Consider the following 55,661-nt stretch of genomic DNA (forward strand, 5'->3'; position numbering starts at 1 on the left):
AAAGTCTATCCTAATTCCCTTTCTCAGGGAGATCCATGCGTCCCCACCTGGGCCCTCCTTTCTACTTAGCCTTTCTTGGTCTGTGAATTGTAGCATGGTTAACAGCTAATGTCCACATATGAGTGTTTACACACCATGCTTGTCTTTCTGGGTACGGGTTACCTCACTCAAAACTTACACCCAAGTGGATCAAAGACTCCAACATAAAATCAGAAACACTGAACCTAACAAGAGAAAGTGAGGAATAGCCTAGAACATAGGAGACAACTTCCTGAACAGAGCACCAACAGCTCCGGCACTAAGATCAACAGCCTATAAAATGGGACCTCATGAAACCGAAAAGCTTCTGTAAGGCAAAGGACATGGTCAATTGGACAAAGCAACCCCACATCTGACAGAGGGCTAATTATTTTTATTGTTTTTAGGCAGGGTTTCATGAAGCCCAGGATGACCTCTGACCCCAGAATGACCCTGAACTTTTTGACTCTCCTGCCTCCACCTCTCCAGTGCTCAGATTGCAGGCCTATAATACAATGCCCAGTTTCTATAGTGCTGGGAACTGGACCCAGGGCTTTGTGCATGTTAGGCTAGTATTCTGTTAACTGAATTACACCTCCAGCATTGAACAACTTTAAAAAAAGATGTCCTTTATTGTTAAAAGTAGGTATATGTGTGGGGGGGGGGAGGGGGGTCATAGCTGCCTGTGGAGACCAGAAGAGGGTGTTGGATCCTCTGGAGTGAGAGTTATAGGCAGTGGTGATGCGGATGCTGGGATCCAAACTCAGATCCTTGGGGAAATTAGTACATGCTCTTAATCATTGAGCCATCTCTCCAGCCCCAGGGCAGCTTCTTCTCTTCCTTCCTCCCTCCCTCCCTCCCTCCCTCCCTCCCTTCCTTCCTTCCTTCCTTCCTTCCTTTCTTCTTTCCCTTCCTTCCTTCCTTCCTTAGACAGGGGTTCTCTGTACAGCCTTGGCTGTCCTGGACTCCATTTGTAGACCAGGCTGGCCTCAAACTCACAGCCATCTGCCTGCCTCTGCCTCCCTGAATGCTGGGTGTATAGCTGGGAGCACAGGGAGTGGGGCTGGGAGTGAGGGATGGGACTCCCTTTCAGCTAGGAGAGGAGGCCCTCCCTCAGCGCCAGTCCAAAGGAATCCACCTCACCTGGCTGAAGTTGGAAAGGGCATCTGCCCCCACCCCCAGCCCTCCTTTTAGGCCAGTTTAGCTGGCTGTAGGCTGGTGACCTGCCAGGGAAGGCTGCCTAGAAGCCAAGCGTGAGAGGACCACAAAGACGCCAAGTCCAGCCACCATCCATCTGGGCCAGAAGGCCGCTTCAAGCTGAGCTGGGCTTCAGCCAGTCCTGGCATCGACTGTGTTTGGGCAGAAAAAAAGACTATGAGGCTGTGGAGACTCCCCAGAGACTTGGAAGTTGTAATATGATTGGGGCAGAGGTGGTAGTATACGTGGTGTGTGTGGCCAATGGGTCTTCCAGAACACCTCGCACCACGCTGGAAGGGTGGAGCTTAGGCAGTACTCCAGGACAGAGCTTCCTCCCTGTCCCCACCCCCCACCCCCATCCACCAACCCCCCACCCCCATCCACACCACCCAAGACCAGTTTTGGCTTTTGGGATTAACTCTCCCACCTTGGACCTATGGTCTGTAAAATGTAGACACAGCCATACAACTGCTCAGGGCATTTATTTTTTTCTGAGTACAAGTAGAGAGAGTGGGAGTCGCTAAACAGGGTGTTAGTAGCATACATGCTGTTTTCAGCAGAAGATCAGAAGTGGGGTTGGGGTTTGGGGAGCAGTGGAGTGGGGCACACATACGTCGAAGGAAGGATATAAAGGGTAGCTGTGAGGGCTGCTGCCAAGAATTGGGGATCCCTGTTTCCCTCAGCCCATGTTTCCTGTGTCTTTTCTTTCTTTCTTTTTTTTTTAATTAAAAGACTTTCTTGAGCCAGGTGTGGTGCACGCCTTTAATCCCAGCACTTAGGAGGCAGAGGCAGGTGGATTGCTGTGAGTTCAAAGCCAGCCTGGTCTACAAAGCGAGTCCAGGGCAGCCAAGGCTACACAGAGAGACCGTGTCTCAAAAAACAAAAAACAAAACAAACAAACAAACAAACAAACAAACAAAAAGACTTTCTTGAGACAGCCTGGGTCGGAGGTTAGAAGCACCCTAACTCACAGATGGAAGCAGTTCGCTCCGGCCAGCAGAGCCAGATTCGGGGTGTATGTGTGTGTAGGGAGCAGCTCAGGCCTCCTCAGCTGTGGCGTCGATGCCAGCGTAGGTAAAGTTCTCAAACAGCGACATGTTCACATAGGCCTGTGGGAAGAAGGAGTTTTAGTGTGGCAGAAACAGGCAGATCTCTGTGAGATGTGGGGCAGCCCCAGGCCAGCCAAAGTTACATAATGAGACACTGTAAAAAAAAAAGAAAAATCACTCACTCATCATTCATAGGCTGCTGTGGAAGAGCCAGTCATCTGTATATATTATTATTTGATCCTTCCCCTTCCCTTCCCATCCTATCCCCCCACCTCCTTTTTTTTTTTTTTTTTTTTAAACCAGGTTTTTCTGGGTTATATAGCCCTATCTCTCCTGGAGCTTCACCTGCAGACCAGGCTGGCCTTGAACTCAGAGATCCACCTGTCTTTGCCTCCCAAGTATTGGGATTAAAGGTGTGTACTACCACCATCACGCTAAGAAAATTGTTTTCATATTTTGCTGTATTTCTTCTTTCTTTGCTTAATTAATTAATTAATTAATTTATTTATATTTGGTTTGTCAAGACAGGGTTTCTCCATGTAGCCCTGGCTGCCTGGACTTCCTTTGTAGACCAGGCTGGACTCGAACTCACAGCAATATGCCTGCCTCTGCCTCTTTCTTTCTTTCTTTCCTTCTTTTTTTTTTTTTTTTTGGTTTTTCGAGACAGTATTTTTCTGTGCAGCTTTGGCTATCCTGGACTTGCTTTGTAGACCAGCCTGGCCTCGAACTCACAGTGATCTGCCTGCCTCTGCCTCCCGAGTGCTGGGATTAAAGGCGTGCGCCACCACGCCCGGCTCTTTCATCTCTATCTGATAATTCATCTGTTCACATGGTTATTTGATGCAGATATTGTATTTATTCATATGATTAATGCATCTCTAATTCTGCTTGTTTATTCAGCCCTTCCTGTATCATTCATTCACCCACTCCTCCATTTTGAGTGACTATTCATGCCTTTTCTCTGGCTTTGGACCAGGTGAGGAGATGGGGTCCCAGGGGAGAACGGGTTGATATCTTGAAGGAAGACAGACAAGCAGTCTGGAGTTGAGGGGAGGGACTTGATGTTTACAGTAACAGTATGGAAGTATGAAGGTAACATACTGGAAGAGTGTATATGGGGCCTACGGTCTACACCCAACATGGGCTACATCCTAAGCCCAACCCAGCTGGTGGCAGTGCCAGCTGAGGGAGTTTGCATAACTGTGGTGAGAGTGGGAGACACAGTAGCTTCCTGTGTGGCACCCATGAGATGGAGCCTCCTGTGGGTTTAGAGGGTGCCCATCCCCACCTTGTCCGGTCTCTTACCTTCCTGGCTTCCAGCATGCGGCCCAACTGTAGTGCGATCTGGGCAAAGGGGGGGCGCTCATAGGGACGGTCCCGCCAGCATTGCTGCATCAACTCGTACCTGCGGATGGGAGGGGGGGTGCTGTAAGGTGTGTTGCGGGGGGGGGGGAGCGACTGGGGGACAGGTCACACATTAAAAGCCAAGGGCACTTCGTCTAGGAGGGGAGTCCCCAGAACTCAAGGGGAAGTGAACTCACACTTCGTCATCACAGTTTCGAGGCTGCTCCATGCGATAGCCCTGTGGCAGCTTCTCATAGAGCTCAGCACAGGTCATGCCACAGTAGGGCGTGCCTCCTGCAGGGGGTACAAGGCTCCCTCAGTCTACACAAGAAGGGACCCACAAGAAGATAGGGTGCTCTGGAGAACCGGGTGTGGGCTTACCAAGGCTTACTATCTCCCAGAGGAGGACCCCAAAGGACCAGCTGAAACGAGAAGGACGCACTTAGTTACCTCGTGGGAGACAAAGTTTAATCTCTGCCTAACCAAGCTGGGCAGCCGCTCCCAGACCCTGCATGTGTCTTCTCTGCCAGCATCTGGCCTTGGCCGGATACTGTACCCTTTCTACTGAAGCTCTTCATAGCTCCTGGCCCCCAGGCTCAACTAATTATAGTAACATTTTGTGTATTTCTCCCGTGTGTGTGTGTGTGTGTGTGTGTGTGTGTGTGTGTGTGTGTGTGTGTGTTTCATAGGTGGACATTTGGCTTCTTTATAAATTAGGGTTCTTTCTTTCTTTCTTTTTGGTTTTCGAGACAAGGTTTCTTGTATAATAGTCCTGGATGTCTTGGACTCACTTTGTAGACCAGGCTGGAACTCACAGAGATCCACCTGCCTCTGCCTCCCGACTGCTGGGATTAAAGGCGTGGGCCACTACTGCCTGGCTTTTAACTGACATTTTTTTTATTGAGACTTATGCACTGAGTAATTAACCTTCATGCCAGTTGCCTGACCCTCAGCAGCCCTGTGATTCAGCCTTTACTACCCTCATTTTGCAGATAACAACACTGAGGTCTGAAAGGTTAGCTTTTGTGCCGCAGTTGCACCGCTGAGAGCAGGGATCCAAATCCTGGCTTTAAAGCTCTCGCTCTGTGCATCTTGGATTCTAAGAGGCTTTGTGCAGCTGCATGTCAGGCTAAGGCCAGGCAGAGAGTTCTAAGTGTGGAGGAAGGCTCTAGGGAGTCTTAGGGCAGGAACAGGAAGTAGGTGGTGGTCAGAGGGGCAGTTAGCGAGATGAAGTCAGCCCACAGGGCTCAGGGCTGGTACAGAGCAGCCCAGGAGACAGGGCTGACCGACATGGACATACCTAGAGATAGGGGAAGTGTGCAAAGTGGTCACTAGGTGTGTGTGTGTGTATGTGTGTGTGTGTGTGTGTATATGTATGTGTGTATGTGTGTGTAGGTGTATGTGTGTGTGTGTGTATGTGTGTGCGTGCATGCCCATGTAGCACAGAGGGGTCTGAAGGATCACATACTGATAGGAGCCTCAGGTGGCCATGACCTTACCCTTCAGACAGGAAGGTGGTCATGCTCCTTGAGGGTTTTCTCTCGTTACCTTGTGACTACCCAGTTTTTCCCGATCTCCTCGAGGAATCCCTTCGTCTCTTACACAAAGAAAACTCTATAAACACTTCCCACCCCAACCTTATCACTGAAGTGACTTTCTTCAGTGAGGGGAGATCAAAATCCTTCCAGACAGCCCTCCAAGCAGCTTCCCTGTAGAACTCCAGAACCTTCTAAAGTATTCTTAGGACACAACTGTCATGCACCTGGATTCTACCTGTTGATACCCAAGTTGTGCCTTGGATAACCCAAGACATTGCTGAGGTGCATCTAGACTATGCCAGAGTGTTCTGCAGCGGGGGGCGGGTTGGGGGGCCGGGGAGACAAGCGATCTGCCTCTTCCCACCCCTCGCTATACTCACACGTCACTCTTGGTGGTGTAGACGCTATAGTTGAGGGACTCAATGGCCATCCAGCGCACAGGGAGACGGCCCTGTGAAGGAAAGGGTCAGAGGGCCAGGCTGGAAGAAAGGGCTTTGTGAGGGGTTTGAGGGGCAGACTTGGGCGTTGGCCCTAAGTGGAGAAGGCTGAACGAGACTTGCCATCGTCTTCTTTCACATACACCTCCTCCCCCCGAGAAAGGCCAAAGTCTGCAATCTTGGAGGCCAGGTTTTCTCCAACCAGCACATTTCGGGCGGCCAGGTCCCTGTGAATGAACTGCAGGCAATGTCAGAAGTCAGGGAGAGAGGGAATGAAGGGCCCTGGGGCATGGGGCCAGTGGGAGCCCCTGCGTCTTTCCACCCACATATGCCTCAGCTGTAGATCTGCTGAGTCAGGACCGGCTCTCACCCAATCTTTCCCCTGACTTGGAACACACTCTAGGTAGCATGTCCTTTTCTGGGATGAGGTGATCAATTTATTTGCCTTTTTCTCCTTACCCTCCCTCTTCTCCCTTCTTCTTTTTCTCCTCTCGCACCCCCTTCCCCTCATCTTTTGAAACAGAGTCTTGCTATGTAGTCTTGGCTGCTCTGGTATTTATTATGTAACCCAGGTTGGCTTTGAACTCTTGATCCTCTCACCCCTGTCTCCTAAGATCTGGGATCACAGGCACCTGCCACTACCCCATCCTACCTTTCCCTCTTTCAATGCCCTCTGTTCTCTCCCCCTCCACTGTTTTGTCCCCCCCCCCTCTCTTGCTGATGAAAGTCCATCAGTGACTGCCATGTTCCAGGTCCTCTCCTTATCCCATCATCCTCCTCAGACACATCTGTTCATCAGCTTCTCCCTGACGCCCCTCTCCCTCCAAAGACTCACAATTTTTCTGCCTGTGAAATGTCTTCCTTCAGGCTGGAGTGCCCCTTTGGCAGTTTTCCCTTCCTCACCTCATTCAGGCTCCCACCGCACCCTTCACGTCCTCCCTGCTGAAGTCACTGTGCTGCGGTGGCAGTGCCACGCCGTCTCCAGCCTAGGACTGTCCCTTGAGTGCTAGTTTAATATTTACAACTTGTCCATGTGACACCTCCAACTCAGGGTGCCCCCACAGGGGCTTCAAATCCAACACCGTCTCTCCATCTGCCTCCTGTCCTCTTCTCCCTCCCTGTGGCATTCACAGTCACCCAGGGCCTGAACCTACGGTTGTGTCCTTCCATTTCACTGAGCGTACCTCCCATACCCAGTCAGAGCCTGCGCACTGACCACCTGACCAGGTCTGTGCAGCGACCTCCCCTCTCCCTACTGTCGCCCACCTCACTCCCTCGCACACACCTGCTTCTCACTCAGGTACTGCATGCCGTTGGCTGCATCGCTGGCAAAGCGCAGCAGCTGCCGGGAGCTGAGCGTGGAGGCTGTTCCATGCTCTCGAGCAAATGCTGGGTCAGTCTCTAGGACCCTGCTCTTTCTCAGGAAATCTAGCAGGTTTCCATAGGGCGCATATTCGATAGCAATATACAGGTAACCTGGGAGGTAAGAAGGCACAAGGCGATGGTTCATATACAGGCCATGTGCTGTTATGAATGGTACCCGATGGTAAGAGGCAGGCTTCAGGGTGCAGGAAAATCCTGCGATGAGCAGGGGACCTAGGCATCCCCCACAAGCTGCTTATATGCTACAAGTGTTAGCTGATGACTGAGGTCTAGAAGGAATAGTAAATGAACTCAGGGCTCACCTCGGTTCTCACAGGCGCCCAAGAGGTTGATAATGTTGGGGTGGTGTCCTAGCTTGCACAGAACTTCTAGTTCACCGGCAAAGTCACGGTGGTCATTTTCAGAAGCATATTCTGTGTAGAAAAGTCAGTGTTAGCTTCTGCCATGGATAACTCTGGAGTGGGGGCGGGAGGCGGGGAGGAGGAGTCAGCTGCTGGTGGGAGCTGGGTAAGGCCTGGTGCTTGTGGAATGAAGGGAGAGCAAGACGCTGGGGTCTAGAGTCAATGGCCGAGGACCTTTTAGCATCTTGATAGCTGCATTCATCTTGAGCCCGTCCTTCTTGATCATGGCCCGGATGACTTGACCGAAGTTCCCCTCCCCGATGAGGTCCTCAAAGGTGATGTCCTCCCACTCCAGCACAGGGTAACTCAGGGGTTCGGGTTGTGGCTTTGGCCGCCGGGTCAACGTCAAGGTCCCCGAGCTGAACTGCAGGATTGTCTCTTCGCCCTTCATGGGATGGGGCGGGGGGGGGGGGGTGAGATGGATAGGCAGCCGGTCCACACGAGAGATGTGGGGGCAAACGGATGGATGAGCCAATGGACCAAAAATATTCTAATATTTAAATAGAGAATTGAAATGAGATGTGATAGGGAAAAGTAAGCTTCCACTATTGTGCCAGCCTCACTACTGGGCTTTACTTATTTATTTACTTATCCATGGATGAATTTCTTTTTCTTTTTTCTTTTTCTGGTTTTTTGAGACAGGGTTTCTCTGTGTAGCCTGGGCTGTCCTAGACTCGCTTTGTAGACCAGGCTGGCCTCAAACTCACAGCGTTCTGCCTGCCTCTGCCTTCAGAGTACTGGGATTAAAGGCGAGCGCCACCACACCCAGCCTCTGGATGGGATTTTTAAAGACATAGCAGCCACCAGCCTTGATCACTAGACTTTTAATACAAGAATTAGCTCAGAGCTTCTTTTAAATGCCTCTAAGTAGGGAGAGCCCAAGCAGAGAGGGCCAGGCCAGAGTTCTGATTCTAAGTGACATCAGTGGGAAGTTCTCAGAGGAGACAGGACCAACAGGTTGGGTGGACATGACTGGGTAGGGTGAGTCTGGGTTCCTGAGGAGGTATCAACACCCCTTCCTCATCCCGTGTCTGTGTAGTCCTGAGGGCCAGAGGGCACAGCCTGTAAGAGGACTGAATACCCAGGGAAGCTTAAGAGTGAACTGCTCTCCTCTGAGGGCACAGGTGAGGCAGCAGGCCTGCATATTTTGAGAGGGTCAAAGGCTAGTTAAGCAAAGGGTGTGGCTACACACTGCTGCCCTTTGAAGGGAACAGGCCCTGGAGCTTTTAAGAATACAGTCTGGGCACGGTATGGTGGCACTCGGGAGCCAGAGGCAGGCGGATCGCTGTGAGTTCAAGGCTAACCTGGTGTACAAAGTGAGTCCAGAACGGCCAAGGCTACACAGAGAAACCCTGTCTGGGAAAAAAAAGCAAAGCAAAAGAATACAGGCTGGGAATAAGAGTGACAGCACCCACCTTCAACTCCAGCACTCAGGAGGCAGAGGCGAGACATCTCTGTGCATTCATGGCCACCCTAGTCTACACAGAGAGACCCTGTCTCAAAAACAAGAAAGGCAGAATAAAAGAGCAGAGGCTGAGATGAGAGCTCACAGCAAGTAGGATTCAGAACACGGACCACAGATGTGTACAGGTAAAGGGCAGGGCCTGTGAGGAGAGAGGCCAGCGTGGGCCCTAGATGCTCCTCCAGGGCATTAGCACATGATCCGGGCTAAGAGTACCCACAGGGTGTGGGTAAGTAAAGAAGATAATTCCAAATGGCCTCATCTAAGCCTGGAATGAGATCTGCTGAAATATGGATGAACTGACTGTTTTTTTTAAAGACAGGGTTTCTCTGTGTAGCCTTGGCTGTCCTGGACTCACTTGGTAGACCATGCTGGCTTTGAACTCACAGAGATCCACCTACCTTTGCCTCTCCAAGTGCTGAGATTACAGGTGTGTGCCACTGCTTTTTTTTTTTTTTTTTAACTAAGAATGCTAACTATCCAACCATTAATATGACTGGGCTTAAGAGCTGAGTTCAGTTGGTTTTTTTTTGGGTTTTGGTTTTTGTTGTTGTTGTTGTTGTTTTTAAAGAAAGTTCTATTTTGTACCTAAAGGATCACTTAACGTGGCTTTAGACTTGTGGCATGAACAGTGGTATGTGTACACATCGGCACTTGCGTGCGTGTGAGTACAAACACACACAACAGACAGGACCTTGTATACCCAGTGGGTATGGGACACTGACCGATCCTGACTGGTAGGTGAAGGTGCGTCTCCGGTGTAGGCAGCTTCTTCGGATACACACCAGGGCCAAAAGGGCAGCCAGGATGGTGAGGCAGGTGGCAGAGACGGAGCCCACCACAGCCAGGACCAGCTGCTGATCCAGGCCTTCGTCAGCCGCCCGGCTCTCTTGGACTGGGCCCTCGCTCTGCAACCCTGTGCACAGTGAAGGACAGGCGGTGGTGATGGTCTGGATCAGGGAACCCGGAGGCTTCCATGGGATCCCACAGAGGGAGAGGTTGGACATTTTGGTACCACGCTATGGGGAGGCTTCATGGATGGACGACTAGAGGTCAGAGGTCAAGAAAGCAACTGGACTTCTGGGCTTGTTTCGCTTGTTAAGAAGGCTTGGATGCCTTGGCTCCAAGGCTGGGGTCAAGGTGGAGGCACACGTGCAGAGGACCCTGCAGACCCCATTCTCTCACCATTGCCCAGAGTGGCCTCTTCCACTGTGTTGCTCCAGTCACCAAGACCCTGAACACTGGCCCGCACACGGAAGAGGTAGCGTGTGCTGGCATTGAGGCCACGGATGATGATGCTTGACTCCTCCGGCCTGTCTACATCCATCCACTGTGGGTCTCCTGAGCCCCCGGCCACCTGAATCTCCACAATGTACTTCGATATAGGCCCAGATGGAGCCTCGGGATGTTGCCATGTCAGCTGGATCTCAGAGTCTGACAGGGCCTGGGCATGGAGGTGCCGGGGAGCTGGTGGCCCTGGGGAGATGAGAAGGGGGGAAGGAATGGGTAGATTGAACAGGCCAACAGAGCTGTGGGGTCAGTCGCAGCCGCTCTCGTGTGTGCTCCGTCTGCTTTGTGGACCCCAGCACAGGAGCCATGTGCTACCTCCCCCATCTTTCACCTTGGCTGGACTCATCTCTGTTCCCCAAGCTGCCTCTTTTGTTGGTCACCTTGCATCCCGAGTCCTCTCCAAGTTCTCAGTAGCTTATGCTCCATGAGCCTCCCCTTCCCCCACCATGGCCTGTTCCTTCTGGTACCTTCTATCTCCCCCATGCGTCCTGGGTCTTTTCAGTGCCCCCCCCCCAGTGTCTTGCAACCTCCCCTTACCCCTAGCCCGTCATTCCCACAGGGGGCCTACCGCTGAGGGGCATAAGCACATGCGCAGGGGGTGAGGCAGGGCCGAGGAGGGTGCAGTGATACAGCCGCACGTCCAGCTGATAGTGGGTGCCAGGCATGAGTCCAGTCAGGAGGGCAGTGCGGGCCTGGGGGGATGAGATGTTCTCCCGCCTCTCCTGTCCCCGGGCCCCGTCCCACAGGCGCAGCAGGAAACCATCACCAGACAGTGGCACCGAGGGTAAGGACCAGCTCACTCGTATCCTGTCAGGACCCTCCACATACCAGCCTTCCAGCCACGGCTGCAGTGAAGGCTCTGTGGTCAGAGGTCAGGAGGGGTCAGAACCATCCAATGGGTGCTTGGGACTAAGTGGGACAATAATCCCCCCAGTGGGCAGGACTGGGACAACCTCAGCGGGGGTGGGGGGTTGGGGGGTGGTCTTGGGGTGTGGACCAAGACATATTCTGAGCAGGCATGGTGGTAAGCCGCAGGGGAAACAGGAAGGGATATATCTTGGCTCCTCACCAGGACAATCAGTAGTCATGAGGGTAGAAGGCCCCCAGGTTCCCTCTCCTCCTTCCCCAGGGCGGCTTAGCTGCACACGGACACTGTATCCTGTCTTCGGCTTCAGGTTCATTATCGTCACATTCTCACTGGGATCCACTGAGGGTGAGGTGTGCCACACACATCCCTAGGTCTTAGACATGTCCTGAAGCCACCACTCCCCCTCAGCCCTCTCTTCTTTTATATCATCCCCTCTCTCTGTTTCCACCCTATCCCCTCATTATTACACAACAGTCCATCCCTTAACTCTGTCCCCACTCACCCACAATGGCAGACCAGGCAATCATGCTGTCCTGGGGCCGGTAGTGCAGGCGGACAGAGGAGATGGGCCCGTCCCCACCGAAGGAGACCAATGGGGAGACCACAAGCTGACGGCTCTGCTTGGCCAGGAGCCGAGGAGCAGTCAGAGGCACTGGGGGCTCTGGCAAAAAAAAAAAAACTGGAGTGAGCCAGGGTCCATGAAGAGGGGTACGCTCTGGGTTTGGACACCTCCAGATCTTAGGCTGGATCTGGAGATGGGTTTAGTTTGGTGGGAGGAGACCAGGTTCAGTAGATGGCTGGGATGGCCATGGCTCAGGGAAGGCAGTTCAGGTCTCTCCGTATCTTGGACCACAGGTACTTGGCCATAAGGACGTAGATGTCTAAAAAGTGTGACATGACCAGACAGAGGCTGGGAAACAGCTCCCTGTGCTTAGTGTTGGTAGAGAGTTCAAGGCAGGGGACCACCTAGGTATCACAGCTCCCTCTTCCTTCACTATTCACCCATCTGTTCTGTTTCTAAAGATAAAATGTGCCAGTATTTTGGCACCTGCTCCGCACTTGATGCTTCTTATGCGTAACTGCTGAGTCTCACGGTTCCTGGGTGTTGAGTGGGGGGGGGGGGGGGGAAACAAAACAAAAACTGAGGCTAGGAGACATTGAAGAACTTGCCTAAGGACACACAGTTAAGAGAATTTGAACTAGGTCTGTCTGATCAGGCTACCTCAAAGCCATCAGTTCTGCCCTAAAATAGCATTTGTGTTTCTGCATGGCTTCCTCCACCATCAATGCCCCGACCACCCTGGCCTCAGCTTTTCTCTCTAGGTCATTGCATTAATGACTAAAGTTTCTGTGGCTTCTTCCAAAAAAGATCAGACTGACTTTCCTGGTTAAGCATAAAGGAAAGAAATGAGAGAGGAAGGGAGAGAGGAAGGGAGGGAGGGAGGGAGGGAGGGTGGGTTGCTGAGGAGTATGGAAGATGCAGGCAGCAGAGTGAAGAAGTGTCAGATGACAGCAGTTTGTCAGGGGCAGGTACAGATCTGGGGACCAGGAGGGTCCAGTTTGGCTCCTAAGAGTCCCAGTTGCCTGTGGCTCACACAGGGGAACAGAGTCTGGGAAAAATGGCTGCTACACAATGGACATCAACTTCCACACCGGGACCAGACCTTCATAGAAGATGTCTCGCCTCATGGCGGTCCACTATCAGGAGAGGGGTCCTGACCATGGAACATATGTGGGAGTGCCGGAGAAAGGTCGGCATCTTGGCAGCAAATGCCATTTTAAATAACAACAAGGGTCCTCTCTATTGAGCCCATCTCCTGTCAGCCAGTGTGATAACTACTTAAATGCATCATCCAGTCCTCCCAGCAGCCTGGCCCTATGGGCACTAATATTCTCCTTTTACACCGTGAGAAACTGAGGTTCCATAACTTGCTTAAGGTGCTAGAAAGGAGTGCTTGGGATCCAAGTTGAGTGGATGGCTTGGTCCAAAGCTCTGATAAAAGACTGAGGAGATAAAGGCGGATGGGACAGGGGGCTAGAGATGGCGAGGGGTTGAGAAACAGCGATGAAGAAGAGGAGAGGGAAGGAGAGAAGAGGGGAGGGAGAAGAGAGACAGAACGATACAACATGAGGAGCAGAAGGAGAGTAGAGCCTACAGGACTGGGCTGCTCAGGCCCCGCCCATGGGGAGGGTGCTCTGTGGTCTGCTCTGAGTGCGAGTGCTCGGTAGTCCTTTCATTCACCCGACAGACTCCTGTGCACATGTCCCCCTTTTGAGGAGACAAACAGGTTTGCCTGTCTGCTGTTGCTGTGTGGCCACATGAGGTGAGTCAGATGAAGGAGGAGCATCTCAGAGTTAAAGGGACAGTCTGTGCAGTGGTGAGTGGTACATGTATTATGCAGGAGGCAGGGCAAGGCCGGAGGATGTCTCCAGTTTCTGAACAGTAAGATGTCCTTTCCAGGGGCACCAGGCTGTGACACTGATTGGCCATCAGTCTTCTTCTTTGCCTGGGGCTAAGCTTTGCCCTTCAGAGCCTTTGCCTTTCCCGCTAGGATCCCCAGCCTGAGCACTATCAGGTAGTACCATCCATCCAAAACCTTAGATCGCCACTAACCTTTGACATTGACCTTGAAGCGCCGGCTGTCTTGGCCACCAGACGTCGATACCCGGCATTCCCAGAACCCGCTGTCCCCAAGAGTCAAAGGGGGCACCTCAAACTCGGCTGTGGTCCTGTCTGGCTCCACAATGGCCTTGGTAGACTAAGAGAGACGCGAGGAGACAGTGAACAGACAGTGTGTACTCCAGGACACAGATGTGGCTCAGTGCTGACTGTTGCTGGATCACAGACCCGGTGCCATCCCCTCACCAGTCAGCCTGTTTAAGTCAGACCAGGCAGAGGCTACAACAAGTGCTCACGGGGGTGGGGGGTGCGGGGGAGGTGGTGAGGGTGGGGAATGGGGGAATGGGGAGGGGGAGAAACAGACCAAGGAATGAACTGTGAAGCTGGTGAGATGGGGGAGCTGACAGTAGGGTTAGGGCCACCAGGGCTCACCAGGAGCATGGTACCATCCGGCTTGTGGAGCTCCATGCTGCCCCGCACTGGGAAGGGATTCCCTGCAGCTGCGCAGTTGATCCGGGGCATTGTCCCTAAGTTGAACTCCAGCTCTGAGGCCATGTTGAGGATCTGGGGGATCCGGTCTGGAGAGAGAGGTCGGGGGGGGGGGGGGAATTCATTCTAAACAATCATGGGGAAGCCATGTGACCACCAAAGTGCCCCCTGCCCAATGCTCTGCATCTCAGTGAAGGTCCCACTGTCTGTCCTGCCACCTCAAACTGAAACCAGCGAGGCCCTGCGGGATGCCTTCAGGCTCTGGTGCCCCACACGCAGTCAGGTGTAGGGTTCTTCTCCTCGTCTCTCTTGTCACATTTCCTGTGGTGTTCTAAGAGACAGAACCAGACCCCTTACCACGCTCCCAGCCCAAACAGCCAAAAAGCTCAGCATGGATTTAACCGAATCCCGGCCTCCGCCCCCTCCCCCGCCCCCTTGTTTCTCCTTGTCTCACTCCTGGGCTGGCCTGAAACTCTCTTTGTAGCACAGGCTGGCTTTGAACTTCAGACAATTCTCTTGTCTCAGCTTCCTGAGTGCTAAGATTATAGGTGTGGGCCATTATGCCTGTCAACTCTGTCATTTTTGGCCCTTGGCTTCTGGACTCCGCCCACGGCTCTTCTTTCCTCAAACACAAGCCTGACCATCATAACACCCTTCCACAATGTCTATTCAGCTCCTCACATTTAAGTACCAACCCTTGGCCTACAATCAAAGGCCCCGGCACATGACCCCTGCTGGCTGCTCCCTTAGTCTCCTGCTTCATCATCCCGAAACACAAACAGAGGCTCAGCTTCCTGAACTTTCTCCATATTCTTCCCCAATCATCTCCCTTGTGTCTTCCACATTCAATTCCTGATCTTGACTCCCCCACCCTACGCCCGGAAGAACTCTCACACTGGTCAGGGTCTCCTCTAGATCCCATGTGCCCTAGGCTGCCAGCCTTCATAATGTAGGCACCTCTCAACTCCCTGAGGGAAGGACTTGGGCATCATCAATAAAAGGAAAGGCAGAGAGATGTGTTTGATTAAGGACCATCTGTCTGGGGGGGGCGGGGGTCCCAGGGCCATATACCTGACTTCTCACAGTGTACTCCATGCCACCCAGAGGGGCATACACAGCCGCTGAACCGGTCACAAGTGCCACCATTTTGACACTGGCACTGGAGGCGACAATCAGCCCCAAAATGACCAGGAGCACATGCTGGAAATAGAAGAAGTGTGGTTACAAAGGGTAGGTCAGGCCCGGCATGGTACACACAGGGCATAAGCTATCCAGCAGGCTGGTGTGGTGGTGGTGAGGGGGGTCACTTGTTAGGGGATTGGAGGGTTTGATGTAAGGTCAGGATCAGAGTGAAGGGTCTGGCACACTTATGTCCATAGGAGGTAGCCTAGTACATACCTTCCTGGCACTGGCTTCCCCTCCAGCCAGAGCCACAGGAACAGCCATAGGGATCCGGGAGGCAGAAGGTGAGACCCCGACAGCCTACTGTGCCGGGGCACTGTTCCTGGCAGCTCTGCCCAAAACGACCCTCTCTGCAGGCTGAACACAAAGTGTGTGATATACAGACTCTGTTGGGCCTCATACACTGAGCTGTACCCCCCATGGCTTCAGAATCTTTTCCCAGTCAGGCGCCCTCTCCTGCCTAGTTCCTAGCTTCCCTACTTACCCTGCTCACAGCGGGTACCAGTGAATCCTGGGGGACACACACATTCACCGTCATGGTCATGACACACACCTCCATGCAGGCAGCCCGGGCAATCCTTGACACACCCTGGCCCCCAGCGTCCAGCCCCACAACCTAGAGGAAAGTGCTTTCAGTAGCTGACCTTCACCCACTTGTCCACAGCTGCTGAGAACTAGGGTAGCTCAGGGCACCTCACGGACCCTGAGACCCAGTGGAAGAACATATAGGGCTCACAGCCTCCCATTACCGCCCACGGCCCCTGCCTTCTGCTCCTCACCTCGCACGATGAGCCGAAAGAAGGCACTGCCCAGGGGGCTGGCTTCTAGGTAAGTGGCACTGTAGATGCCACTTGATGGTGGCTGCACATTTTGGAGCTGCAGTTGAAAACGCCCATCATGGGCCTCATGCCAGTCTAGGGTATTGAAGTAGGATCCTGGGGGACACGATCAAGTCAACGCCCTCAGAATTACACCAAGGGCTGGTGTTACCTCCCCCTGCCCTGGGCACACCAATGTGATCTGGGCACAATGCCTTTTTGGGGAGCTCTCTGTTTCCACACTGGCCCTATCTGTCTGCCCTCCACTGGACAGCCGGGGCGGGGCGGGTGCTTTTACAATAGACGTTTCTGTACCCCACTACAGAGCTCTCCATTGCACCAGGATGAAAACCAATTCCTTAGCAGTTGCTTTTGCCAGTTGGGTCCCTGTTCAGCCCTCCAGTGCCATAGCCTATCACACCCTGCCTGACCCCTAACACTCTTGAATTCTTAAATCCTTGTTTGCCCTCTAGAAGCATTTAGCATTTCAGACACTCCTGCCTTTGCCCTCGACAGCCCTGGCCTTTCTCTGTTTGGCTCTTTTGCCCTTCAGGGCTCTCTTCCGGCCTCCTCATTGAGGACCCAAATTACTAGTCAAATGTTCAAGCCCTGCCTGGTTCAATCTTGTCTTTGCTGCAGAATTCCAAACTTGCAAAGGCTCAGGTCTCCCTGCCTGCTTCTACAACTCTCATTGGCTCAAAGCCTTCTGCCCCTTCTCCCTTAGGAGCCAAGTATCCAAGAGCCAGCTAGTAGATCGTGTGGCCGAGATAGGCATTGTGGGGGCTACTCAAGGAATAAGAGTCCTTCCATGGAGTGGAGACGCATGGGGTGGTGGGCAGGCCCAGAGCCGAGACCCATGTACCAGTGTGGACTCCAGTACATGTCTGCCTTGGGCATCAAGGACCTGAGTTGGACAAATCGTTGTTTGAGAGGGGTTAGACTTCCCTTGGCCTATGCTGGGCACACATTGCCAGCTGTCTTCTTTTTCCCTTGGGGACCGCTGCTCTCCGCAGGCAGAGAGAGAGAGAGAGAGAGAGAGAGAGAGAGAGGGAGGGAGGGATGAAGGGAGGGAGGGAGGGAGAGAGAACCTGCTAACTCCCGGGGGAGGGGGAGGGCCAAAGAGGAGGGCTTAAAATACTACTTAAGAGGTAGCTGGCTACAGGTTCCTGGCCCTCTTAGTACAGTAGGTGGGTTGCTCAGAGCTAGAGATGAGATGGGGTCAGGTGCATGCCATGGGAGGACCCTGAAAGTTGGCTAGAAGCATGGCAGGTGTATCCGAGTGATGGGCTGAGTATATGGAGGGCAACGGACGTCCTGGGGTGTCACAGCCAAATGTCCCTCACCATTGTTCTTCCATATCACGTCAGTCTGTTTCTCCTTGTGCACACGCGCAGAAAGCACAGCCGTGTCGCCCCGGTTCACCGTGTGTGTGACCTTGTCTGGAAACAGGTGGGCTGGAGATGAAAGAAAGGTCAGGCCAGTGATCTAGGACAGCAACTCTTCCTATGTCACTCCACCTTCTCACAGGCCAGACTCACCCCCCGGGCTGTTGTGCACGTAGAGCACTCGAGTACGCCGTGTGCCGTCGCCACCCACACAGGAGAAGACGCCTACCAAATCCGAGGGCTTGGAGAAGCCACGCAGCGTGACCTGGTGTGAGCCATTGCGTGCCAGGTGCAGGGGCTGTCCCGGCGGGAAGGTGCGAACGATGCGGTCATCCTTCTCCAGCAGCACGGGTGGACCCCAGGCATCCGAGCCCCTCCCTGCCCCTGCCTCACCAGACACGCAAGTCAGGAAGAAACGCTGGGGGTCGGTGATGCGCAGGTTGGCCAGCAGTGTCAGGTCCACAGCGGCACCTGGGATAGGACAGCAGTGACTCCATGGTTGATTCTGCCAATCCAGCAGCCCCAGAAGCCCGGGACTCCATCAGTAACTCGTGCTGATGTTTCCCCGTGCCCTCTGAAGACTTCACTTTTTCAAAGGTTTCCACCCTGTTCCCTTCCCTCTCCACACACGCTTGCCCTTTGCCCGTAGGCTTCTTCATCCTAAGACATAAACAAAAGCACACATCCTTCTCTGGCTCCAGACAGATGTGGCTCTTGGCAGCAGGGAAATGATCTATGGCTCTGTCTCCTGTCCTTACATTGTCCTCTGTGTCAGATCATTGCCCTGACTCCTCCCTGAGCCATTTCCACCAAGGCTCCCCCTGAGCCACTTGTCCCTGTCCCACCATGGAGGCTAGAAGAGCCATGGAGCCTGAAGTGTCATAAGGCCACCCTCCTTGTTGCTTAAAGACTTGAGAATTATTTGATTGTTCACTGGGACTGAAGGCAGGTTAGGGGCAGAAATGAAGCCACTAGCTCCACTTGCCCAGAGGGACACAGACACAGGTGGGTCTAGGTCCTGCCTTGGGAAGCTGGAGGAACACATACAGATATCCCTCCCAAGTGCAGGTGCTAGGACAGAGGGGTGGGAACACCCAATTGGCATGAGGGAGGGGAGGAAAGGAGACCAGAGGGGACAAGAGGGAAGAGAGGGTTTCATTGGGGGGGGCGGGGGCTTTGGGAGCAAGGTGAGCTTAAGCAAGAGTGAGGAGGAAAAGATGGAGAAAGGTCAGGGGTAGGGAGAGGCCATGCTATGCGCAAACAGCCCAAGTTATGCACAGAATGAGAAATGTTCTAGTGTTGGGGAGGGAAGCTGCCCCGGGACTAGGGACTAGTGCAACTGAAGCATAAACTTTGCACCCCAAAAGTGGGCACCTCAAGAGGGGGGAAAGCCTGACTAGCCTGCCTCAGATCTGTGACCTTAGCCCTTCCAGGCCCTTCCTTTCCTGTCTCTTCCCAGTTCCTTTTCTTTCCTTTCCTGTTAGCTGTCAAGTAATCAATTAATTTAAATGCCACTTAACATATCAGTTAATGGTCATTGACTGGCTATCTTAAGGAGAAGCTGGCATTTACTGGCCACGCAGCAGGCACCAAATGCCCTTTCTCCGTGGCATCCTCATGGCCTCCTCCAGCGAAGCTGATAGTCTGCTGTAATCATTCATCTCAGGCTTCCTTGAGCACGTTCATCGACTCCCTTGGCTTCAGCTGTCACCCCTGAGTCATTCGCTCAGGTGTGGTCTTTCAGCTCCAAATGCACTTGCACCAGTGTTCCTTAAACCCTCACCTCTCCCAAGTTTTCTGACTCAGAGGACAACGCCCATTACCTGAGACACTAACTCCAGAGTCATCATATGTTCCCACTGTCATAATAATTAATGTTTATTGGTTGTCAATTATGCACCGGGCTCTTTAGTGAGGTTCTCTTCCTTTTTCAGCCTGACTGTCCTGAGGGGTGGATGTTATTATTTCTGATTTATAGGCAGGGAACAAAGGCTCAGGACTTGCTCAAGGTCATACAGTTAGGAACCAGCACAGCCAGCTTGTCCAAGCCTAAAAGCCTCATTGCTTAGCTTCCAATCTGGAACATATTTCTACATTTTGCCCCCCCTTAAACCTTGCTGGCCAATTTTGTGTTTTGCGCAAGCTTTGTTCTGCCCTCATCTTTACTTACTTGGACCATTTCAGAGGCCACAGCTTCTTTCCCAATTCATTCTCCAAAGTGATGCCACCAAGACTCAAAAACATCCTGTGACTCACTTGCTACAATGTCCCACAGCTCCTGGTACCTTCAGGATGATGTGTATGATCCCAAGCATCCTTGTGGCTCACACTTGGCCCCTCTGTCCTATGGACTTCTATGACTCCCAAGTTTGCACTTACTATTCTGGTAGTTACCTTTCTTAAGGAAATCCTTCCAACTGTTTACTCGCCTACAGCAGAGTAAGCTGGCTCTCTCTCTTGTCCGTGCTCCCCAAGAGCTCTCTACGTCTGTTTCTGTCTGGCCCTCATCCCTGACCTGTGCTCCCCACTAGACTGTGAACCGCTCAAAGGCAGCCTCTGACTTCTGGTCCTCTAATCATCAGACTGAAAGAATATGTCGCCAGTGTTCAGAAGCCTTCGCCAAGCCCTCTGCACACACAGCTCCATTTAAACAGCAAATAATCACCTGGGAAGCCAGCATCGTTTAATTGCCACTTGATAGGTTTGGGAGTTGTTGTTGTCTATTATTATTAAGATTATTATTAATTGTTTTGAGTTCTATGTAGTTCTGGCTGCTCTGGAACTTGCTATGGAGATCTGGCTGGCCTCAGACCCTCAGAGATCCACCTGCCTTTGCCTCCTGAGTGCTGGGATTAAAGCCACCATGTCCAGCTGTCTAATGAATTATTGAATAAACACAGTTCCTTCTGAGGGCCAAGGAAATGTCTGTCCCCTGCCCTTCCTCATACAAAGGCAGTGATTTCCAGCCCCAGCCAGAGTTTTCCCCACGTTGATCTCAGGCTTGGTGGATGATGATGATGGTAGTTAGTGGTGGTGATGATGGAATTTCTGCTTTTGCCTCTGTTTTTTGTTTTTGTTTTTTGAGACAGAGTTTCCTCTGTGTAGCCTTGGCTGCCCTGGATTTGGTCTGTAGACCAGGCTGGCCTCGAACTCACAGCGATCCGCCTGCCTCTGCTGGGATTACAGGCATGCTCCACCACACCTGGCTTTCCTTCCAATTTTTAAGTTGTGTTAAAATGCATACACACTAGAATTTACTCTCAGAACCATTTCTAAGCATTCAATTCAGGGCTAATGAATACATTCATAATGCTGTAGAAATATCACCACCCATTTCCACAGCTCTTTTTGTTTGGTTTTGTTTTCGATATAGGGTCTCACTACATCTCCATGTGGCTAACATGGGGTTCACTAGGTAGTCCAGGCTGGCCTCCCAAGTCCTGGGATTAAAGGAGTGGACCACCACAGGCTGAAATGCTACACCCATTAAACAATAACTCTCCATTTCCCCTCCCCCAACCCACAGTAACCACCATATCATGAGGCCCCATTGCTATGGCCTATTGGGGTTTCTTGCGGGGAGCTCGGATTAAGCCCTGGAAATCAGGGGTGAGGGAGGCGCTCAGGGCAGACTTACCAACGTGAGAGGCCAAGAAGAGAATAGGGAGCAGGAAAGGGGAGCCCTGCCAGACCATACTCCAGAGGCTGACCCGGGCCAGCCAAGGCCAGCTGGGCCTGGGGTTAGTGGCTGTGGGCCTGAGTGCTCAGCCTGTTCTGCTCAGTGTACCTCAGTGCTGAGGAGGAAGAGGAAGTGATGGCTAGGGTGGGAGGGCTGGCTGGGGAGAGGGGAGGGAAGGCTTGTCTATCCCAGCCTGTAGTCCTCCCAGGTCCAGCCCCCCCACAAGCCTGAGGATGGGTGTGGCCTGGAAATCACTGGAAGGGGGCGCCATTGGAAGTTGGGAGGGCAGGTTATGACAAGGACAGACCTGGGGACAGTTGGACTCTTTTCTCCCATCGCCTGTGTCCCGTCCATCTGTACTGTTGGAGCACAGCAGACAGGAAAGGGAGGAAGTCCGTGGCTTCCGTCTATTGAGGAGGCTTAGAGGCAGGACATTGTTCTGGGGTCTCTCCTCCTCCTCCCAGCACACACACACACACACACACACACACACACACACACACACACACACACGGCTCATGTGGCTCTTCACACATGTGCTCCGGGACACACACATCGTTACCCCCATCCTAGAGAGCAGGTCACAGAAGCACAAACGTGAAGACAGACAAAGAGAAAGGGTTAGGAGCACAGAGACCCTGCTAGTCTAGCTTGCGTGCTTTTCCCACCTTACAGATGGAAAAATGGAGGTCCCCGGTGCTTACAGGGAAGCCTGAGGCTGGGACAGGCTGGGACTTAAACCTTCTGGCCTGGTCATTGATTTCTTACACACACTGAAGCACAAAGAGGGAACACACAGGCAACGGGGCTGTGGCATGGATGCTCCTCACCCACAGCCGCCCATATTCGTGATGCAGCTAGCCATGTCTATTCCTGGAGACTTGGCATGTACAGCTCTATCCAGAAGTAATGCAGCCATTTTTTCTTGCTTCAAAATTGAGAGAGAGTCTCCTTATGTAGTTCAGGTTAGGGTGGTACTCACTTCACAGTCGGGGCGGGGGGGAGAGGGGGAGGGTGTGCCACAGTTAGATGTGTGTGTGTGTGTGTGTGTGTGTGTGTGTGTGAACCCTTTATGTAGCCCATGATTTTCCTATGTCGTCTTTCTGAGTCCTGGCATTATAGGCATGTGTGCACGTATGCCAATCAGCAGACACTTTGTGCGGGTCACCACTCTCCTTCTGCCATTCGGTTCCAGGGATCATATTTAGGTCATCAGGCTTGGTGCCAAGGGCTGTGACCTACTGAGCCATCTATCTTAGCAGCTCATATCTACTCTCAGCAGCTGGCCACACCTGCCCCCTTTGTCCCTCTGCAGCACTTCTTAGACCTTTCTCAGCAGATTGACACCTGAGTCCCCACTGCCAGTTCCCAGGTAGAACATGCCCCTAGAACGCCACAACGAGTTGCTTCGAAGGCACAGAAGAAGCTAGGGGTAGCCTGGGCTCACTGGCTAGATCCGTGTCCTCCTTTCCTCCAGCAATGAGTGGGGTTGAGATCTCGTACCAGCTCCGATGACTTGGAGGTTTCGAGCCCTTTCTCTGGGAGCCGGGACTTTGTTCTCAAGTCACGTCTGGTGAAGGATATACTCCTCTCTGGATCCAGCAGGCATAAAAGTGCAATCCTGGGGAAGTACATCACCCTGGGAGGTAGGGGTGCCCCTCTTCTGAAGGAGTCTGAAACAGCCCTGGATTGGCTTGACTTGTAGAATAGCATGAGCAAGAATTGAGGAAAAGCGTCCATAGCCTTTGCTAGGTCCGAGGCAGGAAGAAGATTCTCTGCACAGACTGTGAGAATGGGGGATGCTTGATGCCCATCTTGGTACCTTTGAGTCTGGGATGAGCTGGCAGGTGGAGTATGCAGGACCCATTTGCCTTGTAGGATGTAGGCTCAGTATGCTTTCGTTGAACCTTGCCCTTACTGTTGGGGAACATTTTAAGGGGCCCTGAGGTCATCGTGGAGAAATATGAAGAACACTTTTCTTCTTAAGCTTTTTCTTTTTACTTGATGTGTACGGGTGTTTCGCCTGCATGTATGTTTGTGTGCCGTGTGCATGGAATGTCTGAGGAGGCCACAAGAGGGCATCAAATGCCCCAAGACTGGAGTTACAGTCGGTTGTGAGCTGCCGTGTGGGTGCTGGGGACCATACCCAGGTCCTCTGGAAGGGCAGCCAGTGCTCTTAACCACTGAGTCATGTCTCCAGCTCTGAGAACACTTCGTTCTTAAAAATGACAGATATAATCCCAGCACTCAGAAGGCAGAGGCAGGTGGATTGTTGTGAGTTTGAGGCCAGCCTGGTCTACCAAGTGAGTCCAGGACAGCCAAGGCTACAGTGAGAAACCCTGTCTCAAAAACCAAAACAAAACAAACAAACAAAGACATATAATTATAGGTGTATTTTCAGAATGGGGAAGTTTCCGAAATTGTAACATAAAACGCATGCAAAGTCTCAGGCCTTTTGTCCCCACTCCCCATTTTCAACTGGGAAAGAAAACACAGTTGTAATTGTCAGTGGGTCAACCAAAGGCAAATGTTGCAGAGTTTATATTGTAACACAGTGTCCTATAAGTGTAAACACAGCCTTACATTCGTCAAAAATAACTTAAATACCATCAGTTTAGAAACAGCAAGTGCCAAATGAAATACCACTCGGCAAACAAACGTTGAGTGGGTTGTGAACACGCGTGCTCTTACAATAGGATATTGAAACCACAATACACGGCTTAAATTTTCTAGCCCCTGGAAAGTTAGAGGCCCACAATAAAGAGACTGTAAACAGGCGCGCTCCATATCGTCCAGGGTAAGTCCACAACCGAAGCACACTAAGCTAACGAGAGAGAGAAATTAAATATCATTTCCAAAAAGCAAAGCGGGGTCAATTCCACATCAGGCAGGTAATTCACGTCTAATGACGCTGTTCTTCCCCAAACTGTGGCGATTCCAGCTGTGGGCACACAGACTTGACGTCATTCCAAAGATGTATGGGCTTTTCTGAGTTCTGAGCAGCCAGGCCGGCCAGGCTTCCTGGCCGAACACGGAAGTGTTGTTTTTTGGCGCACTCTGCTCGCAGGGACTAGGCTTTCCTTGAAGATGAATTCATTTCCACAATTTCAGGAAGAGACGCTCCCGCTCCTCCAGGATCCGGCCCGGCTTGGCGGCCTGAAATAGCAGTGGACTTTTTCCAGGTAGAGGCTGGTGGTGTGACTGTTCGCGGAGGTTCTAGCTGGCGAGCCAGGAGAGGTCACGAGGCCAGAGCCGGGTGGCAGAAGCCTGGACTTTGAAGCATTTGTTTTGGAGAGGGCTTTTTTTTTTTTTCCCTCCTCCTTGACTGCATAAGTAGTGAGGAAACAAGAAACACCCTCTTAAGGTTGAAAATAGAAAGAGAACAGTTTAACCCTGGCTCTCGGTTTACATTGACCAAATTGTGGTCCTACTGTGCAACCTGAATAGGCAGTTTACACCACATACCATCTCTCTCTCTCTCTTTCTCTCTCTCTCTCTCTCCTTCCTCCCTCTCTCTTCTCTCTCTCTTGAGACAGGGTTTCATGTATGTGCTATGGATAGGATCGCAGGTTCCTCACACTGGGCTATATCTCTCTCTAGCCTTCTTGTGTGATTTCTTTCTTTTCATATTTTTATCTGTGAGGGTGTTTTGATCGCATGTTTGTCCGTACACCACTTGCATGCCTGGTGCCATGGAGGCCAGAAGAGGGCCTCAGATCCCTTGGAATGGTAGTGACAGACAGATGTGAGCTGCCACGTGGGTGCTGGGAATTGAACCTGGATCCTCTGGAAGAATGGCTGGTGCTCTCAACTGCTGGATCATCTCTCCAGTAGCACCATGAGAGGTTTTGATTCTGGGTTGTGACAGAACCGGCTCTCTACCCTTGTAGTTGATGATTGATTGATTGATTGATTTTTTTTTTTTTTTTTTTGGTTTTTCGAGACAGGGTTTCTCTGTGTAGCCTGGACTGTCCTGGACTCACTTTGTAGTACAGGCTCGCCTCGAACTCTCAGTGATCCACTTGCCTCTGCCTCTCGAGTGCTGGGATTAAAGGCGTGCGCCACCACGCCCGGCTGATTGATTGATTTTTAAGTAGAGCAAACATAGTTATTAAGAAAAAGCCAGGAAGACCTCCCGAGAGTGGGAGGGGGAGGGGGCTGCAGGGGAGGCATACCCACTCATTTGTTCCTCACCCCTGCCCCCACTCCCCAGGGCTTTGGAGACAGAGCAGCACTTCCTGGAATGTGTCTGTCCTTCCTCTCAGCACCTAAAGCTGGAAATTAGTCTGCAGGAAACTCAGAAGTCTGTCCTGAGAGTTCAAGGGTCTCACTGTGTTGTTGTGGATGCTGGCACAGGTTGGGAGGACCTGCTGGAATCGCATCTGTGTAATGATAGAGACACCACTGCCTTGGCTGTCTAGAACTCACTCTGAGGACCAGGCCAGCCTTGAAGTCACAGAGATCCACCTGCCTCTGCCTTTCAAGTGGTGGGATTAAAGGTGTGGGTCACCATGTACAGCCTCACTTGGGTTCTTTTTTTGGTTTTTCAAGACAGGGTTTCTCTGTGTAGCCTTGGCTGTCCTGGACACGCTTTGTAGACCAGGCTGATCTTGAACTCACAGGGATCCGCCTGCCTCTGCCTCCCGTGTGCTGGGATTATAGGTGTGCACCACCATGCCCGGCTAATGCTGGCACTTTTAACTGCCGTAGGTTGTCAGCTTCTATGAATCTCATTCTTAGCTGGAAGAAATAGCATTTTAAGAAAAGAGTTCATTTGGGGTGGGAAAGATGACTGAGTGGATAAGAATGCTTACTGCTTCCGCACAGGATTGGAGTTTGGTTCCCAGCACCCACAAAGTGGCTCATAACTGCTTATTCTCCAAGTCTCGGATTCCCAATGCCCTCTTATGGCCTCTGCAGACTCCTGCACACACATAGTGCACATATACACATACTCACAAAAAAATTGGGCGGGGGGGGGGGGTTGAGACAGGTTTTCTCTGTGTAGCCTTGGCTGTCCTGGAGTCACTTTGTAGACCAGGCTGGCCTCAAACTCACAGAGATTCGCTTGCATCTGCCTCCCCGAGTGCTGGGATTACAGGTGTCTGCTACCTTGCCTGGTTCACATAAAAGATCTTAAAACAAACAAACAAACAAACAAAAAACCCGAGATTTTATTTTTGGAAGGGTTTAGACAGTTGTCCTGTTAGCACCACTTGATATTATTAGTGCGGCACATTTCCTGAACCTTATGAACCACTGTTGATTCGCTGTTATTAAAGACCATTGTTTATTCAGATTTCATCCGTCTTCCCTGAGTCTCTTTCCACAGACGCCCACATCACATTTGGCTGTCATGGTCCTTTGGGGTCCTCTCCAGGGACAAGTCCCTCAGGATTTCCTTGCCTGGGTGACCTTGGCCATCTTGAGGAACACTGCTCTAGTATTTTATAGTATGTCTCTCTTCTGGAATTTTCCTGGCTGTGTTGGTCGTGTGTAGACTGGGTGTGCGTGCTTCTGGGGGTTATCGTGTCACCTCGGAGGTACTCAATGTCCTCACAGTGATCACCGCTGGCCTTGATCTCTTGGCTGAGGAGACAATTGCTGGGTTTCTCTGCTGCGAAATAGCATTTCTTCCTTCCTACCATACTATACTGACTTAAAGAGTGGGGGTCTGGTTAAGAGCACTGACTACTCTTCCAGAGGTCATGAGTTCAATTCCCAGCAACCACATGGTGGCTCACAACCATCCACAATGAGATCTAGTGCCATCTTCTGGCATGCAGGTGTACATGCAGGCAGAACACTGTATACATAATAAATAAATAAATATTTAAAAAAAAGAGTGGGGGTTGGGCATTTCTTCCTTGGGGGCGAAGTATTTATGCAAATTATTTGGAATCCTTTTTTTTTATTATTACTTTATGTATTGGCATGTGTGTGTATGAGAGGGAGCGTGCCAGAGTGCGAGTGTGTGTAGGTCAGACAATAACTTTTTAAGAGTCAGTTCTTGTCCTCCCACCATGTGGAGCCTGGAAAGAAAACTCAGGCCATCAGGCTTAGCGGCAAGCACCTTTACCCGCTGAGTCATCCCTTCAGCCTTGGAATGTTTTTCTACCTACTTCAGTATTTAATCTATCAAAGCATTCCGTTTACAGCATCCATGGGTAGTTACTTCTGTGTGACGTAGTTTACCACTCAGGTTGTCCCACCTCTTTCAGTCGGCTCTTCTGTCCTGGTGTCACAAGGACAGTGTAGAGTTTGCTTATCCGTTAGTACTCGCTTAACCTCCGGCAACAACAAGGCACTCCAGAACCATCTAGTGTGTTCTCACTGTAGCCCTGGCATCAGCCACGCCTTTAACTGGAGCTCCTTGACTTCTTCCACACAGATGTGAACGCTGCTCTGTTTGTGCCAGATGGGTGACCAATGACAGGTCAAGGAAACCATTCCAGCTTGGTGAGCCAGTGAGTTTATAGGGGTTCTCACAGGAGCACCAGAAAACATACCCCCAGTGCCAACCCCAGCACAGCAACTGTGTGCCTGAAGCCCTCTGCACAACCTGCTGACAGCTAGGCTCCTGGGAGAGTCTCCTCTCTGCAGCACCTCTTACTGCTTATGTAAATTTTCGGGGGACCATTTTGTGAGTCTTGTAAGTTCCTCTGCTTTTGGAACCTCCTAAATGTCACAAAAGTCTCTTTTCCATCCAGGAAGGTTTCTATTTGGAGGAGTTGGCCTCCCAGTGCTAGAGGCCTGATTATTTGAGAATAGAGAGTTGGGGTGCTACTGGATGCTAGAACATAGGCTTAGTGTGGGTGAGGTCCTGGGTTCAATTCTTTGGCAGAGATATGTTCATTATTATTGAGTGTGCAATTGCTTCCTGGTTTCCTCAGTTGACAGGACAGGTGTGTGTGTGTGTGTGTGTGTGTGTGCACGTGCGTGAATGCACACATGAATTCCAGCATATAGATTTATCTACCAATATTTCTGAATGGAATTATTTGTATCATAATGACACCTACAACTATAACCTACTACCATGCGGATGGTGACAGGGTTTTTCATGTGAGAACCCACACATCCCTCCACATACAGTATTCATTCCCACTGTTAGATTTACCAAAATAATAATAATAATAATAATAATTATTATTATTATTATTATTATTATTATTTTTCAAAAGTCAGCCCCATGTAAAGGCTGGAGAGGAGTATCAGTGAAAGATCGTGCATTCATGAGGCCTAGAAACACTCCCTCAAAAAAAAAAAATTAAATAAAATGTAAAGAAAGAAAGAAAGAAAGGAAAAAGATGGTAGAAATGTATTCATTGTTAGAAATAAATATACTTTATAAAAATAAGAAAAGGTTGGCATGTAATTATCAGTGATTCTCCTCAAGAGCACCAACTTTAAGCCGTGCGTGGTGGCACACGCCTTTAATCCCAGCACTCGGGAGGCAGAGGCAGGCAGATCGCTGTGAGTTCGAGGCCAGCCTGGTCTACAAAGTGAGTCCAGGACAGCCAAGGCTACACAGAGAAACCCTGTCTCGAAACCCCCCCCCCAAAAAAAAGAAGCACCAACTTTTTTTAGCCTTGGCTGTCTTGGACTCACTTTGTGGACCAGGCTGGCCTTGAACTCACAGCGATCTACCTGCCTCTGTCTCCTGAGTGCTGGGATTAAAGGCGTGCACCACAACACCTGGCTACCAACATTAAAAAAAAAGATTTTATTTATTTATTATGTATATAGTGCTTTGCCTATAGCTACACCTGCCCACCAGAAGAGAGCATCAGAGCACATTATAGATGGTTGTGAGCCACCATGTGAGTGCTGGGAATTGAACTCAAGACCTCTGGAAGAACAGTCAGTACTCTTAACCTCTGAGCCATCTCTCCAACCCAAGAAGCACCAACTTTTGACAAACTTAAAAGCCACGTTTCTCCTGAGGATACTAGCCAGGAAAGGGAGGGGGAGGTCAGGTGCATGGTCCTCCTGGCTGGGTTAGAGGTTAAGAGTGTAACTTCTCATTGGGGCAGTGGTGGCACACACCTTTAACGCCAGCACTTAGGAGGCAAAGGCAGGCAGATCTGTGAGTTCGAGGCCAGCCCGGTCTACAGAGGTAGTTCCATGACAGTTGGGGCTACAGAGAGAAACCCTGTCTCAAAAAACCAAAAACTGAAAACACAGAGTGTGACTTCTCTTGGAGAGAACAGGAGTTTGACTCCCAGCATCCTTATTGGGTAGTTATGAGCTGGTTCCTGGGGATCCAGTGCCCTTCTCTGGCCTCCATGGGCACCTATATTCTCTCTCTCTCTCTCTCTCTCTCTCTCTCTCTCTCTCTCTCTCTCTCTCTCTCTTTCTCTCTCTCTCTCTCTCTCTCTCTCACACACACACACACACACACACACACTCACGTAGACAGCATACATCTACATGTGATTTGTTTGTTTCATTTTGTTTTTGTTTTTGTTTTTGTTTTTTTTCCAGACGGGATTTCTCTGTGTAGTCCTGACTGTCCTGGAACTCTCTTTGTAGACCAGGCTGGCCTCGAACTCACAGAGATCCATGTGCCTCTGCCTCTCGAGTGCTAGGATTAAAGGCGTGCGCCACCACACCTGGTTGCTACACATGATTCTTTTAAATATTAAAAAAGAAGAAAAAGACTATCCAGAAAACAGAGAGAGAGAGAGAGAGAAGTATGCAGTAGGGTCAGGGCTGGGGTATACTTTCTGGTGACGAAGCTGCTTTGGACCCACCGTGCCCCCGTGAGAACCCCTGCAAACTCACTGGCTCCACCAAGCTGGACTTGTGCGGAATGGTAGCGTTTACTCTCCCAACAGATGCTCCTTTGACAACATTGTCTTGACCTTTGTCCCACTGAGATGTGGAGTCATGTGAGTCACTAATAATGAAAAGAATGTAAACAGCAGCTAGGAGGTGGCTCAGCTGGCACAGTGCTCGCTAAGCTATGGAGGAGCCGGAGCTTTGAGGGCTCGAGACTCTCCAGCCCCAGTGTAAGCCCCTGGGCAGGAGTGCCTGTGATTCCAGCACTGAGAAGAAGAAAACGGACAGAGCCGCAGAACCCAGCCCAGGCCAGTCAGCAGGCACCAGGTTCAGTGAGGGACCCTGTCTCCAAAAATAGGAAGAAGGGGCTGGAGAGATGGCTCAGCAGCTAAGAGTGCCTGGTGTTCTGGTGGAGGACTTGGAGTTGAGGTTCCCAGCATCCACATGTGGCCCATAACCAGCTGTAACTCTAGCTCCAGAAGACCCCATGCCTTCCTCTAGCCTCCAAGCATAAATGTGGTACATATGCATACAAGCAGGCAAAACATACATACACATAAAATAGTAAATAAATCGTTTTTTTCCAAAATGAGTAGCAATCTCTTGGGCATGGTAGGCTTTAATCCCAGCACTTGAGAGGCAGAGGCAGGTGGATCACTATGAGTTCGAGGCCAGCCTGGTCTACAAAGCGAGTCCAGGACAGACAAGGTTACACAGAGAAACCCTGTCTCGAAATAAACAAACAAAATGAAAAAACAAATCAGTGGCAATCTCAAAAGGTACATTGAGAAATAAAGTGTGGAGCTTCTAAAGAAAATGTGTCATGTCAGCTCTAGCCCTCTTGTGCACCCACATGCACATGTCCACACACACAAAGCACAACCATGTGTACACATCAATGTAGACAAAGTGATAGTTCAGAAAGGTAAGACTTTTTTGTTTACAGAAGCACTTCACTGTAGCCTCAAACGCCGTGTCAACATCCTGAAGCCATCATGCTGTGAGGAAGCCCAGAGAGAGAGAGAGAGACAGACAGACAGACAGACACACAGACACACAGAGAAAAAGAGAGACGCATACACACACACAGAGACAGACAGACAGACACAGAGAGGGACAGAAAGACAGAGACAGAGACACAGAGAGAGACAGAGACAGACAGACAGACAGACAGACAGACAGACAGACAGACACACACACACACACACCAGGGTGGGGGTCCCCCCGATGACTTGGCGTATTACTTCACTCTCAGTTGCTCTCTGACAACAGTCCAGTAATAGTGGTACTGAATGACCCAGAAGCATCCAAGACCTTCTAAACTCCTGACATCAAGACACTATAAGGCAATTGATAGAGTGAGGCCTAGTGGCACAGACTCACAGATCCGATACTTGGAAGACTGAGGTTCATAAATTCAAGAAGACCTTCCTGAGCTGTGGAGAGAGCTGAAGATCAGCCTGGTCTTTGTAAAGGGTAAAGGGAACCTGTATCAAAGGCCTCTCTCTCTCTCTCTCTCTCTCTCTCTCTCTCTCTCTCTCTCTCTCTGTGTGTGTGTGTGTGTGTGTGTGTGTGTGTGTGTGTGTGTGCGCGAGTGTCAGGTCCCTTGTCGCTGGAGCCACCAGATGTGGGTGCTGGGAACCAAACTTTGGCCCTGTGGAAGGGTATAAGAGGTCTTAACCTCTGGGCCATATCTCCAGCTAGTAGTTGTGTACTATTCTTAGGACCTTGGACTGATTGTAAAACCACAATGGAATATTCTTGGAAATGTCTGTGAATTTGATGTAACTTCCCATGTAGAAAAAGCACCCTGTTTTCCTACTGGTTGAATTGAGAGCCCTTTGGGTGAAACTGTTATGTAACTTATGCAGGAAAAAGAAGTTGTTGAAACTTTTGGGCTGGGTTAAGAGACTGTCTGGGGGAAAGAAAATGGATCTTCCCAGCCGGGTGTGGTGGTGCACATCTTTAATCCCAGCACTCTGGAGGCAGAGGCAGGTGGATCGCTGTGGGTTCAAGGCCAGCCTGGTCTACAAAGCGAGTCCAGGACAGCCAAGGCTAACACAGAGAAACCTTGTCTCAAAAACAAAAAACAAACAAACAAAAAACAAACAAAACAACAACAACAAAAAAGGATCTTCCCAAAGTTCCCTCGCAGTTGGTATCAAGGCCTGGGGATATGGTTCAGGATGAGCTCAGCATGGGGTGAGAGCCTGGGTGGGCATCCACATCCGCAGCACCGCCAAAACAGGACAAGATGGACAGGAAGTCCTCCCCTGGAATGGGGCCAGAGTGGTCCTCTTCTGTGTAACTGAGACTCCTCCTAGGCAAACCTGCCAGGCTGGGGTGGATCACTCAGGCATCCAAAAAGAAATGCACCCGGGCGCAAAAGGATAAAAAAAAAAAAAAAATGGAGCAAAGTCACATCTTTACTTCTGGGAGAAGCTAAGGATCACCGACCCTGTAAAGTCATCTCGCAAGGCTGACTGCTGATTTCCTCTGCCCCGTGATTTTAAAGGACATGTGTAGCTCCCACGGGCCTTCTTCCCAGTTGCATTCTGATTTTCTAAAGCATGCTTCTAGGACATTTTGAAAAGTATTTAAGATATTTGTTTGTTATGTACAAACCCAAAGATGATGTTTTTGAATATTACATCCTTTCATTAACTCTCTGAGTACAGATCGCCACAATTAGTGTGTGTGTGTGTGTGTGTGTGTGTGTGTGTGTGTGTGTGTGTTCTCTGTGTGTGTATGTGTGTGTGTTGTGTTTGTTCTGGCCTGACAAGATGAGGTAGGTGTTTGTGACAAGCTGTGATGAGGACCGTAGATTACTTGAATCCATTGTGTTTTTTCTTGTTAGGAGAAAGAAAGAAAGCTTCTAAAAACAAGCCTTTATTTAAAGGAAGCCCCAGTTAATTCAAAAAGGCATTGAATGAAGTCCCTTTATACACAGTGCTTGACAAAGGCCGTTTGGCTCTTGGAGTCTTATGAGGCCAAAGGCTGAAATCAACACCCAGAACAGCGTTCTGATAGTTTGAATCTCAGAACTGGTTCTTGGTGCTGGGGTTTAAACTTGAGCCTCGGAGTTTGTGAGACAGGCTCTTCCTATGTACACCAGGCTGGCCTCAAACTTTGGATCTCTTCCTTTGCTCACCTGAGAGCTGGGATTATTCTCAGACCACTATAAAGCCTAATATCGTTTATTGACCTTGGTTGCAACGAAGTTTACCTAGTAATATAAACAGTTTAACGCAAGAATGCCAACAGACCTAAGGTGACACAGCTAGGTCCTGAATGTTTACAGTGGACAGTCTGACCTTCTGGCAGGAGAGGGCGGCTCATTCTGAAGAGATTGGCTCCTCCCTTTGGCTGCTGCTACTAAACATTTCCTACAGAACTCCTATGCTAGGGCAAGGGAAAGCTAAAGCCATAGTGCCTCCCAGAGACTTCACACTCTTCAATTTTTTATTTTTTTTCCTTTTTAATTGGGGCTGGAGAGATGGCTCAGTGGTTAAGAGCACTTGGTGCTCTTGCAGAGGATCCAGACTTGGTTACCAGAACTCACAGGGGAGGTAGCTCAGAACTGTCTGGACTTTGAGGATCCTGTACCCTCTTCTGGCTTCAGCAGGCACTGCACATCCATGGTGAAATTATAGCCATGCCAGCAAAATATCCATACACATACAATTAAAACAGAAAATAACTTTGGGCTGCTAGATAGATGGCTTTGGGCTGAGGGGATGGCTCAGTAGTTAAGAGCACTGGCTGCTCTTTCAGAGGATGTGGGTTCGATTCCCAGCACCCACATGGTCACTCACAACTGTCTGTAACTCCAGCTCAAGGGGATGTAACACCTTCTCCTTGCCTCTGAAGGCACCAGGCATGCACATGGTGCACAGACATATACATGCAGGCAAACACCAATACACCTAATATTAAAATAAAAAATTTTAAAGTGTATTTGATTTGTTATGATGATGGTGGTGGTGGTGATGATGATGATGATGATGATGATGGTGGTGGTGATGGTGATGATGATGATGGTGGTGGTGGTGATGATGATGATGATGGTGGTGGTGGTGGTGGTGGTGGTGATGATGATGGTGGTGGTGGTGGTGATGATGATGATGATGATGGTGGTGGTGGTGGTGATGATGATGATGATGATGGTGGTGGTGATGATGATGATGATGGTGGTGGTGGTGGTGGTGATGATGATGATGATGATGATGATGGTGGTGGTGGTGGTGATGATGATGATGATGATGGTGGTGGTGGTGATGATGATGATGATGCTGGTGATGATGATGATGATGGTGGTGGGTGGTGGTGGTGGTGATGATGATGATGATGATGATGATGGTGATGATGATGGTGGTGGTGGTGGTGATGATGATGGTGGTGGTGGTGGTGATGATGATGATGGTGGTGGTGGTGGTGGTGATGATGATGATGATGATGATGGTGGTGGTGGTGGTGGTGATGATGATGATGATGATGGTGATGATGTGTGTGTAATGTATGGGTGAGTGTGGGCATGTGGTTAAAAGCACTTGGTGCTGCCATGGCACACGTGTATAAGTCAGAGAACAAATTTTGGGAGTTGGTTCTTTCTTTCCACAATAGTGTCTGGGGTTGGAACTCAGGCTGTCAGGCTTGCAAGGCAAATGCTTTTACTCCCTGAGCCATCTCACTGGGCCCAAGTCTACCCACAGTTCTAAGGACTGGGCCACCTTGTAAGACAGACAGGGCCTAAGATAATGAAAATATCAAGACCACACCTTGACCAGACTGCTTAATTCTACATCTCTTTTTCCTCTGTTTAAACCTAAACATCGGATCAGTGACCCCAAGTAGGACTTCTTTATTCCTCTTCCCAGCGTGGCCTCCCAAGACAAAACTGTTTGCTTTGCCAGCGGTAGTGGCATGCACCTTTAATCGCAGCACTTGGGAGGCAGAGGCAGGAGGATGTTTGAGTTTGAGGTCAGCCTGGTCTACAGAGTGAGTTCCAGGACAGCCGAGGAGGCTACACAGAGAGACCTTGTATTGGGGAAGGTGGGGAGAGAAAGAAAAGAAAGCTTTTTGCTATTGTCTCTTTAATTGGAATGTTAGGAACTGGTGGGCGTGGCTTGTTTGTTGGGAGGTCGGAGCTCAGACTTGGACCTTAAAACTCTGGTAACACCAGAAAGAAAGTGGTACCTATATCTCAAGGATGCTCAGTCATCTGAGGTAGGCGTCAGGTGAGGAAACATATGGTTCTCAGGTTAGTTAACAAGTGAAACTCAGTTTTGACCCCCAGAGGTTGAATCACCAGGTAAGGTGTAACTGTGCCCGTTAGACTGTGCTCACTTGAGAGGAAGCAGGCTAGAGTCTGCCAACACTCACAGGAAGGCTACAACCTTCTGTACAGGTCACACACACACACACACACACACACACACACACACACACACACACACACACAACCCTCCTACGCCCCTCCCACCCCAGCCAATGATTTCAGAAAACCAAACCCTATAAACTCAGAAAGCATGGGAAAATTTATTCTTTTTTTAAATTTAATTTTAATTTATGTGAGTTGGTATGGGGGTGTCAGATTTTGGAGTTACAGACAGTTGTGAGCTGCCATGTGGGTGCTGGGAATTGAACCCGGGTCCTTTGGAAGAGCAGGCAGTGCTCTTAACCACTGAACCATCTCTCCAGCCCTGGAAAATTTATTCTTACAACAACAACAGCAGCAGCAACAACAACAACAACAGTGGATTCAGCTATGGTAGGGTGGGGTGAGGCTCCTGAGAAGGCAAAAGGCAGACCAGGAGAGCTGGGTTGGCAAGAACTCTAAGGGCATGCTGCCTGTAAGTTACACTAGGTCCTTCTGAAAACCTAGAACCAATGACACCCAATGGCGCACGACACAAGTGACCTATTGTCCTTTTATTTCAAACAACAGCAGCCTACTTAGCATGCAAAGCACATTTTGTGAGGGAATAGTGCCACCAGGCTCACAGCCACAGGCCCCCTCGCAGGAGCTGTTGCTGGAAGGTCTTCTGGTCACTTGGTCTTACTCTGGATGTGTTCTTTACAGTGAGAGGTGGTAGCAAGCTCACTGGGGCTCATTGGTGGTGCAAGAACATATAGACCGGTTTAAAGGCAGCACCCCAGCTCTACCCTCTTCTGCCTGCCTTTTCCCTGTTGGCATGGTGGCGCTTTGCTGTCTGGACCTTGCCCCTATCCCACAGAAGGGTTGCTTGTCAAAATGCATTGCAACCTCATACAACACAGGGTTCCTGCACCCGTGAGGAGACCATCTCCTTCCGGGTGTAAGTGGTGTCTGCTGCCAGAGGATTTCTGCCTGTGACCTGTTCCAATCCCAGTGGGAGCTCAGGTAGACACCTTCCATGATGGCAAGAATGCCACAAACATGACTATCCTGACTGCACAGGCACCTGGGTGGGGGTGGGGTGCCGGGCGACATGCTGACAGCTCTGTCTAGCTGGTTTACCAAACGTGGCCACTTATATGGACTTGTCTCTCAGGGGTGGAGGTGGCAGTCCCTGTCAGACTGGCTGAACTCTCCTGCTCCCACTAAGCCTGGCTACTGTACAGGAGCGGGGGAAGGTCAACGGAATGCTACAGCTTACACTGTACCCTTTAAGGGCTGACTGTGAATTTCATTTATCAACCTGATGGCCCGAGAATCACCATGGAAACAAATCTCTGAGTTTCTCTGTGAGAGATTATCTACCTTAGGAAGACCCATGTTAACAATGGGTGACACCATTCGGCCAGCTGGGGACCTGGATGGACTTAAGAGAATGAGTTGTCATACATCTCAGGCTCTGCTTTGGGACTGGATACAATGTGACCGGCCACCTGCTCTTCCTGTCCCCGATGCCTTCCCTGCCAGGAGGGTCCAAACTTCCTGGAACTGTAAGCCAAAGGGAGCCCTTTCTTCTTTAGGTTGCATTTGTGGGGTGTTCTGTAGCATCAAAACAGGTCACTTGATACCACGTGTGCTGTTTAGGTCTTCTTCAGTGTCAGACATGGTGAGGTAGAGCCAAGAACTCAGCCTGGAATTGTCTCACAGTGTACCTGGGTGAGGAATTCAATGTGGCAACTCTATGAGATCATTTTGCTGGAGTTTCAGGGTGGTGTGGCAGGGCACTACCGAAGCTAAGTAAACTCCTCAGTGCTTCCTGGAGCAACGTGGGCCTGGACTTTGGGTAAAAGGAGGATGTCCCAAAGGCCATGGCCTTGAGATGTTGCCCCTGACTCAGGTCTCTTGGGGGCTTCACCGGGGGACGATCCTTTCTGTTACCCCAGATTTGAATTTTTAGTGATAACTGAGTCAGAGGGCTTCTTGCTCACTTTCTTCTTTTAAGATAGGTTCTAGCCAGGCATGGTGGCGCATGCCTTTAATTCCAGCACTTGGGGAGGCAGAGGCAGGCAGATCTCTGTGAGTTTAAGGCTAGCCTGGTCTATGAAGAGTCCAGGACAGACAGCCAGAGCTCTGTGTAACAGAGAAACCCTGTCTTGAAAAACAACAATAACAACAAAAGATAGGCCCTAGCTGGGTGTGGTGGCACTCGGCTTTAATCCCAGAGCTCAGGGAGGCAGAGGCAGGCAGATCACTGTGAGTTCAAGACCAGCCTGGTCTACAAATCGAGTTCTAGAGAAACCCTGGAGGTGGGGGTAGGGGTGTGGTGTGGGAAGAGGTCTCTAACTATTACCCTGGCTGGTCGATCTGGAACTCTCAGAGATCCTCCTGCCTCGTCCTCCCAAGAGCTGACATTATAGTGTATGCCATCGTACCTGGCTGGGGTCTCCTTTTCACGCAGCTTCAAGCTTAGTCCTCAGTGGGACTTGAGCAATACTGCTGATGCTGGGATGTGTATGGGGTGTTGTCAACGGCAGATCAGGAGAGGGGAAAGGCCATCCTCCGGGAAAGTCCCAATGTCTTCTTAAAGTTGTTTCCAAGTTCCAGGAAGGCTAGACATGATGCACGGAAGCTGGCAGCTCCCTTCCAGTGCCTTCGTTCATAGTTCCGAAGCAACGTCACTTACAGTAGAACAGAGGTCCCTGCAAATAGAGTGGGAACAGCGAACAGAAGCTTTGTTTTATTTTAAAGATTTCGCCGGACGTGGTGGTGCATGCCTTTAATCCTAGCACTCGGGAGGCAGAGGCAGGTGGATCTCTGTGAGTTCGAGGCCAATCTGGTCTACAAAGCGAGTCCAGGACAGCCAAGGCTAACACAGAGAGACCCTGTCTCAAAAAAAAGAAAAAAGAAAAAAATGAAGATATTATTATTATTATTATTATTATTATTATTATTATTATTATTATTATTATTGTTTTTCGAGACAGGGTTTCTCTGTTCAGCCTTGACTATCCTAGACTCACTTTGTAGACCAGGCTGGCATCAAACTCACAGTGATCCTACTGACTGTGCCTCCTGAGTGCTGGGATTAAAGGCGTGTGCCACCATGGTCGGCTTATTTATTTATTATTTAATACAGTATCCTGCCCGCATGTGTGCCTGCATGACAGAAGAAGGCACCAGATGATCTCACTATAGATGGCTGTGAGCCACCATGTGGTTGCTGGGAATTGAAATCAGGACCTTTGGAAGAGCAGCCAGTGAGTGCTCTTAACCTCTGAGCCATCTCTCCAGCCACTCCACCCCACCCCCCTTTTTTAAATTTAGAACCAGCTAGTGGAATTCTAGCTATATATTCATCTAACAGGTTAACCCTGAACATCTACCAGGGCCAGGCTGATGTGTGCACCTCTGGTGGAGCAGACACATTCACTATTTTGCTCTTACCACCTTCTTAAAAGGATCCTGCCAGCTAGGATCAAACCTGTATTCCCAGCACCTGGTTGGTGGAGGCAGAAGGACCAGGAATTCAAAGTCAGCCTTGTCTGGCCCCGTAGTGAATTTGAGGACAGCCTGCATGAGACCCTGCTTTCAAAAAAACAAAACTAAACAAAACAAAAAGGACCTAGAAACCAATAAACTAGGGGCTATACATGTCTTCCAGGCCTAAAACTCCCAGATTAAAAGTCGTGGCTGCAGCCTGGCATGGTGGTGCGTGTCTTTAATCCCAGCACTGAGGAGGCAAAGGCAGGTGGATCTCTGTGAGTTCGAGGCCAGCCTGGTCTACAAAGTGAGTCCAGGACAGGCAAGGCTACACAGAGAAACCCTGTATGGGGGGTGGGAGGTGGCAGGGAGTCATGGCTGCTGCAAGGGAGCCATGAAATCTAAGAGAAGGAAGCCAGTGTTAGTGGGGTGCCGGGCTTCTCATCTTTTGCGTGCTCAGCATCTGTGCCGAGTTAGCTAGCTCTCTGAGCTTCCTTTGGGAAATATGATCGTGTCTTTGAAAAGAAGCGATTGTTATCTGTCACTCCAAGTGGCTGGGAGCAAGTGAGCACCACGGTGGGGTGATGGGGGACTTAACTCATCAGTGCAGAGAAGTGGCCAGGAGGTAACTGAGACACTATTACACGGAGAGTCGGAAGCCTGAGGTTGAACTGCAGCTGCTATCGATTAGGGGAGCTTCGAGTCAGCTCTCCTTAGACCCAGGATTCAGCTTAGCCACATCGCATCCCTTAGGCAAGAGTGAAAACACCATTGTTCTGCAGGTCCCGCCTCAGGACCACACCATGGGTTTATAGCCTGGGGCCTGTCTTAATGAGACTTGCATCCAGGGAGCGGCCTTAATTTCTGGGTGCTGTCATCCACCCACATCTTCCTGTCTTCCACATCTCCTAGTCAGCACACGGGTGTCTGGCAGTGAAATGGAAGGGTCTCACCACCTTTCCTGTCCTCCCTCTGTATCCTGACCAGAGAGGTCGCCTGCCCATCACAATCACCCGCTTGCTGCAGCCATGTTCCTTCGCCCTTCTCTCGCTCACTTTGTCAGCTTTGCCTGGCAAATTCCCAGTCCTGGCTCAGGCTCTTTCTTCATCTTCTCCCCACCTGCTCTTGGAAAGCCAGAAAACAAACACAGTCACCCTGTGGTGGTTCATCTTCACTGACTGGATTAGGATGGCCTGAGAGAGAATGCTAGGAGTGATTGTGTGTGTGTGTGTGTGTGTGTGTGTGTGTGTGTGTGTGTGTGTGTGTGTGTGCGCGCGCGCTTGCGCGTTGTTCTCTAGGGAGCTTTAACTGAGCAGGCAAGACCCGCCCAGAAAGTGGGCGGCACCATTCCATAGGCTAGAGCTCTGGACTAAAAATTCTGGGAAAACAGAGAAGGCAAATAAATGGCTAGATTTCACCTCTGTGACCAGAACACAATATAACCAGCTTCTGTTTTTATTATTTAAAAAATAAGAGAGTAAAAGAATAAGATGCCAAGATGCTAAACAGCAGATATTATATTATATGAGGTTTATTAAGTGACCATGGGGGTGGGGGGTGGGGGAGGGAAGAAAGTGGGGGAAGGGTGCCCCAGAGAGAGAGACAGACAGACAGAGAAAGAGAGGGAGACAGACAGACAGACAGACAGACAGAGACAGAAACAGAGACAGAGACAGGGACAGAAAAAGAGAGATTGAGGTATGAGAGAGAGCCATGAGGAGGGTGAGAGCCTGTCCTTTTATATAGTCCTGGGCAGGGCCACTGCGCCAACTGCCACACCCCACCTCCCGTGGCAGGTAGGCGCTGACAGCACAGGTAGGCAGACGGAAGCAGAATCCTAACACGCACCACTACGCCTTTCCCCTGTGATGAACTGTGTGCCTTTCTTTAAACCGGGACACAGAATTAACTCTATCTGTAAGTTGCTTGTGTCGTGTCTTCAGTTCTAGCAGTGAGAGTAAAAGCTAAAACACGGGCACTAAACCAACCACAGGGTGACACCGTGAACCTGTCCCCTTTCCCCTCCCTGGGATAACACATCCCCACCCTTTTTTCTCTCTCTGACTCTCCCCTTCACCACCCACCCTCTTCCTTCGAGTTGCTTCCTATTGCTCTGAAGAAAGACACCAACAAAGAGAACGTCCTGAGGCTTGCACCTCAGCCTTGGTGTCTTCACCTATATAGGTCACCTTCCTCTTGTGACTCAGAGGGACTCTTTCCAAAGCTCGTTCCCTGCCCCTGACCCCACCTTCTCAGATGACTCCTGGGAGACATTCCCCACTGTGTATCATCAAGTCCCTTCCCCGTGTTGTTCTGATCAGCACACAAGCGTGGTCCCCGCCACTCTTCATCTTAAAGGGACACAACAGCTTTCCTCCATCTTCAGGCCCTGCAATTTCTCTGCTCCTTTAGGGCAAGACCTCCCTGAAGAAGCAGTCTCTGGTTTTCTGTCTGTGTGCATGGGCACCCACCAATCAGGATTTCAATTCCCAGCACACCCGGAAAAGCGTCTCTGGTGAAGGCAGTCAGAGACCCAGCTTGGCAGTTTCAAAGGTGGATGTGCAGCCTGTAGTTGACTTATATGCGGCGTTGTACACAGCTAACCAAGCCCTCGCCTTTTCTTTGCTTTCTTCTCTGGTCAGGACACCTCTGTCTTAGGTTTGCCTCTTGCTCCACCAACCACTCCCTCGCTCCCGAGTCCCTGACCTGCTTTCTCTCCCCTCCCTGACCTCCGCTCCTGGCACACCCTGGAGTTTTTTCTCTCTCTCCTGCTCCTTGGCTATCTTGCCCAGACACATGAATTTATTTTTTTCTGTTTCCACATTTTGCTAATTCTCAATCATACGTGTTCAGAACTGCTACACCCAGGTGACTGTGGGCTATGCATACTGTGTGTGTTTCTTGGATGGTTCTCAGGTATCCACTGCACCCCAAAACAAGGGTCCTGGCAACATAGATTCTCCTTATCCGGGTCCCACTCCAGTCTTCCTGCTTTGGGTAAACGGCGCCTCCAGTTTTCAGGACGAAGTTCTTGATTTCTTTTCGTCAACTCCAAAATCCAATACGCAAATCTTATTGACTTTGCCATCAAGTTAAACACATGTGTGATGTGAACGTTTTCTCTGCTTCCTCCTGGCTTCCCTGAGGCCACATCTACTCTTGCTTAAGTGCTTGCGTCAGCCTTCTGTCTGGCCTCCTTGCTTCTACCCTGGCTCCTTAGTCCAAAACTGCAGTGGATGTGTGACCCTCAGGAGGAGTAGACTCAAGCCTCTCTGAGGCAGTGATATTCATTTTTCTCACCTTCCCTGCCGCACACCATCCAGCAGCTCATCCTGTCACTTGAGGAAGACAGCCATGCTCTCTACTGTTTTCCCTTTGCCCGGATACTGCCATGACCATGACCTCATTTTATCTAAACCTCCCTCTATAGTGCACGCTGTGGATTGAATCGGAAATGTTTCTCACAGTCTCATGTTTTGTTTTTGTTTTTGACAGGGCTTCTCTGTGCAGTCCTGGCTGTCCTGGACTTGCTTTGTAGATCCAGCTGGCCTCAATTTCACAGCAATCCTCCTGCCTCTGCCTCCCGAGTGCTGGGATTAAAGGCGTGAGCCACCACACCTGGCTCAGTCTCATGTTTTGAATGCTTGCTCCCCAGCTTGTGGTGCTATTTGGGGGAGTTCTCAAAACTCTGAGGAGGTGGGGCCTAACTTGTAGGCCACTGGGTTACGAGGGAGTATATCATCCCTGCCCACTTCCTGTCTCGTTTCAGCTGCCATGAACCGGTTACACAGCCGCGCCTTCCCTGCCATCACGGACTGAAAGCCTCTTAAACCGTGATCCCAAACAGACCTTCCCTGTTTGAAGTTGTTTTGGCTGGGTAATATGGCCACAGAGATAGAAAAGTAATTAATTAAAAAAAAAATTAAGGGGGCTGTAGAGATGGCTCCGTGTTTAAGAGCACTGACTGCTCTTCCAGAGGTCCTGAGTTCAATTTCAAGCAACCACATGGTAGCTCACAACCATCTATAATGAGATCTGATGCCCTCTTCTGGCCTGCAGGTGTACATGCAGGCAGAGCGCTGTGTACATAATAATATAACAAATCTTTCCAAGGCTACAAGAGAAACTCTGTCTTGAAACCCCCCCGCAAAATAATAATAATAAAATTAAAATATGGGCCAGTAAGATGGCTTTCTGGGTAAAGAGGCCTGCTGCCAAGCTTGATGATCTAAGTTTGATCCCCAGAACCCACATGGTGGAAGGAGGGAGCTGACTCCTTCAGGTTGTCCTTTGACTCCCCAAGTGCAAATAAAAATAAAATTTACAAACCAAATGTAATGATGCCTGCCCGAGGCAGTTTCCAGCTGACTAAGATCACACACCCTCTCATGGGGCTGTTATCAGCTGTGGAGAAACTAAAGTGAGTTTCACATCCCATACTTGGGATCAAAACAAAAACACGTTGTGCAAGGTAACCTAAACTCCTACTGCAAATAATTGTTGTTAACTGTTATAAAATTTTGTATCAGAAGTAGGGGCCCTACCCAGAGTCCCAACTCTGGAAGGAGTTGGGAAGCATCTGGAGAAGCAGGCTGCAGATGCCCTAAAGTGCACTATGCACAGTTGAATGAGGCATTTGGGGGCGATTTCAGAAGCCAGGATCCTGGCAGGAGTGTGGACCACAAAGGCTGTGGTCATGACATTCCAGATGGGAACAAGAACTCGACTGAATTAGAGACTTTTCCTGCTACGTTCTGGCAGAGGGTTTGTCTGTATTTTCCTTGTATTCTGAAATTTTGAGTGAGAGCGAATTTGCAAATAATGGACTGATTTAGCAGAGAGAACTCCAAGGTGGCATAGCACTCAGGTCGTAGCATGGTTACTGCTGACTGATTCCTGTTAGGTTTATAGTGGGAAATGGGAACAAATAGCAGAAGCGGGCAGGGAACTAAAAAGAACAAAAAACAAAACAAAACGAAATAAAAACTTGTAGTTTGGCCAGAAAAGAAACTTATTTAGAGTTGTGGGTAAGAAAGTCATAGCTATTAGGGAGGTATCAGTACTATTAAATAGGAGCTGTGGCCAGGTGTGGGGCAGCACACCTGAATCTCAGTTGGGGGACAGAGGAAAGATGATCTCTGTGAGTTCAAGGCCAGCCTGGTCTACATTACAAGTTCCAGAATATTCAGGGTTATAGAGAGAGATTCTGTCTCAAAAGAAAGAATGTGTGTGTGTGTGTGTGTGTGTGTGTGTGTGTGTGTGTGTGTGAGAGAGAGAGAGAGAGAGAGAGAGAGAGAGAGAGAGAGCTGTGAGTGCATAGGAACAAAGATGCCCTGAGGACCTTCAGGAACTGGTGAAACCGGACCTTTCCTTTGAAGACAGTGCTACCATGTGTTCTACTGTAATGGGTCCATCTAAAAATGCGGTTTTTTCTGATGTGGAATGGCGGTGGTCCATACCTTTGATCCCAGCACTCGGGAGGCAGAGGCAAGTGGATCGCTGTGAGTTTGAGACCAGCCTGGTTTACAAAGTGAGCCCAGGACAGCTAAGGCTACACAGAGAAACCCCGTCTCAAACCCTTGCACGCACCCCCCCCCCCAAAAGAAGTGTTTTTCCAGATTTGGTCACCCAGACACTCTTCTGCAACTATGGTCTAATGGGGCATGGCAGCTGCTCAAGCTAGCAACAGAATTTGTATCACGCATCTGGTGCTGAGTTATAGGGCTGCATGGTCGTCCTTAGAGATGCCTGAGAAGAGCCTGCGGAATAGGCTTGGAGTCCCTGCTAGTTAGGGATGAACCCGTGAAATGAACCCCAAGCTGCAGCGAAGACGCTAGGATCCCTGAAATGCCGGGAATGAGGGTGTTCTACTTAGGAGAGTTGCGCGTACCACCGGGAACCACACCCAGAGAGAGGCCATGTGCGCTGAAAATAGCAAAAGCCACAGACGCAGTGCCGCAGTGCTGTTCAGGCCTGTTGGACTCACATTGGGATAGGATGTCCCTGGATGTTTGCCATGGAACTACGGGGTTCATGCTCTCCTTGCTGGTCTTGCTTTGATCACTCCCCCTTTTTTAATACCATATTCCTCCCTTATTTATTTATTTATTTATTTATTGGTTTTTCGAGACAGGGTCTCTCTGTGTAGCCTTGGCCGCCCTGGACTCCCTTTGTAGACCAGGCTGACCTCGAACTCACAGAGATCTGCCTGCTTCTGCCTCCCGAGTGCTGGGATTAAAGGTGTGTGCCACCACGCCCTGGCCCTCCCTTTCTGAAATGGCACGTTGACTCTGTACCATTGTACACTGGAAATTCATAACCTTCTCTTTTACTTACAGGGACTCACAGCTTAGACAGTATTTTGAGTCTCAGTAGAGACGCCACACGGACTTCTGAAAAATGTTGGAAATGTTGAGACTGTGTGGACACTTGAAGTCCGACTAAATTTTACAGTGTAAGATTTTACCGCACAAGCCTCCAGGGGCTGGGGTTGGAACATTACGGCTTGGATGTGAAAGCCCTCTCATAGGCTCCTGCTTTGAATGCTTGGTCCCCAGCTGCGAGTTGGAGAGGTTCTCACACGTTTGGAAGGTGGCGCTTACCTGGAGGAGGTAGGCTGCTGGTCCTTGAGGGTGTGTTATCCCTGGCCACTTCTTCAGTGTCTGCTTCTGGGGCCACCACATTCCCCCATTGCCATGACTTGAACAACTGATGTATTTCCCCATAATGACAGAGTCAAACCATCTGAAACAGGGAGCCAAAATAAGTCCCTTTCTCCTTTCGGTTGTTTCTCTCAGGTGTTCTGGTCACAGCAACAGTACAGTGACTAATACTGTGAGTCTCCTCTTTTCCTCACCTGAAGCTGCTGCAGGAAGCCTTCTTACTTTGTAAAAGGAAAAAAAAATTGTATATATATTTATTTTTGTTTTTGGGTTTTTTTGTTGTTGTTGGTTTTTTTTTTTTTTTTTTTTTTTTTTTTTTTTTTTTTTTGAGACAGGGCTTCTCTCTGTGTAGCTTTGGCTGTCCCGGAACTCACTTTGTAGATGAGGCTGGCCTCGAACTTAGAGTATCTGCCTGCCTCTGCTGAGATTATAGGCATGTGCCACCACTGCCTGGCTTGAAAATGTTTTTATTTTATTGTATGTGTGCAGTGCTTTGCCTGCCTGTACACCTGTGTATTAGGTGCATCCCTGGTGCCTGTGGAGGTGTCTGATCCCCTGGAACTGAAATTATGGGCAATTGTGAGTTACCAAATGAGTGCTGGGAATTGAACCCAGGCCATCTGCAAGAACAACAGATGCTCTTAAGCACGGAGCCATCTCTCCCGCCCCTGTTTTACTTTCCTCGGTAGCACTCACCATGATCTGAAATCAGTCTTATTTCTCTGCTGCTCTATTGTCCATCGCTGCTTTGGATGCGCAATCGCGGCAACTTGCACAGAACTTACCTCGGTTGCAGGCCGTCCACGGAAGGTGGCACTGCGCCCGAGCTCCTGGCTGAAGCACCGCCAGGGTTGCTCTGTATTTTGCTTATTGGATGGCTGTAGTGTGCATTCAATAATGTGGACCATTTATTTCCTTTGCTAGGACTTCCTGTCGGTTCTTTTCCCTGAGCCTCGCTTTCTTCATTTGGCCAGGGGATAATTAATGTCTACCTCTACCTGTGTAGAGGATGTTAACTCAGAGCACGGCTGCTCTGGCCAGAGATCACATCCAAAGACCTTCTAGGTCTGTGTGCTCCACCTGGAATACAAACACACCTTTAATCCAGGAGACAGAGCCAAACAGATCTGAGTTAGGGGCCAGCCTGGTATAGAACAAGATTCAGGTAAAGAAAAGCTTAGGTCCAGGTGTGGCGGTGCATGCCTTTAATCCCAGACAATGAAGATGAAGTTAGTTTGTAGAAGGAAGCACCCATGTTTCAAAGTGATGTCTAGCTGGGCTGGTGGCGCACGCCTTTAATCCCAGTGCTCTGGAGGCAGAGGCAGGAGGATCTCTCTGAGTTCGAGGCCAACCTGGTCTACAAAGTAAGTCCAGGGTAGCCAGGGCTACACAGGGAAACCCTGTCTTAAAAAAGCAAGTGACAGATCAGAGAAGACTTGAAAAAATAGGATGTACCTAACTCTCGCGAGAAGAGAGAGGAAAGGGAAGTTATTTAAGGGGCAATGCAGAGAGGGAGAGGAGGCAGTTTTTACCAGGACAGTAATGAGAGACAGGTTGCAGAGAGAGAAAGAACTCAGGTGAAGACAAAAAAAAAGCCAGATTAGAAAAGATTTCTGGAGTTAGTTAGGGGCCAAGCAGAGAATTCAGAAGCCAGACTGAGTAAGTCAGCTGGGAGAGGAGTTTGAGCCAGAGCTGAACAGCCAGCCCAGAGCTCAGAAAGAACAAGAAAGGATGACCTTACTAAGCAGTAAGTCTCAGAGGCTGAAAACATTCTAAACCTAGGTTCTATTGTACGGAGGCTAGAAGCTTCCAGGGCTAGGACTAAGTTAGTACAAGGAGGCAGTAATCTTCCAAGACAACAGCTACCTCAGGAGAATAAGAGCTCTTTTTTACACACTTTTAATCCCAGCACTCGGGGAGGCAGAGACAAACTCTGTGAGTTTGAGGCCAGCATGATTTATGTAGTAAATTCTAGGCCAGTCAGGGCTACATAGTGAGACCTTGTCTACATAAAAGAAATAAGTGTACGTGGCACAGACAATATTACATTTATACAAAATGTCCAGAAAAGGCAAATCCGTGTAGACTGAAAGAGCATGGGGCTGCTGGAACCAGGGTCAGGGGACATGAGAAGTGACTGCTTACTGCATGGAAGATGTCCTCTGGTGTGAGAAAAGTATTAAGACTGCACTAAGAGCCACACAGCATTATAATCCCAAATGCTACAGAATCTCATGCTTGGAAGTGGCTAACAGGGTGGACTTAGGTCTTGAGACTAGGGTTATGCTACAGAAATATCTCCATATAAAAATAAACGCTATAGTGCTGGAGAGATGGCTCAGTGGTTAAAGAGCACTGTCTGCTCTTCCAGAGGTCCTGAGTTCAATTCCCAGCAACCACATAGCGGCTCACAACCACCTGTAACGAGATCTGGTGCCCTCTTCTGGCTTTCAGGCAGAACACTGTACACAAAATAAGTAAGCAAATCTTTAAAAAGTAAATAAATAAATAAATGCTGTAGCCAGGCGTGGTGGCGCACGCCTTTAATCCCAGCACTTGGGAGGCAGAAGCGGGCAGATCGCTGTGAGTTCGAGGCCAACCTGGTCTACAAAGTGAGTCCAGGACAGCGAAGACTACACAGAGAAACCCTGTCTCGAAAAACAAAAACAAACAACAACAACAACAACAACAAAACGCTGTGTCTGGGACATGGGTGGCATTGATTAGCTATCAGTGAATGACTTCTTTGTTTCAAAAATAAAATAAATAAAACCCACTTTTCCTGGTGCCTTGCTGTCCCGCCTTGTAATAGCAACCATTTCCTTCTCATTCACCCCTCCGCCCAGACTTTCTATGCTGTCTCCACCTTTTCATTGGGATTCCTGCTTTTCCTCAACCTGCATCTCAATCCCTGCCCACATCTCCATCTCCCACCTCATGAGTCATCCCTCCCACCCATAAATTATTAACTTATTTCATTTATTTATTTCAATTATCAATTTACTAATGTCATTAATTTATTTCCAAAATATCCATTGTTGCCATTACAGATATTGGCGATATGATGACAAGATAGATACAGATGTTATATTACAGCTCATAGCTCATGAGAGGTTCGAAAAAGATGACCATAGCACCGGGCTGTGGGAGCAAAGAGCCAAGGCAATAGCGAGAAGAGGAGGGCTCCTCACTCAGACTAGGCTGTGGCAGGGACGATTAGTTTAAAAAGCTCCCAAGCTGGGACCCTGGAAGCGAGGGGCCTAGGAAGAATCCTTTTCAGAGAAAAAGCTGGAGATAGAGATGGGGCAGAAGTTGGAAGTGCTGGTTGGAAAGTTGGGGTCACAGCATGCAGAGCCTGGGAAGAGGGGGCATCTCAGGATCTGGGCAAAGAAAGAGGTGAGTGTAGCTGGAACGCAATGTAGAGCGGGAAGAGGCAGAGTGATGAGGGGAGGGGCAGAGCGATGAGGGGAGGGGCAGAACGATGAGGGGAGGGGCAAAGTGATGAGGGGAGGGGCAGCGTTAATTTGCCAAAGGGCTAGGACTTGTCAACTGGGACGCCATCCTAAGAGAGTTCAAGCCTTGCATATGGACTCCCACCCTCCAGACAGCCCCAGCTAAAACAAAGCAGTAAAACAAAACAAGACCTGTCAAGAAAGGCTAAGTGTGACGGCCTACCCGCTTTTAACTTTGACACTTGGAAAACAGAAGAGGTAGATCTAGCTCTGTGAGTTTGAAGCCAGCCTCGACTCATAATGAGTTCCAGGATAGTTTGGGGCACATAAAGAGACCCTGTCTCAAAATGACATTAAACATACAACCCCACCCCCAGCAATAAAAAAAAAAAAAAAAAAAAAAAACCCTGAGACCAAGAAGTCTTGGAAAGGAACCAGCTGAGTGACCCATTATAGATATTTGCCCCAAAGGGCTTGCCTTGCTACAAGCTGCCACACACCCTACCAGCATCCCCAGCAAGGCTAGGTAGCAGTTGTGGGGAGAAGAAAAGCCTATGTGATCTAAAAAGCCACAGTGCTTCATAGTGGAGATTAAGACAGGCATTTAATTTAAAGCACTGAAACCACACTGGCTATAGGAGAGGTGGGGGAAAGGCTTTGGGATAGGCAGAGTGTCTGCATGGAGAGGTGACTATTGCTTCTGGATAAGCCAGGGCTGCAAGCGAGGCCTGCTGCTCCACACCTTAACGTGTATTCAAGAAGACATTAACCCTTCCCCTCCTGTTCTCTGTCCTTCCAGCCTCAGCCCTTTGTCAGTAAAGTGAGGACGTTGCAGAGCCTCCTCCCACCTCTTTGGTTTTTCTCTTTTTTTCTCCTTTGTTTGTTTGTTTGTTTGTTGCTTTTGTTGGTTTGTTTGTTTTTTGAGACAGGGTTTCTCTGTGTAGCCTTGGCTGTCCCAGACTCACGTTGTAGACCAGGCTGGCCTGGGACTCACAGAGCTCCACCTACCTCTGCCTCTCTGAATGCTGGGATTACAGGCATGGGCCACCACGCCCAGCTATTTTCTTCATCATCTGCTGTGCAAACGCCTCCGGGCAGCCCTGTCTCCAGTTGTGCATGCCTGTGGATGCTGGAGGACCCATGGGCCAGCATCAGTAGCACAGGCAACCCTTCCTGCCTGAGTTATCTGTTGATCCTGTCCACTCTCAGGTACTCTGCTGAGTACTGAGAAGCCAGAGAGCCCCTGAGGAGGGCTTCCACCCAGGTACCCAGGGCAGGCAGGAATGAGTCCAAGATCCTGACAAACACTGACATCAAAGGTGTCCCAGGCTGTGCTGGCCAGGATAGAGGGGACCCCTGAGCTGTACCTGGAAGGACAGTGAGGATCCAGTCCTCAGGATCACCGCAAAGGGAAGCAAGAGAGAGGAGAGCTAAGGCCCTGGCGGGGAGGGTCAAGGGGCCGTGTAACCCAGATGAAGGTTTGGACCCCTTAAGAGGGTAGTTGAGTGTAGACAGACAGGCAGACAGACAGACACACACAGACACACACGCACATGAACACACACACGTGCACACCCACCCACCATGTGCTAGCACTTTTCAGGGGGAATTTGGAGCAAGCTTAGTTCTCTCAGGCTCTGCCTGGGAAGGCTTCTCACTGCTCTCTCTTGATGGTCCCATCTGGCTTATTGCCTTGGCAGGTCTGTAAAACTCCGGCTTCAACTTTGGACTTTGTACTGGCACTGCAAATCCACTTGTTTATCTGGGCCGGTAGCAACACCTGCTGAGCTCTGTCCCTTCAGGCACAGGCTGGACCCCCTTCTGCTTTCCAGCTGCACTAATCCACAGCCAGCCCGTCTCCAGCCCCCCTCCCACCCTCCACCCCCAAACTTGGTGAGACGCGAGATGAGTCCTCCCAGCTAAGGGCGTTGCAAATCCTTGGTGGCCCCGCCTTCCTTTCACCTGCACTTCTGCCCCTCCCACCCTGCCACCGTTCCAGGTGAGTCAAGCGTCTGCTCTGGCCCGCCCACCTGTCCAGGTTCAGCAGTCGCTGCCGGAAGCCACCTCCACGGGCCCGTGCACCGTGTCTGAAGGTGGGAGCGGAGATGGGGGACATTGGGGTTGTGGGAGACGGTACTCAGGTCTCTTTTGATCCATGAGGGCTCCCGTGTGCCGCAGAGAAACCAGGTCCTGTTGGGGGTGTGTACTCTTGTGTTGTGGGTTGTGAAATGACAGTTGGAGGGGGATGGGCAGACAAGTGTGGGCTGCGAGTTCAGAGGCATTTGGAAAGTGACTTTGTGTATGTCTTTGGAAAGAATTTACAGAGCAGGGGCAGGGGCGTAAGGGAGCTGGTGTGAAACCTTTGAGAAGTCTAATTTATAATTTAACTCATTGCAGTGTAACAAGCCCTTGTCTTTTGGATACTGGGTGCCTAGGAGAGGTCCCCAGAAGGCAACCAAAGCTTTCTTGCAAATGAATGGCTAAACTAGGTATGCCCTCTTTCCGAGGCTTCCCTTCCCCCACACAATCACTTCCCATACCCCACCCCCACCCCACACCTTCACTTGACAAGCCTGGTGCTCTGAGCCCCGAAGCCCAGCTTCCCAGCCCCCAACCACAGGCAAACACACCAGCATACCCAGCCCTCTGCCTCAGGGAAGTGTGTGGCTGGTAGTGTCCAGTTCTGACTGGGCGCTCATGAGGCAGAGGTCACCTATGGACCCTGGAGCCGCTTCACCGGCAAGGCGGTCTGATTTGGCACTGAGGGATGAAAGCTCAGAGAGTTGAGGGGTGGATGAGCTTGACCTGAGGGTCCCCTGCTGGAGTTTGTGTCCCCGCCAGCTAAGAACAGGACATGGTTGGCACATGGCGAGCTGTGATGATAGGCTCGGGGTTGGCTTCTGGAGTGGATTGGAGGTGGTTAGACTCCTGTTAGGAGATCACAGCTGGGGACTGTGACCAGAGGGACAAAGTGTAGGTAGCTTGGACACAGCTGTGGCCAAGGGTAGGGAGGAGGGCTGAGTCCCTGGAGTGAGGGAATCTTTTGAGTGTTCCACTGAGGAGTTTGGCTGGATTCGGCCCTCAGCTGGGTGTTTCGGTCCCTGGCCTGGCCGCTCTGCCCAGGGACACCTGTGGCTCTTGTCATCCTCCACTAGACACTGCCCAGCCCCAGCTGTCCTACTGTTCCTTCCCTAGGCGTGCCTTAGGCTCACATGCATCTCCCCATGCACCGCTGACTCCCTTCAGAGGCGGCCAACCCTAATCTTATACACAGGATCTTCTCCAGCTAATCCCTTGGCTCAGGTGCCCTACCCCCAGGGTTTGCCAGTCACCAGGGTCTTTTCACACTCTACGTGGCCTTCTGTGATAGTTCCCTGGGATAGACCCCACTGAGGTGGCATGGCGTTTACAGAGTATGGCAGGGGCGGAGTGTGGTAGAGGTGAGCTGAGCGGATGGAGGCCATTGGAGGAACTGAGAGGTGTGGTAGGAGAGACTCCTGATGCAGGAGCAGAGAGGCATGGCTGCTGTGGCTCTCTGGGGACAACCTCTTGTTCTTGTGGGGAGCGTGCCAGACTGTGCTCTGGCGTCAGAGACCTGAACTGGAATTCTGGGGCCTTAACTGAATCATTTTCCATCTTGGGACCTCTGTGCTCTCATCAATAAGGCAGGAATAGCATATATATCTTATATAATATATATTTATATATCATATATAGTGTATATATACTTATATTTTATATATACTTATTATATATAGTTATATATATTTATAATGGGATTCTGTGAACACACTGCTAGTGCCTAAATCTTAAGGTCTGCTCACTAAGAGATTAGAAATTCCAGTATTAGCCTAATCTAGACCTGTACTTCATGCACAGCAGCTTGAGTCCTCTTCCACGGACCAGTGGTGTGGCCAGCGGTCCTGTCCTTGGCATTTATAGTAGCTTAACATGGCTGTGAGTCTAATGTGGAAGGCGCATCTTCTATCTAACCCCTACACATCTGTGTTTTTTCAGGACTTGTGCCCCAGGGCTGCCTGGAGCCTGGGCTGTTCCTGGAGCCAGGGCTTTTTCTGGAAGAGGCCAAGGCTCACCGACGTCATCAGGGCCTCTCCATGACTGACAACGCAAACCTAAGTGAGTGGTAGAGAGGTATGGATGGCTGAGGATGGATTGGGTCCCCTCAGCTCCTGAGAGAGGAGAAAGAGCTACGCCCACACTCCCTCGGTTTCCCCTGGCAACCCCATCTAGGGAGCCGCTTTTAACTCTGTCTCTTTCTCTGCAGCCGGATTCCCAGTGTCCACCAATGCAACTATGGCCCCGGCACTGGGCACCGGGGGCCGGGCATGGCCCGTGCTGGTAGGGGTTGTGCTGGGGGCAGTGGCGCTCTCCGTTCTCATCGCACTCGCTGCTAAATGCCACCTTTGCCGGCGATACCATGCCAGCTACCGACATCGTCCGCTGTCTGGAGCCAGGGATGGGAACCGCCCACAGGTGGGTGAAGATGAGGATGATGATGGCTTCATCGAGGACAATTACATTCAACCTGGGGCTGGTGAGATGGAGGCGTCGGGAAGCCGGGACCACTTCTCTCTATGAGCCCCGTCGTTGGAAACTCCCCATCCCACTCCATGTCTGGCCGGTTAAAGACAGCGCGCATCCAGCCTCAGGGTCAGAAGCCTCTGGTATCTAAAGTTCGACCAGGAGTCAGTTTTCTAACACTTAGTTGCCTAAGTGACAATTCTGTTTCTCAATAACTCTCTGTGGCTCCCTGCTGTCCTGGGATACAGCCTCAGTGAATGAATGTGGGGGAACCGCCCCTGTGAGCAGGCGTCTTAATTTACTTCCTTTGCCTCCCTCCTCCCTGCTTTACTATGGTTTTGTTTTTGTTTTTATAACTACAGTCACCCCCTGACTGGCCTACCTTGACCCTCTTCATGATGGCAGCCCTGACTCACAGGTGCTCCCGCCCCCCCCACCAGATTTCACACATGTCCTACCCAGCAGGAGAAGACCGTGCCAAATTTCTTACTGAAATTTTTTATCTTATCAATACAGTATGTGACTTGGCTATAATATATTGTGTTTTTCACAGTAATCAATAAATCTGTTTTCATTTTGGATTAACATAAGTCATTCCTTTTACGTTTTTATCTGCACCTAAATGCATTGCTCATAGCTGGTAGACACTGTGTAGACCTCCCCTCTTCCAGGTACCTCCCTCCCATGAGCATCTCTCTGGCCACCGTTCATTTTATGAAAATGATTGTTTTACTGGTCCAGTGAAATGGCTCAGGAGGTAAGGGGGCTTGCTGCCAAGGCTGACAGCCTGAGTTTGGTCCCCAGGGCCCACATGCTGAAAGAAGAGGACTGACTGACTTTCACATGTGCAGCAGCTCACTTGGGCCAAGCACAACATAAACAAATGTTTTAGGAAGCATAACAATGAATTATTAATTGACAATTTCGTACGTGTGCCATGCATTTTGGTCATATTCACCCTCCCCTCTCTCATGCCCCCTTCACTTCCTCCTTCCATCACATCGCCATCCTCCCGCTCTCATGGGATCTCAGACTCTCACACAAGGTGATGCCAAACATATTCAGCCCTTTATCCAAGGGTTTTGTATTCACGGGCTTAGGCAACCTTGGATGGAAAATATTTGGTGAAAATGCCTAAGCTTTGACTTCACCATGCACCATCATTGTGTGCTGAATCCATGAAAATGGAATAACGTGAAGACATCCTATTAAGAATCAAGGTGGGCAGGAGGCAGAGGCAAGTGGATCGCTGTGAGTTCGAGGCCAGCCCGGTCTACTAAGTGAGTCCAGGACAGCCAGGGCTACACAGAGAACCCATGTCTCAGAAAAACAAACAAAACAAAACAAAAGAATCAAAGTGAGCTAGGCGGTGGTGGCACACGCCTTTAATCCTAGCACTTGGGAGGTAGAGGCAGGCAGATCTCTGTGAGTTTGAGGCCAGCCTGGTCTACAGAGAGTTCCAGGACAGCCAGGACTGCTACACAGAGAAATGCTGTCTTGGAAAACCAAACCAACCAAACAAGCAAAGAATCAAAGCGGGGCTGGAGAGATGGCTCAGTGGTTGGGACCTCTTATTGCTCTTACAGAGGATCCGGGTTCTGTTCTTAGCACCCACATGGCAGCTCACCACCATGTGTAACTCCAATTCTGGGGTGCGGGAATGCATCTTACATTCTCTATTGGACTCTTCTGGAATCACATGCACACATAGGGTGTACAGACATGTGCAGACAAAACACAGTACACATAAAACGAAAAGAGTCAAACGTATTTTTCTTTTCTTTTTCTTTTTTTTTTAAAGACAGGGTCTCTCTGTGTTAGCCTTGGCTGTCCTGGACTCGCTTTGTAGACCAGGCTGGCCTCGAACTCACAGAGATCCACCTGCTTCTGCCTCCCAGAGTGCTGGGATTACAGGCCTGCGCCATCGTGCTCTGCTCTTGAAAGTATTTCAGAGAAGATGTAAAGTACCCAGGAGAATTGTAACGTTCTATACAAGGTCCTCGTGTATATGGATTTTGGTTTCCGCAAGGAGTTCTGCCCCAAGGAACAGTGGTGTTGATTGAATGACTAAGGAGTGAACTTGGAAAGTAGAATGTGAGGAAGTAGAGGCAAATGTGGAGGATTTCACCAAGAATCTTAGTGATGGGAAGGCCAGACACCTTTAATCCCAGCCTGGTCTACAGAGCGAGTACCAGGATAGCCAG

The 55,661-nt window shown here is 50.1% G+C and overlaps 2 protein-coding genes across 2 annotated transcripts; one reads left to right on the plus strand and one right to left on the minus strand.

Annotated features, from left to right (window-relative positions):
• Positions 1-2,145: 2,145 nt before the first annotated feature.
• Tie1 (tyrosine kinase with immunoglobulin like and EGF like domains 1) lies at positions 2,146-21,298 on the minus strand. Its single transcript, XM_051171418.1, has 23 exons — positions 21,119-21,298; positions 17,635-17,952; positions 17,440-17,550; positions 16,058-16,213; positions 15,763-15,894; positions 15,495-15,635; positions 15,168-15,296; positions 14,040-14,185; positions 13,602-13,746; positions 11,490-11,648; positions 11,189-11,326; positions 10,688-10,978; positions 10,015-10,305; positions 9,555-9,745; positions 7,542-7,752; positions 7,269-7,379; positions 6,869-7,059; positions 5,710-5,821; positions 5,527-5,599; positions 3,990-4,030; positions 3,806-3,902; positions 3,570-3,669; positions 2,146-2,324 (listed from the first exon to the last, which is right to left on the minus strand). Exons 1-23 carry the CDS (start codon positions 21,174-21,176, stop codon positions 2,253-2,255), a joined length of 3,414 nt encoding a protein of 1,137 aa, XP_051027375.1. The 5' UTR covers positions 21,177-21,298; the 3' UTR covers positions 2,146-2,252.
• Positions 21,299-50,799: 29,501 nt separating this feature from the next.
• C29H1orf210 (chromosome 29 C1orf210 homolog) lies at positions 50,800-54,118 on the plus strand. The gene is made up of 2 exons (XM_051171904.1): positions 50,800-51,008; positions 52,933-54,118. Exon 2 carries the CDS (start codon positions 53,230-53,232, stop codon positions 53,512-53,514), a length of 285 nt encoding a protein of 94 aa, XP_051027861.1. The 5' UTR covers positions 50,800-51,008; positions 52,933-53,229; the 3' UTR covers positions 53,515-54,118.
• The last annotated feature ends 1,543 nt before the right edge of the window (positions 54,119-55,661 follow it).

This window comes from Acomys russatus, chromosome 29, assembly GCF_903995435.1.
Source record: "Acomys russatus chromosome 29, mAcoRus1.1, whole genome shotgun sequence".
NCBI lineage: Eukaryota > Metazoa > Chordata > Mammalia > Rodentia > Muridae > Acomys > Acomys russatus.

Excerpts from the sequence above, each read along its gene's own strand:
- Tie1 (XM_051171418.1), bottom strand. The coding sequence starts at position 21,176 with ATGGTCTGGCAGGGCTCCCCTTTCCTGCTCCCTATTCTCTTCTTGGCC. Across the intron at positions 10,306-10,687 it reads TGTGCTTATGCCCCTCAGCG|GGCCACCAGCTCCCCGGCAC; the intron begins GTAGGCCCCCTG and ends TCATCTCCCCAG. Across the intron at positions 5,600-5,709 it reads GGTGTATGTGAAAGAAGACG|AGGGCCGTCTCCCTGTGCGC; the intron begins ATGGCAAGTCTC and ends CCTTTCCTTCAC.
- C29H1orf210 (XM_051171904.1), top strand. The coding sequence starts at position 53,230 with ATGGCCCCGGCACTGGGCACCGGGGGCCGGGCATGGCCCGTGCTGGTA.